This window comes from Rhipicephalus microplus, chromosome 6, assembly GCF_043290135.1.
Source record: "Rhipicephalus microplus isolate Deutch F79 chromosome 6, USDA_Rmic, whole genome shotgun sequence".
NCBI classification, from domain to species: Eukaryota; Metazoa; Arthropoda; class Arachnida; order Ixodida; family Ixodidae; genus Rhipicephalus; species Rhipicephalus microplus.
In genome coordinates, this window is record NC_134705.1 from 124,732,073 (window position 1) to 124,787,495 (window position 55,423).

Consider the following 55,423-nt stretch of genomic DNA (forward strand, 5'->3'; position numbering starts at 1 on the left):
TCTGACGCAATGCCTTGCGACGTCACTCGTCCTTGGGTGCAGCCACCTGCAGCGCAGCCTCTCCAGATTTGAGGTGAAAGAAGAACGTGGCCCAGCGGCGACCTCATTGGAGGATGCGGACCTCGCGACCAGCGGCGCTTCGTCGTTTGGGTTGGACCCGGGGCATATAAAAGAAGCCCTGCGGCGCGTCGAGAGAGACCCCTTTTTACAGCGGACCCATTTAAGAGCGGACCTAGGTGTTAGAGAGGAGAGCTCGGCTCTTCGAGTCTCTGTCGGCCCCAGTGCCGAATTTGTAACACCTCTGTATATATGCTGTACATAAACCTTGTTTAAACTCACCGTCGTCTCGTCCGCTCGTCTATCAGCTTTGCGCAGAAGCAGTCGCGAGCTGAGAAACTTACGCTACCAAACGGCAGGTGACATTTCCGGCGGAGTTCGAAGCAGTGGCGCCTTCGGGACCGTGTTGGCGTCGCCGTCTTTCGAAACAGTGGTTGCAGGGGTGAGATTTCGAGGCGCCCTTCGTAACGTCGTCGGAGGGATCGGCCCGCGACGCAACAGTGGTTGGCAGCTGCGGGATCGGCCGGCGTCAGCGACATCGATGCGGTGAGTGCCTGATGTTTTCCCCTCAGTTCACCAGACTACTCTAGCTCAGGTTGTAGTAGTTTAGAGAAGGGCTGTGTGAAGCATTGAAGTGAGCTTTGATCGTTTCAAGCCAAGTCGAAGCGCTTTGAAACCAAAGTTAATGCAGAGGGGTAAACACGCGAGTGTGAAAAATTGCTTGCGCGTCTTGCTAGTAGGCTTATAGTGGGTACGGCAAGTAGATTCCTAACAGGGGCAAACAGCAAGAGGCTAGTGTGAACGATGGAGAACCTTAAAGTGAAGGAACTCATCGAAATTTGTGAGGAACTCGGCATTACTTTGGGCCGTGCGAAACGAAAGCAAGTGATCCTTGAGATCATGAAGCATGAGGGAGTGTCGGCTGAGGAAGTCGATGAGGCCTGGGTGGATGTCACGGACGGCTATTTTTGGCGCCACCGCGTCACGGCAATTAACGGGCGCCGTACTCCCCGACTGACCGTGAGAAACAGCGGCGCATGAAAGGGAGCCGAGAAGTGCAAAATGGGGTGCTCTTCTTAGAACGTCGCCGCCGACGGTTACTCCTTTTGTAACTGTGGCGGCGTCTGCAAGGTCGTAGAAGGCCGCGGTATACCCCGAACAAGGATTAGACTACGAGACACACCGGCGGAGAGCCAAACGTTTGACCGTTCCCACGGGGAAAAGCGTGGGAAACGCTCTGGTGGCCAAGCCGTATGACAACAACCCGACAGGTTGTCACTCTCGCTAGTTGAGGCCCCTCTCCCAATTAAAAAAGGGGTGGGGTCAAAATATTTTTGGGGCGGAGTTTCCCATCAATTAAACGCGCATGATTGAACCCATGTAGATGTCTCTTGTCCCCAAGGAAGAGAGCGAGGAGACACGAGGGGGATTTAAGCGCAGGATTTTGCCCTGCTAGGCAGACTAGTTGCTGACCAAGATGGTGTAGAAACAGATCAACAAGCATCTCTTCTAGAAGTTTTTAGTGTGGCTCTGTATCGGCTGGCCACCTAAACTTAGCCGTTCGTCTAGTTGTGACGCGATATTAACGTCTGCAACGTAGACATCGGGACTTCGCCTCGAGTTAGCTCAACCTGCTCGAAGTCACCTGCAAGCACTAGCCTCCCGGAGCCACCAGCGTTGCAACACCGCCGACAACGCAGTCGTGCCAGATTTCTCTTCGACTTCCGACTTCTCGCATCCGATCGTCGGGGACACAACGCTGCCGGTCATCACACGTATGCCTTCACCTGTTTATATCTTCGAACTTTCTCCTCCGTCGTTCTATTCTTGTTAGTTTGTGTAGTTTGTAATAGTTCTCTCTCGTAAGCTGATTTATTGTTTCTGTTATATATTTCTTTAGTTGTATCAAGTGTCGATGTATTTTGTTAGTTGTATTGAAGTGTTGTATTAGATCCCGTGTGCTGCAATATCACTAGAGTAAAGTTGTTTTGTTTTCTCACGTCTCTGATCTCTTCACTGTCTCTGCTTGCGTACGGAACGAACCGACCTGCTGTCATTCCCGTCGCCGACTTCGCGCTGGCGACGCTAGAGTGGCAGCTTGTAACAAGACTGGCGTCCGCGAGACAGGACGTTCCGTACAAGAGTAAGACAGTGAGCGGTGAACGAGAACCGTGCGGAGAGCGTGGTGATAGAGCCGCGCAGTTGAAGCGGTTGCATCCTGCTTATGATTGCACTGGTTTTTTAGTGGCGTTATAGTGACAGTTGCAGTATGCAGTGTATGGATTTTGATAAGTGGATCACGCAAGGTAAACAGTTAGGCCTCGAGGGCGCCGAACTGAGACAATGGGTTAAGGAGCAGCAGGAACAGGCGCAGGCGTTAGCCAGAGAAGAGCGGGCATGGGCCCGGGAAGAAAGGGCGAAAGAACGAGAAGCGGCAAGGGAAGCCGGAGAACGGGAAGTGCAGTTACTGCAATTCAAGATTCGCCTCAGTGAGAGTAGCAGGGTCAGCCGATCCAGCAGTGAGCACGGCGATGCCGGCGAGGAATTGTCATTTGAGCGAGACACATGGTGTCAAGGGCTACTCACGCTTCTGCCTTGCGAGGCAAATGAAGCTGTTACGCGACTCAGTCAGCAGAACGCGAACTACGAGGTAGTTAAGGCAGAGATGTTCCGGGCATTCGGAACTTCTGTCTGGACCAAAGAAGAGCAGCTCAGACAAGAGTCTGAAAGAAAGCGCGAAACAGAAAGACAACAGTCTGAAAGCGAGGCGCGTCGGAAAGCGCTGGACGTTAAAGTGTGGCAGGAAGCGCTAGAACCAGAGATCGCACCAGAAAAGGGCCCGCGTATTCTAGAATGCATCAAGGTAGAGTATGCCGAGAACGAGGCCTTGGCCGGTCTGGAGGTAGAGACGATGTCGAAAGACGCTCCTTGCGTGGATGAGAAGAGGGCCAGCAGCCCTAATGGGCCCAGTAAGATGCTGGAAACCTCCTTCGTGCCTCAAGAGTAAGTTTCGACATCGTCAAATGTAGGCATGATTAGCACAGTGGCGAATCAGAGCGAGGACGCGACGCTTCAGGAATGCAGCGACGCCATCCGAGAGGGCTCAGTCAATGGTTTCATCAGCGTTGACAAAGATAATTTGGCCCAACAGTCCGTCGTGACGAAGAGTTCGAAAAGCGTTAGCGGGAGGGAAGACCTAGCACTAGCTCCAACGAGCTTCCCGACTTCTGAGGTCACGACGCGACATGATGATGGCATCGAGAGAAAAGAGGCAAGCAAACATCGCCGAAAAAGAAAGAAGCGAAAGCGTTCGGCACTGCCTAAGCCTAGGATTAGTCCCACCCCGTCGACAGAAAGACGAAAGGGTAGGCATTCAATCAGTTTTAGGAAACGTCAATGGTGGCGTTCAGCCTGCACAAGCGGCGAGCCAGCTTTGGAGGAGGAAAAGGAGGTGCATCACCCAAACGAAAGGCGCGTTTTAGTTCGACAACTTCAGGAAGGCGACCTTATCCGAAGGGTCAACGTCGAAAGATCACAAAAGCTAAAAACCGCGTCGGGGCGAACACAAAGGGACAGTGGCCCCAGTTTCCCCCCTGTTTCTGGCGTCCCTTCCAAATTCCTGAGGGGAACAGGCCAAAGTGGAAAATGAGGTGTGACGGCAGTCCACTGCTTAGAGTTTGTGCATTTTGTATCCTCTGGCGTGTTCGAAAAACCACCGGGACCGCGACCCCATCGGGTGCGATTCAGGCGAATCTATTGTAGAAAAAGGGGGCACGGTCAGTTGAGTAATTGTTGCACGCGCGTACTAAGTATAATTATTCAGGGCAACATTGGAGATTCATGTTTCAGTCGTTTTAATTTTGTATAGGTTACAAGAATTGATGTAAAGTTTTCAAAAGGAAAACCGCCGAGCCAAAAGCTGAAAGTTAGCATCAAATTAGTTTAATCATGAGTGCGAAAATTTGCATAAGGTAAAACCCGAGAAAATGTGTCATTTTTCTAGTTGTTTCAAAGGTTTAGTGTGGCTTCGTATGCCTCCACTGCCATGGGGATGTGGCATGAATGAGCATTTGAGGAAGATGCTAGCATAAACCGAATGATTTCGTAAATTGATTAAGATTGGCGTGACCCGGTACAGTTGTCGTTGCGCGCATTGAGACTTGAGGTCTATGAGCATGTTTTTTTATCCCTTCCGTCGGTTGTTTTTTGTTTGTATGGGGGTATTTCATTGTATAAGAAGTGTATTTTGAGTTATTTTCTTTTGGCTTGGTGTATTGGTTGTTTTTACTTGCTGTAATGCACATTGAAGGATTGCACTACAGTAGAGGAGCGCACCTGTTCCGTTTTGTTTCGTAGTATACATTCGTGCAGTGTATTCTGTATTGATGGCTGCCGTACACGGGTATTTCCTCTTCTTGGTTGTATGGCACATTCATATCGTTGCGTGTAAATGAAGCTGGTACTCTAACAATTGTTTGTTTTTCCTTTTGTTGTTACTTTGATGCACTCTGCCTATGTATGTTGTGTATGAGAGGGACAGTCCTCTTGCCTCTATTGTTGGTGGCGTTTTGTTCTTTGTTGTCGAAAAAATTCCCCTCCGTGTGAACAAATGTTATGAATAACATTCTGAAAGTGGGGGGCAATGTCACGGACGGCTATTTTTGGCGACACCGCGTCACGGCAATTAACGGGCGCCGTACTCCCCGACTGACCGTGAGAAACGGCGGCGCATGAAAGGGAGCCGAGAAGTGCGAAATGGGGTGCTCTTCTTAGAACGTCGCCGCCGACGGTTAATCCTCTTGTAACTGTGGAGGCGTCTGCAAGGTCGTAGAAGGCCGCGGTATACCCCGAACAAGGATTAGACTACGAGACACACCGGCGGAGAGCCAAAGGTTTGACTGTTCCCACGGGGAAAAGCGTGGGAAACGCTCTGGTGGCCAAGCCGTATGACAACAACCCGACAGGTTGTCTCTCTCGTTAGTTGAGGCCCCTCTCCCAATTAAAAAAGGGGTGGGGTCAAATATTTTTGGGGCGGAGTTTCCCATCAATTAAACGCGCATGATTGGACCCATGTAGAGGTCTCTTGTCCCCAAGGAAGAGAGCGAGGAGACACGAGGGGGATTTAAGCGCAGGATTTTGCCCTGCTAGGCAGACTAGTTGCTGACCAAGATGGTGTAGAAACAGATCAACAAGCATCTCTTCTAGAAGTTTTTAGTGTGGCTCTGTATCGGCTGGCCACCTAAACTTAGCCGTTCGTCTAGTTGTGACGCGATATTAACGTCTGCAACGTAGACATCGGGACTTCGCCTCGAGTTAGCTCAACCTGCTCGAAGTCACCTGCAAGCACTAGCCTCCCGGAGCCACCAGCGTTGCAACACCGCCGACATCGCAGTCGTGCCAGATTTCTCTTCGACTTCCGACTTCTCGCATCCGATCGTCAGGGACACAACGCTGCCGGTCATCACACGTATGCCTTCACCTGTTTATATCTTCGAACTTTCTCCTCCGTCGTTCTATTCTTGTTAGTTTGTGTAGTTTGTAATAGTCCTCTCTCGTAAGCTGATTTATTGTTTCTGTTATATATTTCTTTAGTTGTATCAAGTGTCGATGTATTTTGTTAGTTGTATTGAAGTGTTGTATTAGATCCCGTGTGCTGCAATATCACTAGAGTAAAGTTGTTTTGTTTTCTCACGTCTCTGATCTCTTCACTGTCTCTGCTTGCGTACGGAACGAACCGACCTACTGTCATTCCCGTCGCCGACTTCGCGCTGGCGACGCTAGAGTGGCAGCTTGTAACAGTGGATATCAAAGCACGCCGCGAGGAGGCTGAAAGGCGAGAAGCTCGTGAAGAGGCTGAAAGGCGCGAAGCTCGCGAAGAAGCTGAAAGGCGCGAAGCTCGCGAACGTGAAGAAACTGAAAGGTGCGAACGTCGCGAGCTCGAGGAGGCCGAGAGACAGGAGCGCCTCGAGTTGAAACGGATAGAATTGGTAATCCTATAGTGTTCGCAGGCGCCTAGCGTAGCTTCTCCGACGATTCAGGTCAGCGGTTTTAGAATTCGGGACCAACTGCCACCGTTCGTAGTAGGCGAGGACATGGCGAAGTATCTCGTCAAGTTTGAACACGTCTGTGAGCGAAACGCTTTGGAGCGGTCTCTTTGGGCGCAGAACCTGTTAGCTCTTCTTCCCGGCGAAGTGTCCGACGCGATAACTTGCTTGTCGAGGGAATCGTTTGAGAGCTATGACGAGGTTAAGGAAGTGCTCTTGAGACGTTATAAGTTGTCACCCGAGGCTTTCAGGCAGAGGTTCCGGTATGCTAAAAAGGGGAATGAGTCACACGTTGACTTCGCGTTTCGTCTTAAAGCCGATTTAATTGAATGGCTCAAGGGCGAAGGTGTTTATGACGACCGCGATAAAGTGGTGGAATGCGTTGCATTGAAGCAATTCTACCGCTGCATCGAGGATAATGTCAAACTTTGGCTGCAGGACAGACTTGGTGAAGTACAGCTAAACAAGGCAGCACAGTTAGCTGAGGAGTATTATAGTCACCGAAAGTTGCATAGCAGGGCAGTGCGCGTTGAAAAGGGTGAAGGGAAAAAGGGCTTTTCAATGAAATTTCATCAACGGAAGCCGCTAATCTGCTACAACTGCAAAAAGGAAGGGCACATCGCGATAAACTGTCACCAAAAGTTTGCAACCATGCTAGAATCGGAAAACAAACGGAAGCCGCTAATCTGCTACAACTGCAAAAAGGAAGGGCACATCGCGAGAAACTGTCAGGAAAAGTTTGCCTTCGCAACAATCCAAGAATCAGAAAAAAACATGCGGTTGTTGGAGCCGTATCTCCAAGAAATTAGGGTGAATGAGAAAACGTGCCGAGCACTTAGAGACTCAGCGGCAACCATGGACGTTGTCCATCCTTCATTGGTGTCTCCGGATGACTTTACAGGAGAATGCGCGTGGATCAGGCAAGTCGCCGAGGAGCAGAGTGTTCGTTTACCAATCGCCACCGTTGTCATTGAAGGCCCGTTCGGTAAGCTTCGCACCCAAGAGGCTGTGTCTGCTGCGCTAAACGATCGTTTTCCTTATCTTTTCTCCAACAACTCGGAGCAGCTTCTCAAAGAGCAGGGTAAATCGTTCTTCGCCAACTTAGCGTACATGGCCCTCACGCGATCGCAAGCGCGGAAGCTTTCGCAAGAGCTTGACCTTGTTCAAAGCGGTGAACTCTCAAGTGACCTTGTCGGCGGGTCGACGGAACCTCAGAGAGGAAATTTTCCGCGTGAGTCATGGGAGCAGTCGCGCGAGCGGCCCGTCTCCGAACCGACCGGCGCGGTTTCCGTAGAAAGTGGAGACGACATGGCGCCATTGAGGCAGAGCGAGAGGGTTGCAACGCTCTCGCCTGTAGCGGAAAGTTGGAGCGAGCTGCCGAGAGTTGATCGAGAGACGCTCATTCGGGAGCAGCGTGAGGACCTCTCGATTGAAGCGCCAGTGGAAAGCCACATGAAAGCTTCACAAAAGTTGTGGAAGGAGTACTACGACAAATCGGCGAAGAAGCGCGCTTTTGAAGTAGGAAGTCGGGTAATGCTGCTGCAGCCGTCCAAAAGGAACAAGCTTGAGGTTGATTGGGAAGGGCCCGCAAAAGTAGTATCGACGCTTTCTGATACCAATTGTGAAGTTAAATTAGGAAGGCGGCCAAACAAAATTTACAACTTGATAAAACCATACGTTCATAGTCAAGCGGTCGTAAATCTGCGGTTCAATGCTCCAGAGCAAGAGGGAGCAGAAATTTGGAGTTCGAGTGATATAATCGAAAGGGGATCGGAGGTAACCTTGGAGCAGTTGAACCTAGAGCCTAGGTTACGTGAAGTCCAAAAGGAGGACCCGAGAAAAATTGTTTCCGAGATTGGAGACGTGTTTTCGGACTGCCCCGCAAACACGAGGGTGATCGAACACGATATCGAGCTAAGCGGTGAGGAGTCAATCTGTAGCAAGCCGTATCGTTGTTCCCCTGTGCAATGTCGCAAGTGTGAGCCGCTCTTGGTACCGCATGGGTATTGTCGCCTAAAAGTGGCCGGTTACTGAGATGGAGCGTGATACTCTGACGGCGCAACTTTGACGTTCGCTACAAAAAAAAGGGAAAGCTATACGCTAATGCAGGTGCATTGAGCAGTGCGTTCCAGCTAGTACCTTCTCAACCTTTCGGTTTCTCGCTGGCGATTCGGGGCAAAATTTTGACCTCATCACGACCTTAGCGGAGCGCTCTCGTCCAGAATGAGCTCAAGGAGCCAACTTTATGTTGTATTCTAATTCGTTACGATGTTGTACGTGGAAAAAAATTTGAGTTGTCATTTTAAGAGTCTTGTGTCCCACATGTGCCTCTTGATGTAGAGGGAACGAAATTCCGATAGACGCGTAGCTAGGTATATGTTGTACTATACTTTGTCTGGTGTTCTGTCGGGTGACCGAGGGCACTTGCTTGTGTCGTGTGTTGTCTGTTGTCGAACCGTTCTTGGCAAGTTGCAGAACCATCGACAAGTGCTGAAACCAAAGATTGTCAGAAGAGACGAGCGAAGCTGGTCGACAAGTTGTGGCGACAAGCCAGTGGAGCTGGGATCCGTCCTCAAGAATGGGATGTGTTCCCGGAACGGAGTCTGGGGCTGCATTCTCCCCATGGCCCTGGAGGCGAACCAGGAGGGACCTGGCGAACGAGCGCGCCTGTAATCCGAGCCCCGTGGAAGCAGCTCGTCTTTTCGGCGCATTGTCTGGCGGCGGGGATGCTGTTATGCCTGCGAGTCGACAACGAATGTCCGTGCCTCTGAAAAAGGCAATCTGTGTCAAGGCCAGCCCGCGTCGCCCGCCTGACGCGATCAACAACTCAACGGCGCCTTTCTGGCGTGCACGTGCAGTGAGTCATCTCCGCAAGCGATCCCGTCGAGTAAATAACTGGCGCCTTCCTGTCTGGCGGGTCTGACGCAATGCCTTGCGACGTCACTCGTCCTTGGGTGCAGCCACCTGCAGCGCAGCCTCTCCAGATTTGAGGTGAAAGAAGAACGCGGCCCAGCCGCGACCTCATTGGAGGATGCGGACCTCGCGACCAGCGGTGCTTCGTCGTTTGGGTTGGACCCGGGGCATATAAAAGAAGCCCTGCGGCGCGTCGAGAGAGACCCCTTTTTACAGCGGACCCATTTAAGAGCAGACCTAGGTGTTAGAGAGGAGAGCTCGGCTCTTCGAGTCTCTGTCGGCCCCAGTGCCGAATTTGTAACACCTCTGTATATATGCTGTACATAAACCTTGTTTAAACTCACCGTCGTCTCATCCGCTCGTCTATCAGCTTTGCGCAGAAGCAGTCGCGAGCTGAGAAACCTACACTACCAAACGGCAGGTGACCTTTCCGGCGGAGTTCGAAGCAGTGGCGCCTACGGGACCGTGTTGGCGTCGCCGTCGTTCGCAACACCGGCTTGCCTATGAAATAAGCATTTGAGCACCAGTCGCAACCCTCAAAGAATCCCGAATAACTTCACATGACATCCTCGATAATCAAAGACCAGAACGAAAAAAATACTGTTATCCCTATCTGTATCTTACTGGAGAATGAGGTGGCGCCGAGTACAGACCAACACGTACTCATACTTACACAAAAGCACACCACATAAACCTCCCAATATACGCACGAAGTTGTCCACCCGTGGTGTGGCGAATGGCTGACTCTCGCCCACATTACGTAGGAATGCGAATCTGGCCCCGAAACGTCAATTTGCCTCTTTTGGGGACAACATAACGACCGAGGCTGTGGGAAACGTGGCTTGCGAGCAAGGATTAGGAAAGCCAGCTAGCTGGCTTTGCTCGACCAAGCCCAGCGAGCCACAAAGGCCAGTGGAGCTCTAGACTTAGGACCCCAGCCACTTGCCCAGAAGCCTTCTAGGAAATAAAAAAAGTTTCTCTCTCAATGGCTAGAACACCGTGTAATAGCAGAGCGACAGTCCTTCAAATTGTATTATACTAAAAAGGGGGTGACACCGAACATCTCATGAAGATGGTGTACCAGTCCGTCCTAAAATCTAGGTCATCATTATTCTCTTTGGCGTGAATAGTCATTTGAATGAAGTGTGTGCTTGCAGAGGTGGTGGGTTCTGCTTTATTGTCCTGCATACGTGTGTTCTTAGCTGCGCATTCTGTTACCAAAACGGTTTTCGCCGTGTCCCATCGCTTCCATCACTGTTCCGACTTTGGGTAGCGTGGGTCGAACCAGTCTTTCAAGTCTCTGGGACGAGACGAGTAGAGAAGCCGATGCTAATAACAGAAAGATGTATTTATCGTAGTTAACATGATGAAGGTAGCGTGATAATACATGATTGATGATATCGTCTTCGAGTGTCTGGGGAGTCACGTTTTATATCCCGGTTCTTCCCTAGATTCCCTGCAAAGGAAAACTATGTGATACAGAACTGTTCAACGAAGAGGTAGTTTTCATCTCCGCCCACAAAGAAGAAATGCCAAACACCTCCTGCTTCCCAAACCAAGAAAGAAGGAAGAGACACGACCCTCAGTTCGTCGCACGGCAAGGGCGAAGCACTACACCATGCAAAATGCGGTAATACACACAACACAGCATAAAGTAACAAAGATGTCTGTCCCAATTGTGTAGTCCGGCACCATTATGACGCAAGGATAGGGTCTGGGGGGCCGGGCAGACAACTTGATTGTGGGAAACGTACGCGAAGGGGGATCCCAGGTGCTCGACTCAATGTCTGGCGCAACCTGCAGAACAAATCATCGCTGAGTTACCCACGTTTTCCAAGCAGCTCTAGCTGCAAACACCTCTTGCTAAGCCATCAGACGGTCGAGCGTGTTCAAACAAGTTTTGACGTGGAGAGCTACTAGCTGTAAAGAATTTTCAGTACGACTGTTCTGTTAGCGCCGCTTAAGAATGCTACCCTCGCCTGCTGAGAAGGGCTTGGCAAATGACAACTTGCGACAGAAGAAGCTGGTGGCGTGGTATATTGCACAAAAACGTTGTTGTATAAGACCTTACACATTGTAGTATAAGACAAAAACATCGTGGTATTTTGGCGAGGCACAACAATATTCGCAAGAAAAAACACATAAAATGGCACTTCATCAAGCTATGATGGTTGAAGCAGGTGTTCTACCAAGCAGGCACGCCTCCGTTGTGAATATAGTGAAAATAGCTTCATCTGCTTGGCAGTGAAGTGAAATTTATTTTCATCCTTTACAAACACACGCGTATTTTATACATGATTCACAAAACAAAATGAAATATTGCAGCAGTAATGCTGGTGCAAGTTTACAGTGCCATCGAACGTAAGAAAGTGTGATAATCGTAATGCCTTTATGGTTAACAGGTACTGACTCACTACAAAAGGCACATACGTTACGAATGCTATTTCGCAAAGGCCACGAAGTGGCTGTGATATAAGGCGTCGCTACCGACTACAGCATTGTGCGATGGCACGCGCTCTACGGCCGCCACAGGGAGGAAGAAGATGGAATAAACAAGATGTCCTCGTTTATGCTGTACCTTCATTATGTTAGGTGTAATATATTTCATTATGTATGATGTAACATTTAACAACCGCATTGAACCTCATCAGTAAATTCGTTTGTTCCCTGACGTCATATACGATGAATATTCTGAGGACCAAAACAGCCACTTCCGTTCGTGTCGTCACCTGGACACCCAGACATCCCATGGAAGCAATAAATCCTGGTTTTCAAGAACTACATGAAAGCTTCGGGCGCCTCCGACCTACCTGCAGTTCGTCGGAAGGCGATCCTGCTGAACTGCTTGGGCTTGGAATAACAGCGTATCTTCCAGACTCTGGTTACGGACGACCCATGCCTCATGACAGCGAGCACTGTGGAAGCTACACTGACGACTTCTAGCCCTGATGAGTTCGACCATGCCATCGCGACGCTGGAGGATCACTTCTAAAGCACGTTGAACGTCACTGCAGCGCGTCACCATTTTTGTTGACGTACGCAGACCCCAGGTAAGACAGCGGCTGATTACGTCAGCGCACCGAGAAGTCTTGTAGGAGCATGCAATAACCTAACGGACGACATGATACGCGACAAGCTCGTGAAGACATCTGCTGAAAGAGTCTCTCACGCTTTCTAGGGCGCTTACCATTGCAAAACAGGGGGGAGAAGGGACAGGAGGGAAAGAAAGGCAGGGATGTTAACCCGTCTGGAGCGACTGGTATGCTACCCTACACTGGGGATAGGGATGAGGAAGTTTGAAAGATGGAAACAAAATGAGAGAAAGGAGAGCTCGCACACCCGTTGGGAGCTCTCCTTTAGCCTAATCAAGTGACTAATGAAGCAAGAGAACTAGAACAAACTGCATCGCAAGTTCATCGTGCCAAGGATAAGTCAAATTTCTGAGAAAGGCATTGTAGCACGTGTACTTCCTGTAACATGCAAAATCAATGTCGCATATCTCTGAGAGAGCAAAAATGTTATCATTGTGGTTCTTCGGCGCACTTTGCAAATAGGTCTCATTGCAAGGCCAAGGCACATAAGTGTCGAAATTGTCAGAAAATTGGCCTATTTGAAAACCTGCGCAGGTCGCTACGAAAGCTCACGAGAAATGTTCAGCATGTCCTGGATGGTCACGATACAGCTGACCACGAGGATAATTTAAGTGTCTGTCAAATCTTGAGCAGCAAGAAAGGAATCTACGCAGTATTTGAAATTGAGGGAAATTCTGTGTCATTCATGATTGACTCTGGATCGTCGTTTTCAATTCTGGCCGAAGACCTTTACCAGCACCACTACCCTAAACTGTACATTCTGACGCATACTTCCGTCCAGCTCGTCAATTTCTCCAAGTCCGCAATTCATGTTCAAGGATGTTTTATTGCTGCGGCCTCATTTCATAATAGATCCACCGATATATTACTGTACGTTGTGCCTGGACGAATCACCATTCTTGGATGACTGCATCGCGGCTCTGGACATAAAAATTTAAGCCTCACCGCTCCAGCGTCTTCTGCTGTCACAAGAAACGTCTGTACTACCTCATGAGTTACTTTCTGAATTTTAGCACCTATTTTCGAAGGAACTCGGAACAGTTAAAGGTTTCTGCCGCAAGGTGAGGGACCGTGCTTCAGTGCAGCCAGTGCTCAGCACACTTAAACAGCTACCACTTGTCCTTCTTGAGCAAGTGTAGGCAGAAATACAGAAACTGGAAGCCCAGGGCATCATTGAGCGCGTTGTCTCGTCAGAGTGGGTGTCCCCGATAGTGGTGGCTACGAAAAAAGATAGCTCCATTCTCAAGTGCGATGACTTATGGGAGCCAAACAAAGTTATTGTTCTGGGCAGTTTTCCTCTGCCACAAACTGAACAACTACTGAACAGCTTAGCTGGGGCACAGCGATTCTCGAAGCTTAACCTAGCATCTGCGAACCACCAATTACAACTTATTCCAGAGAGCCGTGATTTTACCACCGTCATCACTCACGATGGACTCTTTTGTTTCAAGAGGGTTTGTTTCGGACTAGCGTCGGTACCCTCGGCATTTCAAAAAAGTGATGCACATGATCCTAAAAGGGTGCAAGTGCATTATAAATTGACGAGATAATCGTGTATGAACGCTTCCAAGAAGATCATTTGTGAAATTTGAATGCATTTCGTCATGCGTATGGTCGCATCGCTAGCTCAACGGATAGGAAACGCTAGCTTCTTTAGAATTACGTATCTGTGCATTTTCTAGTAAAGACACACGCCATCTAATACATACGCGTTGATGTACCACCCCAACTATCTGTAATATTCGCTTTTTCATTGACTGTGTTCGCAAGTATGAACGCAACCATTCGTTGAGAAAGCGACTGAATTTTTCCCGGGTGACTGAATTGAGCGATAGAAAGACAGACAGGCCTACAGATCAATATGCTGCGTTAAAGTATCCTAAGTCCTTACGAACAATGCTGAAGAGAAAGTAAGCGCGTGAGTTGACATCGGAAAACGCAAACAATTGCACAATCTCACTCTAAAGGGAACAATATGTCTCACTTTAAAGGCACCAAAGAAGCAGGCGCTAACGACTACACTGGTGGCGACGTTGACACCGGCACTCATAGCAGCGTTGCGAAGGAGAGAAACCTAGAGAGGCGCAAAGCACATGGCGAACAACCAGCGTATTCTACTGAAACATGGCAATCACTGCTCATGGTCAATGAGAGACAGAATACACCGATTGGACACAGTGGCCCACAGATCTCCATTAGCTAACACGCACACTGCCAATTTATATTGTTCAACAAAACACAGGAGAAATCTCCCCCTTCACTACACTTGAGGTCAAGATCCAGTGTCTTTGTTCTCGGGGTGACCCGTCAATGATTGTGCAGCGCGAACAGTAGTTTTCCAATCAAGAAACTCGCTAGCAGCCGCTGCCAGCCTCAGCGTTGTGGAGATGAGAGAAGGGAAATGTACGCGCATGCGCAAAGGGGGGAAACGCCGCGGGATGGTTGCCTAGGAAAAAACAAGGGCAGTTAAAAGATTCTCCCTGCGTCAACGCTGTGAGGTGGGAGAGAGTATAGTGTAAGAGAGGGAGAGTGGACACGCATGCGCCGTAATGGTGGTCACGCCGCATATCGAATCGCACTCAACTCTAAGCTGCTTCACATCTAAACACCTACAGCAGTTTCGCAGTAGTTGACCCAAGCGTGCAAAGCCGGAGGAACTTGCGGCCTCTCTTCTTTCTCTCCTTCTAGTCTTTTATTTTACTTGTCTCTCTATTCTCTGTAACTCCTGTTTGTGACTCTTTATAGTTTTCTTTCTCACTTTGTATTTATTCTTAGTCACTCTTTTTATATTGCTTTCTCCTTATTCTCATTTTTTTTTATCTTTTTCGAAATGATTTTATTGCTTCCTGTTAGTTCCTTTCTATTTTTCCTCTGTCGTTTTTCTGCCGGGCCGCTGCGGTGGTCTAGTGGTTAAGGAACTCGGCTGCTGACCCTCAGGTCGTGCGTTTGAATCCAGGCTGCGGCGGCTGCATTTCAGATGCAGGCGGAAACACTGTAGGCCCGCGTGCGCAGATTTGGGTGCACCTTAAAGAACACCAGGTGGTCAAAATTTCCGGAGCCCTCCACTACGGCGTCTCTCATAATTATATGGTGGTTTTGGGATGTTAAACCCCACATATCAATCTATCAATCATGTTTTTCTGCCGCTTTATTGTATTTGTGTCTAATTTCTTAACTTCTCTATAGAACTCTCCTCCTGTTTCTATCGCTGTCTTTCCTTCTCGGTAAATATTTCTGTCTCCTATTTGACTGTTTATGTTTTTTCTGCTGTTTGCTTCTTTGGTCTTTTCCTTTGTATTTATTTCTCTTCCTTCTCTTCACTTTTTCGCGCTCTTTTTTTGTTTCTTGTTTTTGTGAAGTTTGAGCTCTTATTTTCTAGTTGCAATTATTGATCGCTGTTTTTTATCTCATTCTTTCTCGCTCTCTTTCTCACGCATTCGTTCATTTGACACTCGAAACTGCGATACAGCGTAGCAATGTGCCAATTCCTGTGGCGCATATGCACCTTAGGGGTTTTGCTCGACGTAATGGCTGTCGAAGGAGTCGGGCCATCGAGGAGGGCGCTCATCTTCCTGTGGCGACCTGGTTGGTGCCACCGACTGGTTGAGGGGATCTTACGACTTTGTAAGAGTACTCCTTCTGCTGTTTTGATGAAGGTCATTGTATGTATGTGTATAGCTCAACCAGGATCACTCTATTGAGCACGAAGGAAGTGCGTACCGGTTCATAATTGCAACACTTCCTTTTTTTCGTGACGGAGCGAGCGTTAACAACACCTTGAGGTGGTTCGCGTTTTAAAAAGTGCATTACAAGTGTTACAGAAAATGGAGTGTCGTCAGATCAGATTATCTCAAAAAGCATTGAAATCTGGTGGTTAAATATTGCATACCACCAGTACAGAGATGTTAGTAGAATGGTGATGCTTTGGTCCTAACTTGAAATAAGGCCTCAAATGTTCGAGAGGCTCTCATAAGATAAGGTGCGCTCGTAAGTGCAGCCTAAAATGTTTTCAAGACCGACAATAAAGCAACGTAGAAAGGTGGGTTGGGTAACACCACATAAGACCGAAGTTGCTTGACATCGACGACAGGCTGGGACGTAGGTCACACGCAACGCAAATTAAAGGGCGCTAGGTTCTGTTAAGAAGTATAGATTCACTTCCTAATCAGAATCTCCTAGATGTGGGTGTTGTTCGTTGATAACGCAGTATTATCTTGATTGTTGGGTGTTTTCGAAAGTTAACTGCATGATGTTTACTTCAAATTAATAGCTTGATAAACCATCTAAGTTCTTTATTGTTGGCCTCCCACATAAGTATTGGAAGTGTTTAGTTCTGATTCTCGCATGTCATTGTTAGTGAAAGCTCTTAGAGCATAATTACAATCTCCACTGCATTGATACAATGCGGCATCTACAAAAAAACGGTCTGCAATCAGCACCAGTATTGTCATGAAGCTAAAACGATCTTATGAAAATGTTGCTTGAATCATGTTTCTGAAGATAATGTCATTTTGACGTTTTCAATAGCGAAGAGTTGCAAGCAAGGGAATCAAAAGCAGGTTCTTTATCACTGCATGAGAGATAATATTGTGGCGTGTTCTCCCATTATGCACATGGGTTAACTTTGTAAAATTACCTGTAGTAAACAGTCTTCAAGAGCCTCCAAGACGGTGCTTGAAGAACCTTTGCGAGTGCAACAGCAGCATATCGAAGACGCCGCCATCGTATGAGAGTACTTATTTCAGGAGCTATGCTCGTTTAAATAGCAGTACGGTTTAACCTTCGGGTGTACGTATTTTTAGGAAGGCAGGAGTGGTATACGAGTGGATATTATGGGCCTTATAGGCACTACACATGGTCATTAGGTGCTGCCTTACGATATCTCTACTATCTAAGGCACTTTAGCCGGACAGCCATTCTGGGTCAGACGATTCAGTTACTTACCCAAGACACTGCTTCATACGAGGCCGCCCATAGTATTCACACTTGCTTTTATAATATTGAGCGGCATGATTCGACCCACCACGCTGGTCTAGTGGCTAAGCTACTTGGCTGGTGACGCGCATATAGCGGGATCGAATCCTGGCTACGGCGACTGCATTTTTCGATGGAGGCGAAATGGCTGTAGCACGCCTGCTCAGACTTGGGTGCACATCAAAAAACCCTGGGTGGTTGAAAATTCCGGAGCCCTCCACTGCAGCGTCTATAATAATCGTAAGGTGGTTTTGGGACGTTAAACCCCGCATATCAATCAATCAATCGATAGAGGTGAAACTTTTGTAGGCCCGTGTGCTCAGATTTGGGCGCACTTTAAAGAACACCAAGTAGTTGATATTTCCGGAGCCCTATATTACGGCGTCTGTCATAATGATATGATTGATTTGTGCCGTCAAACCCCACATACTAATCGTGTGGCAAGATTTTTTTCAGTTAGCCGTTAAATAATTTAAAAGAATTAGCCAGAGCAATACCAAGCAACGTTTCCAACCCTAAACACATATAAATAAAGGTACAAGATCACAAAATTACTTTTTTATTTTATTACGTTCAACAGACGTTCTACAAATAATTGAATTTTTTGTGGCATTTATGAGCTGTTCTTATTCATTGATTCAGAAGCGTATGCCACAAACACTTTGTACGATCCAGTTATGAGTTTCAGGAGAAATTCCGCTTTATATTTTATAGCTGCCGTGGTGAGATCAACCCTAGAAGCCCTGATGGATTGACTCATTGTGGGCAGTATAACCAGAGGTGCCACGTGGGAGATACTACAGAATCAAGAACTGTGGCCATCGTGAGATGAGCTGTGGTGAGATGCGTCTGCGTGAGGCTCAGCGTGAGTGCCGTGTTCCGAGCCACTGTGAGAGCCATGGTGCGAATCACTGTGAGAGTCGTGGGGCGATTGACCGTGAGAGCCATGGTGTCCGTGGTGTGTTCCGTCGATACCGCATGAGATGTTAGACAGGTCGCTAGAACATCCACCATGCATCTTCGCGCCCAGAAGGCGACCAGAGTCGGTTTCCACACACCAGTGGTCAGTGGTGTTGCACTGCACCGGCTTGTATTCTCCAGAGGTGGCGTTGCAGTGTGGTTCCGATCCTCGCTCCGAAGCTGGGAATACGTTACCATGGAATATTTATGACTACTTTACAATAACGCTTCACAAAAGTAGATTGCAAGTAACTGTAAAGAGTGAATTTGAATTTGCTTTCTTGTGACGTTATCACTACGTTATCGCTTTTATTGTGTTCCTACAAAAGAAGCACACGCTCATTATTAATAAATAAAAAATATCCTCAATAATGCTAGTTCTTCGGAAACGTTTTTCACATATAGGGCGCCTTTTCCGAGAAAAACAAAATCTCGAACACATGAAAAGAACCACCGACCTAAAAAAGGAAATCTCTGAAACACGAAATGCTGCTATACATTTCAGACATTCATAAATATATATATATATATATATATATATATATATATATATATATATATATATATATATATATATATATACTTGATGTCGTGAACGAAGGCCATACCCATTTATCCTTTCCGACCTAAAGGTATCCTATGGTTATCGTATGGTTTTGGTAGCCAACTTGAAAAAGCTGGTTGCCCTTCGCATACGCGTTTCAAAAGTATTACGAATACAAAAGAAACTAAATTCTAGGTTGTGATTGAGCTGTCGTTTATGAAAACTGCTTTCGTGCGAGAAGATATATGTAGAACAGCATGGCAGATATATTAATGACTGTGACAAGAAAACTGAATTGACCCAATTGTAAGGCGGTATCTTGCGTGCGTCGACAATGACCTCTAGAAATTATTACAGAAGAGAGAAGGTTTGACCTGTTGGCGAATTAACTACAAAAACGCTTCTGCGTTAAAAGCAAGTGGATGAAATCTATATACAGCACAATTATCTCTCCAATACTCAATCTACACTAATTTTCACTGATAATATGCTGCTTCTTTCATCTACTAGAGGCAGACTCTACTCCAGTGAACGCCATAATGTGGCTAAGCTATTCAGCGGCACAACGGTTGTTAGCGAGAAAAAGCTAACAAGAATGCGTTCAGCACTTGGCGGAACTTTTATAGTAAAGTCAGCACTATCTTACCCGGTGTGTGTTCCCACTCATGGTATGCCACGACGCAGTTGCACGACCTGAGGCTCCTCGACGGACCCTTGATCTGACCGAACTCCTTGTCGTAGCAGGCGCAAAAGCGTCTTCCCCGGATGGTTTCACCGAAGCACTGTATTGGCTTGTAGTTTCCGTGCTCGTCACATTCGGGGACCAGTAGGCCAGTCAGGTTTCCCGTGGCGCTCTGCTCATTGCGTCGACGACGCTGACAGTCTGTCTCACCCGTCGGAGCTGCGTAAGATCAGTGGTTGGGTAGCCTCATGTAGCTGCACACAGGTTTCACTGTTCACCTTATCTTGAGTCAGCTGATTCTAACTTACCTCTGACAACTTCTAAACTTTCGACACTTCATCGAGCTTTGTAGCTTTCCTTGATTGCGTTACCAGTCTCACAATACCTATTTTATTGTTCTTACTGTTAACCTGATCGCTGTTTGGCTCATTACGTGATCAACACAAATACATTACATGCGCTCGGTGTCACACGGGTATCTGCAACCCCTGTTTGTGCTTTGGCAGATTCTGCTGTCCTCAATTTTCTTGCAGTCAATCCTATCACTTTCTATGGCATCGCTCATGGCATGATCTTCAACGTTTTTTGAGTTTCTTTAGATACTACTTGTTTACGATAGTATGAGCAAAAAGCTATAACGCGGTGGAATTAATCGCCTCGCAGAAATGTTGAGTGTTGATTGTGAGTAACTCCCCATAAGTATTTTGTTGCTGAAATGTACTCATCACTTTCTCATTTATCTTTACTGCTGTTTTTTGTACAGTTATCTTCCCTATGTTAAACAATCTCATACAGCATTCAGTTGTGTAAATATTAAATTCAGGAGTAACGTGAGATATAAAGTTCAGTTAACGCATGTATTACTACGCTGCAAGAGTCACAATATGCGTCAGGCTCAAATTATGACCAGGCGTCACGTTGTGTGCACTGAAAAAGAAGGCATATTTGAATCTGAATAATAATTATCGAGAGCTCACTCATTTTTTCTCAGTACGATAAACAGAAACAGTTTTTAAAAAATGTGTGTGTGCCTGTATCACGTTTTATACAGAGATGAAGCACTAAATTTCTAACCTTTTTAAAATCCGTGCAAAGACAAATATACGCATAGACGGCGTGCAGGATAGATTTAAAATGAAACGTTCTTGCTTGTTAATTTCCGGTAAGATGCTATACCTGAGTGTAACCAGGTTTTAGCCTTTCTGTGCAAAAGTGTAACCCCTGCACTCTTTATGTTCTTCGTGGTGCTATGGCGAATAATATGTTGTTCGGTCCGGCAGGAAACAGTGACGGCAAAACTCAGTCTCGTTATTGTTAGGCTCTCTGCACTTTCATGTTTCAAAATGTCAGAAGGTGAGCTGTAGTAACAACGCACAATTTTCACTTTTCCTTGACTATACAAATTGCACGTAGTCCAAGTGTACTTACTGCATAGCACATAGCCCACAAGTGTGCAGATCTGCAAAACAACAGAAAAAAAGCCTGTTCAATATCACGCTTTAGAACAGATAACGTGAGATGGAAGCCCCATAATTTATGATCAGGTGGTTTTCACGATAATATAAGCAAATGAAATATGTGCTTTCAATTTTTCTGGAAGAAAGCTTGTTTCTTCCATTCAGAATATCACATATCGCACTAAACTAGATGATACATAATGTGTGAAATAAGTATGGTTCAATTTACAATGCAAGACGTAATAAATTATGTAGTCATTCACAGCTATAAACGTGAAATAAGGCGATCAACGTTAAAGAGCGAACCATGTTTCAGTAAAAAAAAAAAGCTGACACCGCGAAATTTCTCTTCGAATTCTGGTATCTTTCATGTGAATCAGTACAGCATCTTAAGTGAAAGTCAGACATTACTCTATTGAAGTCAGATTTTGCCAGCGGCAATTAGGTTAGTGACACCGAATTCAAAACAATCTTCTTTACCAAAATTACAGAGCGTCTTTGAGAGAAAAAATGAATGATTGCTGCTGGTTGGACTCAAGTGATCACATGTTTTGTTTTGCTTATTTTTGTTCATGTGGACGCTACATAATTTAGTAAAAATTGTAGCTTGAACATCTATAACTGCATTGTCTACCGGGTCCACAATATCAAAGTGCGTTGACAAGGCTTTTCGAGTTTGAAGCACAAGTTTAAATGTGCACGTACAAAAAAAAGCGAAAAAATGCAGCTTATTTCATTTAGCAAGTAAGCTGCTAGCCCCTAACAATGCTTTTGAAAGATGTGAAAGAATGACTGGATTATTTTAACAAAAAGATTGCCAATCCTTCATGATGATCACAGAATCGGCCCAATATAGTACGTCGTGCCTTTTAGGCAGTTGTTTGTTCCACGCCATCAATTTATATATATATGATTGATTTGTGGTGTTTAACGTCCCAAAACCACCATATGATTATGAGAGAAGCCGTAGTGGAGGGCTCCGGAAATTTCGACCACCTGGGGTTCTTTAACGTGCACCCAAATCTGAGCACACGGGCCTACAACATTTCCGCCTCCATCGGAAATGCAGCCGCCGCAGCCGGGATTCGATCCCGCGACCTGCGGGTCAGCAGCCGAGTACCTTAGCCACCAGACCACCGCGGCGGGGTATATATATATATATATATATATATATATATATATATATATATATATATATATATATATATATATATATATACATATATATTTATATATATACATATATTGGTGTGTGGGTGTGTGTGTTTTGCGTGAAAGGAACCAATCTTTATCAATATTTCGTTCACCAAGAGCTGTCAAACAACATCACATGTGCAGCGCTTCCAGGTTGAAATTTGTCGAGGTCGTTTGCTACAATATGAAGAGGTAGCTGAAAAATTTTCAATCGCGTTAAAGCACAGTATATGCTAGCGGTTCACCGTTCTCCCTATTCAACAAAGTTTGACGGCCAGTTTCTTTGCACCGAGAACTTGTTGCACTCTGGCCAACTAGTTTCATGACAGAATTGGCCGTAAACTTATTGTAGTCATTACTGGCATACAGAAATTCTTTCGAGGTAATCCTGCTAGTGCATTTCAACATATATTACCACTAGCATGTCTATGATTCTTAACAACAGTTTTCTTTACGTAACTTACAATGCGAGAAAAAAATGTGGAAAGAGTTGTTGCAATTAGTGTTTTACTAAGGTTTCACGGCGGGCTTGTTGGTTATTCATGTTGTTCGAGGTATAGCGCATCCAGGACAGGACAGAGAAGAAAACACCGAACACATACACGGCGCTATGTAGCGCCGTGCATGTGTTCTGTGTTTTCTTCTCTGTTCCGTCCTGGATGCGCTATACCTCGAACAAGAACGTTTTACAGTTAAGCTGCCCTGCAAAGAAGAAAGAAAGACGTAACAAAAAAGCTTTGAGTGCAGCCAATTACCTTTCATTGGATTTATATCTAAATTCTTGCTGCTTTAGTGCCAATCTCACACAGTACGTCTTCTAGTTAACAACAAGTTATGACTAAAACAGCAAAGAACTCACCGCCAGCGTTAAGAAGTTGATCCGATTCATGGTTGACAAATATGATATCTGCAAAAAAATGAACACATATTTGCGTATATTCCAATAAGTTGTTTCTGTTATTTTATAATAACCAACGCAGAAATCTTCATAAGCCCGCTTTGCTTCTGCAACCTCACCAAAATAGGCTAGCTACGTGTTTAGGTGCCTATAAATCATTGAATCAGCAAACTTATATATTTTCTTCAGTATCTGAGCTGCAAGTTTGTTTATGCCAAGCCTAGCTGTATGCCAGCGACCAAGGCTTGCTATTGACGCTGGTACTATATCGTTGTGCAAGTGACTGCAGATTTATATACACCTATCTAAAAGACCAGGCCTTACATAATAATGGGGTAGCGTTCAAAAACTCATTTCACAGAACCTACAATGTTGCCGTCAGAGCCATCAGCTGTGAACGAAAAAGCCGCGGTATTGTGACAATATACTTCGAAAGGGGGATAATGAAGAAATAACAACAAAAATCTGGTACAAATGGGGACCGCAATTAAGACTTCGCGCAACATGTAGGTGTTCCACCTGAAGACTACGCCTGTTTGAAAGTGCATCAGATATAAATGCTATCGAATGTCACGCACTTCGATGAATGCCCTCAAAAGATGTACCCTTCTGTAAATGTGCAGAATCTCATCTGGCAGATTAAGTTGTGAATTGTGCGAAAAGTGGATGTTTTATAGACTCGGCCATTTCAAAGTACACTAGTACAATTATTTATCATTATGAGCAACAGCATCAATAAAGTGTGGACGATCGCTTGTCGCACTACAGACGTGTAGTGGCTACTTCGAGAATTCGAGAACGAAAGAATAATAGCGTAGTGGACACTTCACAACGGCACTTGCAGTAGGTATTCTAGCTTTGCCTGAAACGGCTAATGGTGTGTGCACAAAGATTTTTTTCTCTGCAGCACGGAAGAAGCAGACGCTGAGAAGCAAGGCCAGGCAAGTACATCAGATGGTGAAGTCAAGAGTAACCGATTACGCTTGCATGTTCTACTTTTGAAGGCGATGCAGCAGCTTCATCTCAGTTAAACACTTGGCTTGCGAAAGTCAGTAGAGGTAGTTACTTGCTAATAACACGTAGGAAAACAATGGACACAAAGTTTTTAAAGCTCAAGAGCAAGTGATTTTGCCCTGCTGATGATGTGGCCCGAATGATAGTCTTTCATTTGTGCGGCAAATACATAATTAGTCCTCAATCGAGTGCTCTCTAATAAATTACGCCAAATTCTATGTGGAGTCATACTCCTATGCATACGCATTTATGATTGCTCATCACTTACTCATTGTTGTGTTTAAGTGCTGTTGTTCAATGGCACAGTAACGAAACCCGGTAATTCAAAATTTGATCATTTTTTACTACGGTCTAAAGTGCTTCAAAATAATTAATAGGGATAGCTAGTTTGTAGATTATGCCTAAATACACGCTAATACGTGGTATACTGACACATGCAAAGTCTCTGCAATCTTGCTGCGCCAAAGAAACAAATTCTGACTCTTACGTTTTCTCCTTGTTAATCCGTGGAGCTGTGCGACGTCTTCTTCAGATGGATTGCTTCTGTCGTGCGAGTCTCGTGCGGGACGCTTATGAAGCACAAGGCGGGAATTGCCCGGAGATCACGTGATATGAGACACTGGTCTCTCTTCACAGCAAAATGAAAAAGAAAATATGCAGCCACATATCGCGTGTGCAGCACTCCCTCGTCTCGGAGACGGCCGGAAGTGGCCGCGGGCTATCATCTGCCGAGGAAGACAAGGATAAAAGACGAGTGGAAACAGGAAACCTCACTTCTCGAAAGCAAGGCATTCCTTAGCGAGCCAAAAGAACTGTGACAGTGTCGAGCTGCCCAGTCGACTACGTTTGACGCTCTTCTGGCCATCTGCCTAGCTTTGCATACACCAAATTTAGCCGAAAACGACAGGAGTACAGAAAGAACACGATTTACGTGTCATAGCACGGTTAACGCGAATTGCCTGCCGTGTACGTTGCTCGTTACTCTTTTTTACACCGGTCACGTTTGTGTCACAGTTAGGACATATCACGACTCGCGCTGAATTGGAGTGCGTCCGAGACTACTCATAGACGCGAGAGACTTCTGTAGTTTATCTAGGGATGAGTGAAAATGCACGTTATAATTCTTAACGTGATAGCGCTAACAAGCTTGTCTCATCCCTCACCCTTTCGATGAATAAAAGTTGTCACTCACTCACTTCACTGTGGTTATGGCAGTGTCACGTAGTGATTAATCCAGTTTGAAGCAATTAATGAAGTCCACAATGTCAAACGAAGGTCCCAGCACGCTTCAACACGAATAAAACAAAAGGGAAGAACGGGAGACAAAGGCTGGACTTACAACTGAACTTTATCAAAAGAGGATGTTCATTAAAACAGCCCTACGCATGCATAACATTCAAGCAAGAGCAATCATGCCGTTATACAGTCTAGCATCTCCCTTCCCCACGTTTATCACTTTTCACGGGGCCTAACAGGTGCAATACACAGCAAAATTAGTTCCTCCGATTTTGATTTTTTTTCAGAGCAGGCAGTAGTTGCGTGAAAAAAAAACGCCGGTGCTTTCACAAAATCTCTGACGTCTCGTATGACATAACTTTTTCTGGCTGTCGCTGTAGCGCCGCCCAGAGTGGCTAATGCCTCATTACGAATTACAGTTGGGGTTTAATGTCTCAAAACATCAACGGGATATGAGACTCGGTAGTGGAGGAATCTCGAAATTCTAAACACTAGGGATTATTAAAGTGACCTGAAATAGAGCACACGGGCCTCAAGCCTTTCCGCCTCCATCGAAAATGCGACCGAGATTTGATTCCGTGACCTGCGGGTCAGCCGCCTAGTGGCCTAGCCCCTAGACCGCTGTGGAAAACTCGGATCAGCAGCGAAAGAAGCATAGTGCACTGAGGGCTTGTATCACGCGGGCCCTAACGCTGCTAGCGAATTTGCTAGAGCAGACAGATCCCAACGTCTTGTAACTTCATGTGCACCTCGACTAATTCAAGGACAAAGAGTCTGCATTGTCCAGACTAGACGCACTTCTTCTGCTCATAGACGAAAACAGTCTTGACCGGGAAGTGAAATCGGCGCAGAATTGCGGCGACAAGATATGCTGCGCCATCGCGCACGCTGAGCGCTGGATGCTAGGCCATCAGGTGGCTACCGAGACGCGTGCTGAAGGTCAATGGTCCTGGCTGAGCAACTTCAAACTTTCGTATTTCATCGATGCACTGGGCCAGATTAGACAACAGCGTTAGTAATTGGTTGAACTCCCGAAACTAGGGACGCCTACCTTCTACAGCAACCTGTGTGAAAGGCAGGCTTTCGGTAAACATTACCATGGCGGAATCATCGTGCCGTGATACTGAATAGTGTCGTGAAGCGCTGCTTGCCAAACTATCTAGCTACCATGTGCTGACAAACAATAAAGGACGCTGACCACGCAACTAGTGGGACGGAAATTTCTGAGGAAAGATTGTGTTGAGAGAAGGGCCTTTTAATCTTTCTTTGCATTCAAGTAAAAGTGTGAGAGGAGTGAATGAGTATGAATTTGTTGAAGTGCGAGAGGAAGGTCACCTGCAACCACGTCGCCGATCATATGAAAGTGTAGACTGCGTTGTGACAGAAAGCACGGATGGCGTGGACCTTAATCCACCAGCTGATAGTCTTGCAACTTCAGCCATGGTGGTCAACCAAGTGGGCTCACTTTGCAACAGCCAAAAGCACAACATATTGTTGTACACGGCCAATCTGTCAGTGCAGGAAAAGCGAGTCAGGCTACAAAACAATAACTGCTGTTTCCACTGTGGTACACGCAACCGCATCGCAAGTGTGTGCAAAAAGTTCATCAGTGTGACATGTGTTAGAAGCCGTTGCCACCACCTGACTGTTCTGTGCAACCTGCCGAGACCAGCGCTCAAGGGCCCAGAGCTCCCTGCTGAAATCGTTTGGTTGGGAAGACCCTCTTTGCATAGTCTACGTACCATGACTACCTCCCAAAGCACTCATATCCCATGCACAACCGTATTGTTGTAAACAGGCAGTATATGGGAAGAGTGTGGAAACTCCGCCCATATGTGGCACAACGGAATGTGGAATGACTTCTCGTTTGAGTGCTTTGGAACAGTGGTAGCCACTATAATTATATTCGTCCAGATGAGGCCAGAATACTTCTGTGCTCAGTAGTTGGAAGATAAGAGCTTTAGTTCGTCGCATTTAGATCTTTGAAATCGCAGAATTAATTATGCTTTGATCGTGTCTCCGTGCGGCTGCGCAAGCAGTATAACGATGCTGTACTGCAGTTGGAATAATTAACAATGGCAGAGATTTGCTCCGTAACTAATCCACCACTAGAGGAGCGCATCTTGCTGGCACTCCTCGGCATGAAATAGGAGGAAGAGAAGGAAGAAAGTTTAAGCGGAAAGACAGGGAGGTTAGCCAGTTCTTAGACCGGCTGACTGCCCTTTGCTGGGGAAAGGGTGAGGGGGATAAAAGATGTTAAAAGAAATGTTGCGAAAAGAGGAGAGAAATTACAAAAAAAAATGCGACAGAGAAAAGGCAACATCAAAGAGTATAAGACACTAAAGTCTGTCTTTGAGGCAAGTTGTCCGCAAAAGGCGCAGCAAAGCTTTCAAAGCCTTCTTGGCTGAGGATGGGCCCGGCCAATGACCCAGAATCCTTTGTTCCGACAAAGGCCGATCATCCAGTCTATCCAGAGCTGCAGTGCGTTTTTGTCTTTGCACGTTGAAATGAGTGCACTCACACAGAAGGTGCGCGATGGTTTCTTCGCAGCTGCAATAAGAGCATGTAGGAGAGCTGGTCATTCCAATGAGATAAGAGTGTGCGTTCGTGAAGGCAACTCCAAGCCACAGGTGGCATAGAGGAGTCTCCTCGGCTCGAGATATCCTTTGGGGAAGACGAAGCTGCTGATTGGGATCCAAGTTATGCAGGCACGCGTTTGTTAAGTCTGTTGAGTTCCACTGTACCAGTGTGAGGTCACGTGCAAGCGAACGAAGTCTTGTAGCTGCGTCGGTTCTTGAGAACGGAATGGCTGTGTAATGGGTACCATTGTTTGCAGATCTAGCGGCCTCATCTGCACGGTCATTGCCATATATACCGCAATGACCTGCTTTCACTGATACACTATGCTGTGCTGTTTCTCGATTGCTTGACGATGAAGAAGCCTTATTTTATCTACTAACTTTTCATTAGGTCCATGGCGAAAGGGTGACATAAGACATTGAAGAGCTGCCTTCGAGTCCGAGAAGATAGACCAAAGTCCTGAAGGTTCTTCCATTCTAAACTCCAGAGCTGCACGTATGACGGCGAGTTCTGCAGCTGTCGACGATGTCAAACGCGATGTCATGAATTTAATTGTGATGTGCCTCGCGGGAATAACCACCGCCCCTGCAGAGTATACTGAAGACACCGAGCCATCCGTGTAAATGTGAAGGCGTTCGTTGTGCTTCTCTTCCAGGAAGAGTAATGTGGCCTGTTTCAGTGCTAGATGCGACGACGTTTTATTATTTTGGATGCCAGGAATCGTAAGAAGGGCTTTGAGTGGGTGTAGGCACCATAATTGTATCGGCGGCCGTGCTGTATGCGTGAACCGCAATGGAAGCACAGCGCAATGCTGAGCTACAGTTGCTCTGAACGCTGAGTGGGGCCTAGAAGTTCAAAGTGAGGCCAGGTGATGAGATGGAAGCCGAGTGAGATGTCTTATATGCATTCTAAAAGCATCTACGCGGATGTATGCGTTGACTTGATAATCACGCGCAATGATGACTGTCGCTGCTATAGACGCGCATCTCGGGAGACCAAGGTATATTGTCAGTGCTTGGGCTTGGATCGACTGCAGGACGCGCAAGTTTGTTCTTCGAATCCCGCAAAGCACGGGTAAGCTGTATCGCATAGAACCGACGAACAGAAGAGTCTAGAGTTGAAGCATGGCTCGTACCGATGCACCTCACGTTTTTCCAGCAAGAAACCTCAGTACGTGGGTGATCATGGTGAGTTTAGTTTTCTTGGGGGCGATGTGAGGGCTCCAGGAGAGGTCGCGATCAACTATGACTCCTTGATCGTGTGTCCGTTGATTTTATTAACATACGGTCTCATCGCCTTATTCGTGTATGCTATAAGCGAGAATTTCTGTGACGACAGCTCTAGTCGCCGTTCTTCCAGGTACTTTGCCGCTAATGTAGCCGCTCTCTGAAGCCGGGCACGCAAATGAAGGCGTGTTACGCCTGACACCCAGATGCAGATGTTATCTGCATATATTGATAGATGGACAGATTCTGGAAGTGCGTCAACCAGGCCGAGTAGCGCTAGATTGAAAAGTTTGGGGATAAGAACATAACCTTGAGGCACACCACGATGGTTGCAATGATGCGTTGTTGTGCCATTCTCCGTCTGTACAAAGAAAGTTCTGTCTTTCAGATAGCTGTGGATCCATTGGTAATCTCGACCCCCTAATCCAACATTTTCCATAACATCCAGAATTTTTTCATGTGATACGTTATCGTATGCACCTTTCACGTGCAAGAACAATGCTGCAGATAAACGTTTCAGTCTTTTTTGATGCTGAACAGATGGGACCAGGTCTGTAACGTTATCAACGGCGGACCGCCCACACCGAAAGCCCGTCATAGCATGAGGGTATACCTCGTTGTGCTCCAGGTACCAGCCTTCCGCGACTGTCTGTCTTCTGACTTCCCCATAGAGGGTGGTGAGCATTGAAATCTCTGGTGATTATCCATGGTCCAGGCGTGGCTGTTAACAGTGCACGCAGTCTTTCAGGTTGAAAACGGTTTGAAGGTGATATATGTGAAATAGCATGTAGGTAATGCCTCTAGGTGAGTCAAAATCATCCTCTTCATCACTTTCCCGAAACAGCTGGTAAGCGCGATGGGGCGATAAAAGGTCAAGTGTAGAGGAGAGTTACCTGGTTTAAGCACAGGGACGAGGCGGCTGGATTTCCATAAATGAGGGATAAATCTGCTGCTCCACGAGTCGTTGTACACGGATAGAAGGGCCCGTCGAGCTGCTTCTCCGAGGTTGCAAAGAGCCATGTACGTAATCCTATCTGGACCAGGCGACGAAGATCGTTTGCATGCCGTCAAGGCCGCTTGTAGTTCCTCTAGAGAGAAAAAGGTGTGAAATCTTGAATCTATAGAAACTGGAGCGTTTTCTATGTGGCGCGTGGTGCACGCGGACGCCTGACCGGCAACTTTCATGCAGAAATCTTCTGCTACTTCAATTTCGGTGCGGCTTTGGTGGAGAGAAAGACACTTGAAGGGGCGCTGTATGTGGTGATGTTCGTAGGCCACGAACAATCCTCCATGCATGCGTCAAAGGCTTGTGTGGATCCAACGATTCGCACAGATATTTCCAGCTAAAAGACTGGAGTGAATTGATTCGCCGCTGAATTTTTTTTGTAGGCACTTTGCCTCGCTGAAGTCGTGAATGGACTTAGTGCGCTTATATCTTTGTTCTGCACGACGACGGATCGCTCTGAGCTGTTCCAATTCCGCTTGATGTTGACAATATTCTGAAGTATGTCGAATATGATAGGTCGCTTTTTCAGTGGCACCTCTAATTATATCCTCGAGGGTGTCGAGAGGAGGTGTTCTATTTTCTTGACACGTCTTTTCCGTCAGTGACCTGAACTTTGTCCAGTTGGTGCGAGTCGAAGTGTCATAGTTTGGCGATTTTTCCAGGCCCTTGATCTTTAAATAAGTTGCTATGTGGTCGCTTCCATGAGTTTCATAGTCTGCGAACCACTTGACCTTTCCATTTAGGCTTCGTGTCACAAATGTCAAGTCAAGGCAGCTGCTGTATGTCATTCCCCGTAGAAACGTTGGGCTTACACCGTTTACGCAAAGCAGCTGCTGCTCCAGAGCAAAGGAGAATACTTGCCTTCCGCGACTGTCTGTCTTCTGACTTCCCCATAGGTGGTGGTGAGCATTAAAATCTCCGGTGATGATCCACGGTCCAGGTGTGGCTGTTAACAGTGCACGTAGTCTTTCAGGTTCAAAACGGTTTGAAGGTGATATATATGAAATAGCATGTAGGTAATGCCTGTGAAACGGATACGTGGTATAAAGAAAATATCACCGTTATCATAGGATCTGACGCCAATTCGATACATGGATACGTGGTTCAGGTTCAAAACGGTTTGAAGGTGACATATATATGAAATAGCATGTAGGTAATGCCTGTAAAGCGGATACGTGGCATAAAGAAAATATCACCGTTATTATAGGATCTGACGCCTATTTGAAGGTTACCAATGGTAATATTTACCGCGTAACTGAGACGCTCCGAGCAATGACACAATGTTCGAATGGATGGTTCAAAGACCCTTGTCGCGTGACATACAGCTCCCGTCTAGCGCTCTGTTTGTTTTCAGCCGCAATCCTTCTGCAACGGGCATAGACGTAGCTTCAATGTAGAGTCATGGTGCCGTCGGGAGAAGTAAAGTGTATTCACGAACCTCAGACAAGCACTACGACCTATCTGCATGAGGGCAGGGTATCCCCAAGGGAACTAAGTGCCTTCATTTTACATCGTGTTCGCTGGCGGCAGAAACTTGGAAGAGGCTGAGACACCGAGCAAGCAGGTCGACGATCATCTTTACCGCGTGCTTCCTAGTCGGTGGCGGCAGCGTGCTAGTGACATGAGACCGTCGCAACTTCTCCCAGAGAGCCAATTTTGGGGCAACTACCCCGACCAAGATCGCGTTCTTAAGTTTCTACAAGCCAAGCACGTCACTATTCAATACGTAAAGAATAGACTGCGCCTAATATACGTCGGCTCAAAGGTATACCGAAGGCATGCGAAAGCCTCAAGTCGACGACCACGAGGAAGAGGTACTGCCTGAAGCAAAGCAAGCAGCATGCGAAAAATCACGCGCTGTCCGCCAAGTACAAATCCTGCTCAACAACGATTCGAACGCAAAGCACACAAGAAAAGCATGTAGGGCAACAGTTCCTTCAATAATGGCGTTTACGACAAGGAGAACAACTAGGCGCAGACCAATGATCTCGACGTTTAACTTTATGGACTTCTGTCGACATGGCTACGTTGGGAGAGCATGAAGCCACGAAGATGTCTCAAGAGAGAGCACGACCAACTTTCTTATTAGGTTCCGCCTAATATTTCTAAGCGGAAAGTCAAGAAACCTCGCGACCACACCACGCCTCTGCTTCAGAGCCCTCGAATGCAATTGTTGCGAAATGAAAGGCTCGTCATCGCCAGCGCCTAGCAATTTAAATGACGCTGGCGAGTTTTTCTGGTACTGTTGCGACCACGTTACTACCACGCAAGCTTCACTCTCGGTGCGTGCAATCAATTTTGGCCTCCTTGGAGGATGTTGCGAAATTGTAATGAAGCAATTCCGAGCGTGCCAGACTCTATAGAAGAGGTAGGAAGCTGAAGTATATTGTATCTAGACATGGGAGCACAACACGTAGTCGGGGAGCTGTTTGCGTTAGGAATCGGCAATAAACTTACTTCTTCTTTCACGTCAGGGAATCAATCATTTCGCTACAACGCCAACTGCAACACCGCGCGACGCAATAACAGGCCACTTAGAGTTGCGGTCTAAAACTACAAAATCACAGTTCGGCCTCCCACCCTCCTTCGACGTCAGTTCATGACCTTCTTGGTATGGCACACATGCACGATGATTCCTACCCCATCTCCCGTCAGGTCACCTGAACAAGAAGTGTTGGCTATGCGGCAGTTTATTCTAATTGGCCCCATTGGGGCAGTCAACACAAAGCAAGCCAATTGTGTGCTAAAATGGTCGCGAACTCAGAAGCGAAAAAAAAGAAATACCACAGAACAAGTCAGTTTCTTTGGTTTATTACGGACGACATTGTTACTGTAAAAGAATATAATACCACGAGGCAGTCATGAGCTGTTAGATTTGTTCTTTGTTACAAATGTTGGATCGCGGCTTTGATGTGTTTTAGTTACGACTTGACTGAGAGGTACCACTGCTCGACTGTCCCGAACTTCCTTGGCGAGACGAGCTGGAACTGGCCTGGTGGCTATCATCGTTGTGACTAGAAGATCCAGAGCTGCCGCGGGAGGATCCGGAGCTGTGGCTACTGGATTGATCGTGGCCAGAAGATCCAGATGAGCCACGAGAACCAGAGCTGCCACTGCGTTGGGAAGTGCGGTCGTCGTGGGCGGATGTACCATGGTGAGAAGTGCCTCGGTGATGATCGCCATTAGATGCGCTGTGATCGCCACTGCGATAGCCAGTGTGAGGCGCGTCGTGACCATGGTGCGTACCACCGACACCGCAGCTGACGGAAGACAGGTTGTCAGAACATCCACCAGACTGCCTTTCACCCAGTTGACGGCCGGAGTCCGGTTCAACGCACCAATGTGAGGTAACGTCGCATTGCACGGCGTTGTACTCTCCGGAGGTGGCGTCGCAACGTGGCTCCGGTACTCGCTGAGAACCTGCGCATGCGTTATCATTTGTCGTATTTGTATCTTGGAAGCCATGCTTCAAGCTAGTGCATAAAACTGCGGAACTGGTTCTTTCCCGACTCAGTCCGTTTTATTTCTGCAGTTACAACTCTTCGCACAAGTCGATTCTTTAAGTAGTACCAAATGTAGCAGCACAATTTTCTGAAAAGACTATACGCATCAAATAGAATATACTCATAGATTTTCACTGATACAAAAGTTTTCGTATATCAACAGATATCAGCTCTAAATTTAATAAGAGTGGTCCAACCAGCAATTTCACTCTCGTCAATACAACGACGCTAAGATTTGTCTTTACGAAAACTTCTGTTGCGCTAGGCAGTGCCTTCAGTGAAACATTCCTCCAAACGTACAAATTTTTTATGCTACATCAATGCTAAAAGTTGTGTATGCCATTAGACGCAAAAAAGGTTTAATTTCTGCCAAATTAATCTATGAAGTCAAATGTGATGGGCTGGACTACTACTAAACCTGGTTCGATTTTCTCCCTGTGGGCATATAGTCAGAGATCAATTTCAGTCTCCTTTGTCTCATCATGACCCTACTTATTGCGCTTGAAGCAAGGTATAATTACATTTCCCGTGAGGAAAATGTAATAATTTGTGATTCTCATGCTATGGGACAATGCGTAATAAAAACTAAAATACAACGCACGCAAAAATCAACACAAAGCGACACTTTCCTAACAGTGCATAAAATGTCTTCTGAAACGAACAGTAGTTTTTTTTTTCGCTCTTACGGAGTGCAACTTGATATATTATAGGTGCGTGCATTGTAGGGGTGGCCCTGCTGGTGACGTTCAGCGCATTACGGCGTTTGCAATATATTGAAAATACAAGCTGTTTTGGTAGTAGTGTTATTGCATGGTATTGTAAAAATAAACAAGCAAAGAAGTTTGTGGAGGAAGGAATAGTGGCGAGATGGGTCCTTATAAAAAATCATTTCCAATCAAAATGCGTTGTTTAGTTTTTTTTTATAAAATGAGCATTCAGACTGCGATTCAGCCATCCTTAGGTGCCATATTATTATTATACGTCTGCTAGATCAGCTCTAAAAGAATAAAAGTTTTTCTTAACAATATAATTCATACTTTAGAGGCTATAGCAGAAAAGTCAATTAAGCGGCATTCTCTCAGCCCTTCATTCACTTATAGGGCGCTCACGAACAACAATAAATTATAAGAGTGTGGTCAACTCATGCTTGGGTGTTTGTAGAAACGAAAACATTATCGTACGTGATTGGCGCTCCCACTCGTGGTGCGCCCTGATACAGTTGCACGATCTCAGGTTTCTCGAAGGGCCCTTGATCTGACCGAACTCGTTGTCGTAGCATGCGCAGAAGGGCCGTCCTCCGCGGACAGTTTCTCCGAAGCACTGAATGGCCTTGTAGTTTCCGTCTTCATCGCACTCGGGGACCAGCAGGCCAGTCAGGTTCCTGGTCACGCGCTGCTCGTTGCGACGACGACGCTGGCAGTCCGTCTCACGCGTGGACGCTGCGTGACAACGGAGTATAACCAGCCTGAACGGACACAAGTATGCTGCGATGGTTGCGAAGGCCTATTTCTAGAGAATAAAACGCCGCAAAGTCGGGTTGCTAATTACTTCGCGCGTATTGATTATTATTGTTTCCTCGTCTGAATTCGTTGCGTCTTAACCTTGTCAGGCTTTTGATTCAGTTATAACCTTGTATCCAATTGCAGCTGCATGCCCCACCGTGGCGGTCTAGTGGCTAAGGTACTCGGCTGATGACCCGCAGGTCGCGGGTTCGAATCCCGGCTGCGGAGGCTGCAATTCCGATGGAGGCGGAAAAGTTGTAGGCCCGTGTACTCAGATTTGGGTGCGCGTTAAAGAACCCCAGGTGATCGAAATCTCCGGAGCCCTTCACTAAGGCGTCTCTCATAATGATATGGTGGTTTTGGGACGTTAAACCCCACATATCAATCAATTGCAGCTGCATTGAATACGAATTTGAACACTGGATCAAGATAACCCATAAGAACAACGTACTCGTGTGTTCATGACAGACTTACCTTGCAATGAAAAACTAACTCTTTGTCAAGATTGTTAGATCTATACAATAAAATAGCACTACTGCATTCAAATTTTTGCATATGTCTTGTGTTCAGACGCGAAGACTTATTGAAGTGTCGATGTGAAATATCAGGCTAAAACAGCAACTTAGCACCAGTGGTATTTGCACCTACATTTATTTAAGCTCTTCCAACAAGAACTACTATTGAGTAGTAATCAATCAGTAAAAGTAAAGGTTCGCACAGCACTTTCTAAGTTGATAAAATATTTCACTTCCTTGAAAGGTCAGAAAACACTGCCCCATGAAAAGACGCTTAATTTATCTCTTAAGCTGAAACTCTAAACGAAAGTCTTGAAAGGTTACTTACCGCAGTATACTACGCCAATAAGCGCGAAAACCTGTAGAAAGAAGAAATTGTTCGTTATCAGTATTAGGCCGTCTCAAAGGGGAAGCATAGAACTATTGCCAAAAATAGAGTTTCACATTGCCGTGAATAAACTCAGCCTGTGCTACGCATTCATTATTATTAATTTGCGTCCTCTCTTAATGTCCAGGAAGTGATTACCAGAAAAAAATACGTGGTGTACCTTCTTTCAGGTCATCTTTCTGTTTCCTAGAATAATGCGCTGCCTTGAGATGTCTTGTTGCACATGTGTAGCAATTAATTGTGGCGCAAAAATTTAATCTGAACAAGCACTGTCATTGCTAGCTAAGTTCCGTGACCATACCATTGACACTACCGGCACAGCGAAGTTGGTTGAGCGGTCGTTGTGAGGAAACGCTCAGGTTCTGAAGAGCAATAAAAATGGGAGTGCGCGGGTGTTCTGCATTTCACATATGGTGAGTTTAGCTTCTCTGCTTGAATCTGTAATTGTAAAATCATATAAAGTTTTCACTCGGCAGCCTATGTTTCTAGCTAAGCAATGCATTCAATTTAACTTCTGAAATATATCCGCGAACATAGCACGCATTTTAACTCATCTCAAGTCAACGTTACATATGGAACAGAAGAGAACTCACTGCTAGTGTGAAGAAGCTGATCCCAGTCATGCTGCTGACAGCGGTTTCTGTAGAAGTGGGAAAATATTATGACATATTTCAAAAATGAAACCAACATTAAAGAACCCCAGATGGTCGAAATATCCAAAACCCTCCTCTACGGCGTCACTCATAATCATTTGGTGTTTCGGGACGTTAAATCCCACAAATCAATCATCAACATTGAAACGAAAGTCTTACACTGCACAAAGTTGAGTCCTAAAAGGCCCACCTAGTTTTTGCAGTGTATCTCAGTTGTATGTTTCAGGTCTTTCAGCAAGCATCTGTGTAATTCTGTTCGTAAGGTACATTGTAAAATAAATAATTTTAAAATTCGAGGCCAAGTTAGACGCTCTCTCTCTTTCTCTCTCTCTCTCTCTCTCTCTCTCTCTCTCTCTCTCTCTCTATATATATATATATATATATATATATATATATATATATATATAATGTGCACTGCTTTACCGCTATCTAAACCAGGTGTGACATGTTCCTCGAATTAGGTAGAAAAAGCCAAGCACCTGACGATCATGAGCCGCTTCAGCTTGCCAATTAGGTTTAGAACTGTACTATGTAGCCATATTATCAGCCACTTTTGCAACACATACTCTTCCTTTACATTATGTACTAGTGTCAATAAGGTTATCACCTTTATACGACAAATTCACTCTCCGTCATGAGCAAGTAGATTACTGCATAATTAAAAGAAGTTTTTAATTTTTCTTTATTCTGGCAATACTTCGCATGTGTGATCTATTATAAGACATCTATTGTTTTACAAATGTTGCGTAATAACAAGAGTGCGTAGCTGAAGCTCGAAAGACCGCTACACTAAAATAAATAAAAGATGCGGTAGCTGCATCTTTAATATATAGTGACGCATGTTGAGAGAGAGAGAACATACACCCTTAAATTAAGGTTATAGCCTTACACACATGAATTGCTCACAACACTGTAGTTTCTTTATAAAATGAATTCCGAAACTCGCGTTTAATACCAGTTAGTCTTCTTGAAAAATGAATTAAAAAACTCACGTGTCCTTCCAGTTAATCCGTGTAGCTGCCGAACGCCTACTTCACACAGACTGCTTGTGGCACCCGAGTCTCCCGCGGCGCGCTTATGAAGGACAAATCGGGAATGACCCCGACTGTTTCGTCACGTGGCACGAGGTGCTGGTTGCCCTCCTCCGCACCGCCAACAAGCAAATGTGTAACGCCTGATCGAGTGTGTCGAAAGAACTCTCCCGTCTCGGCTGCGACCGGGAAAAAACGGCGGTCTATCAGCCTCCGAGTCATACAAGGACGAAACGCAGAGAAATTGGAACCCTCGCTTTCTTACACTTCCTGTCTTTCTCCTGTGCCACTGCACAACGCTGCATTGAGTTAGCGAGGAGGCCCCTAGGGGCACTCCCACCCCATTTAAGACGGTTCGCAGCCCGCAAGAGCGTGTGCGGCTGCTGCTCCTTGCACACGCGATGCAGCGATAGCGGAGTTTGGAAGCAGCACTGGCAATCTGCAATATAAAGAGAAGAGAGCGGTCGCTCTTTATTCTTATAATCTTTCGAAGGCTGAAGGCACGTAGAAGCTGTGTTGTACCTCTGATGGTAGCTTCTACTGATGGGGTTTAACGTCTCGACACCACCATAAGATTAAGAGAGATGCCATAGTGGAAGGCTCTGGGAATTCGGACCTCTTGGGCGTTCTTTAACGTGCACTCAAATCTGAGCACATGCGCTTGCAGCATTTTCGCCTCCATCGAAATTGCAGCTGCCACAGGCAGGATTCGATTCGCAACCTGCGTCTCAGCAGCCGAGTACCTTAGCCACTGGACAACCGCGGTGGGCCAGATCCTACCTTCGAAGTTGCGACTAAACAAAAAGGGTGACGAATAATTCAAATATGAATTATATATCTTTAAACTTGAAACTATCTCACTGATTCTGTTCTTCTTAACAGTCATATACCGCGTAATTAAGGCATTCTGTATCATTCAATAAGAAAACGGGATGAGCAAATATCGGTTATATTTTTCAGACCAAGTAACCTTGCCAAATTTAAAAGATGTGTTTTCCCATTCTAAGTTCACATTCACATTCTAAACAAAGATGTTTAACTGTAACGAAGCAGAAAACTATGCGTAAGCCTAAATGACACGTGATGTGCAGTGACACTGCTGTATTTTAATGCATAATTTTTTGTATAACTCGTTTGTGCGCAGCGAAAGAACTAACTTTACCTAGCTTGCGGTCAACAATAGTGTCTGTGGCGTTAGAGCAAGTAATATAGCAGTCTATAGCAAGTTATAGCACTCTTCGTAATCTTTAATGAAAATGAACGGAGTTTAAATAAGTAAAAAAAGGAGTAACTCATCGTGTATTTTTCCTTTAACGTGTCAATATTTAGCGAATGCATTGCTGATAGTTAGGAGTGCTTATTTATTCAATTATTTCACTTCTTATTTTATTACGCGGGAGAATTTCTAGTTACAGTTGACACCCTACAGAAAGGAGGGGGGCATAGAGACAACTTAAGAGTAAAAAATTCAACATTAGTTCTAGCACTTTAGAGCACTGTGTACAATTCCATATTATAACTATAAATATACAAGAGGAGCACTTCATAACAAAAAAACGTTTCTTTCTGGTAACTAAATACGTACTGTGAAAGATGCCATTATTAAACATGCCATGCTTGCGATTTTATCTTTGCTCGCAGTTTTGACTGAAAATGAATAAATTCAATTCCAAGCGCTGTGTATGGTACTATAGACCACGTTGTTCTTTTATGAGAACGTGCAAGGACAAGACCGCCTCTGAATCACTATTTATGAATTTTAATGGTTGTGTTTCTCAGCTAGCCGTCTCACATATACACAAAATATCTGCGGGCATTACTCTCCATACGATCGAATAGTGCATCAGCATACTTCGGTAATCTTTCTCGATCCCGTCCTATGTGTACATACGTTCTTGATGGATAATTATGGAGTTCTTATTTTCTTTATGGTCTACCGAACCACATAAATTTCTACAATTGTAGCAATTGCTTGCAAAAGATAAGCACAGCATGTTCGAATGTTGACATACATTGTTCGTGTATAGACATACAAAATGACAGAGAGTTTTCAAAAAATAAGTAGTTACAAACTACACATGTCCAGCTGTTCTTGAAAGATGACAAGTTTGAATTGCTTGAGTGACCTTAAGCTCCGCTCTTGCAAAATAATTAAGAGTTATTTTCAAACGCAATGTTTCCCACGCAGAAAATCATGCGCAAGTTGATGACGATGTGCTTACCGTCGTATGTACAAGTTGAAGTTTATCTTTCAACACGTAAATACATTGGCGTTTAATCAAGCAGCGCACCACTGTATTCTGCGTTGGGCCGGGCATACGCTCATGAAACAGTTTGTGAGGGCGACTTCTAATTCTTATTGACGAATTGGCGGTATTTTCGCGTAGCTGCTAATTACTGACATGCTAACCATTGCACACCCTGGTGGCTGGAAATGGAGACTACAACTGTCCATTGAGGTTTGGTGATTATAGCTTTCTACTGCTGAGCTGAAATTTGCGCTTTTTCACGGTTCTCCTAAGACCACGCTTAACCACGCTTCTCCAAAGAAGGACGAAAGATGAATAGCGAATGCCTGGACAATCGTTTTCGGTGGGTATGAGCCACAAGAGAAGGGGAACAAGAACAAGAATACCTGCCTACTACATAAATTGTATGCTGACTGATTGATTAACTTGTGGGGTTTCATGTCTAAGAACCACCATATGATTACGAGCGATGCTATAGTAGAAGACTCCGGAAATTTTGACCACAGGGCGTTCTCTAACGTGCACCTATATCTGAGCACGGGCCTACAGCATTTCAGCCTCCATTGAAAATCTAGCCGCTGCAGCCGGGATTCGATCCCGCGACCTGCGAGTCGGCAGCCGAGTACCTTAGCCACTAGATCATGGCGGCGGAGCCATAAAACGTTTGTTAATTTATGGCGTAGTGGGTACCCTGCAAGTGGGCTTAAAGCGGCTTCCCAAATCACGCTTAAGAAGCCCCTGAAAGGCCATTGTTTCACCTATCGCAGTGACAGTGCAGCACGTTCCGCGCAGGCCTGGCGGTTTTCTCTCGTGGCCATATTTGCACCACTTTGCTTTCTTTGCGGTGTTTTAGTGCAATCAACACATCAAAATAACGAGGTGACCGATATAAGCATAAGGTTTGTTCATTAACGTGGCCTAGTTGTACTCTTATTATAGTTTTGGTATGTGAGTTATCTTGCCCAATATGTTCGCATACTGACTTGACAAGTCCCACTTTTTCCGGTATTCAATGAGCTGGAAAATGATTTAAGTTCAAAGCGAGCGAAAAACTATGCATTGGCTATCGTGCACAGCATTCTTAAACAGGGCGCATATCCTTCCGCTTTTTAAAGTACTACTTAGCCGCAGCCAGCGAGGGCTCGAAAATAATATGGGCATGTAAAAATAATAACCACCAAGATGTGACCGTCAAAATTACTCCAGTTGACCCTGGAAAAATATCCCTACACAGGCGACATCGTGGGCGCGGAGAGGCAGTCAGGCGTAACCTTGAGAGTTGTTGCTCGGCTCCATATTGCGATTTCTCCTCGGGCGTCGCTGCTTTCATCGCAGGGTCGCATTTCCCGCCGCAGGCTTGCTTGCTTGCTTTTTTTTCTGAGAAGAAACCGGAGGCGGCCGCCAAGTTTACCCAGCACGAAGAGAATCGCATTTGTGCGCCAGACAAGTTGGGTCGAGATATCACGGTGACGAAAACACTGGGGCCTTTTTCGGGTTCTTCGGGCTCAACTGGATCGCGTTTCTTAGCTTTAGATACGAGTAGAGACGTTTGGAACCGTGTGTTTTCGCAAAGTTCTCTTCTAGTCTTAATGAGTTTAACGGAGGCAGTTGAACGCAGGCCGATTTGAGGCATCTGCGATGTAATTACGGTCGAATTTCCCGTTTGCGTCGACTATTTGTGTTGCCCGTAAACTTTCATATATTTAACTCGATACGAAATTGGCATAGGTACTTTGACCCTAATTTCAGTGTTCTATAGGACACGGTATACTCAGCGTGCTCCTAGGGATCTACTCTGCAGCAGTTTTGGACATAAGGAAGGACAAAGTTACAGACAAGAATCTCACACAAGCCCACTGTTTATAGCAAGATTGCCCCGTAGTTCTGTACTCCTAATACAAGTTATATATACCATGACACCATGGATCTCTACTGATATGCTCTGGCATTGCTCCGCGTTATGCAGTGACAAAGGAAACGCTGAAAAAAGGTGGGGCGCAGCTATGCGCAGTCCCACCTCTCATGGGCAGTTCAACAAGCCCGCAAAGCGGCAGCGGCAGAAAGGCTCAATATTTCGGTCCCCACGTGGGGTCGGCCTGCGTCTGACCGGAATACCAGCGCAACCTATTCGACCTTAAGAGCACCGAAAGCACTAACGGACGCTCTCGTGCTCCTCTGAGAACTAGCTAACCTCCCTGTCCTTCCCCTTAAAATCCTCCTCCTCCTCCTCTCCGTGGAATTCTTCTATCCAGAACAGCTGGTATGACGTCAACTGTCGTGGTGTACAGTACAAATGATGCAGTGTTCGAGAAACACTGTCACTGAGCGTAAGAGAACTTGTTTTCGTCAAGCAGATGCACGGGCTTGTTGCGTTTCCACAACCTCGACGCTAGGAAATGGATATGGTGAATGATGGCGGTCGCTGACGTCGACACCGACCACGGCGGCAAAATCCAGTTGAAGTGTCCATATAATTGCTAATAAGAAAATACATAATAAAGGAATCAATATAGATAAAAATAAAATAAATTAATAAATAATGAAATGCCACTACTTACAAATAAACGCGTACCTCCTGGGGCCTATCTAACAGCGCTAGTTAGATGTATCGATTGTTTCGGCTGTTTTAGTTCAATGCAGCCATGAGACTTCCTTTGCATCAGTATTAAAGCTCTGTGGAGCTCTATAAAAATGATAATTCGATTTACCTAATTAGACATTGTCGGGTTTCACTGCATCACTTTGTATTGGCATTCGTGTTGCGTACAAAACCAAAACTACATTACTCAGCCCACTGTGAGCGTTAATGGAAGCCAGAAGAAACCGACAAAGCTATAGGGGTACCTTACTTTACTGTTTTAGGTCAATTTTAACTAAATTTGATACAAATGTGAAACAAGCAAAGTGGGCTCTCAGAGAACTTCCCGCCGGCATGTACCGAACCAGCAACTTTCGGTATACGCAGCCCATGCGCGATGTTTTTGGCCATTTGTGTGAGAGCACTCTGAATGAGCAAAAAGACATCACATTCTTTTAGCTTACGCGAATATGTGACACTTAACTACTGATAGCTGTGATTGAAAGAGCTATAATTATGAAATATTGTAGCCGCATCAGCTGCGGGCTCAGAAATATACCTTATGTTGTCCTTAGTGTAAAGCAAACTGAAGATTTTGAAGTTTTTTCTTCGATACTCGAGTCAGGTCTCCTCCGATTACATTACAAAATATTCGTGCTGTGCGTTGCCCCCATTACATCTCACACAGATGAGCATAACCTCAACAAGTATTCTAAGTGAGACAGTATACTGCGTCTATGTCCTTGTAAAAACGTTGCCGCTTGCAGACAGCGTCTGATCTGCTCCACGAAAACGTGCTCGCGAAATTCCCTCGCTCTAATGAACTAACATATGTAGAAAGAACTGATAATAATACATATACCCTCAGCTGCGTTATGATGTCTTGCTTTATATAATCCACGAAACTGTCATTGAAGTCACCCAAATGTTTTCCTAATGCAAACTGTATTTGTTCATTCATTCAACAACGACTACCGACCTGTTGGCGGTTACTGATTTAAACACAAGAAAATATTTTCGGTTCGATTTATATTCGTTACGCAATGCACATTGAATTTATTTGCAATAATTGTATTTGCATATTTAGACAGTGTCAGGCAGCACGTGCGGCTTCAGCTACCAAGCACCACATGCCAAAAGCATTTGTTCATATTCCTTCCTTACTCTGTCATATTGACGCAAAGTAGGCTGGCAACTATAGAGCGGCCAGCCCCTGAAGGGGATAACGAAGTAGTTCTGTGGGCGCGTGCTCTGGTGTTCACTTTTTGGCCTTTTGTACCGAAAGTGAATGCCCTGTTTTGTTCCCACATCCCTGCCCTTGTGACATTTTCTGCTGGAGGTACTGGGTGCGGTAGATGATACGATCCCAAGGGAGCACTTCAGACGCAAGCCCATCAAGAAGCTCAGCAGAGCTTACCCCTGCGCACGTACGTTCCAGTCGTTGTCTTCAAAGACTCAAGCCAGAGCACGGTTTGATGCCTAAACGACAAAGGACAATCACGCAAACACCCCCTAACATCACCGCGCCAGCACCAGCCCACCTGGTTGTCAACCAACTGAAGACGCCAAAGATATTTTACGCAGCTGCTTTTGAAGATGCCGACGACTGGCTTGAGCATTTCTACCGGGTTGCCGTCATCAACTATTGGACCCCAGAGCGTAAGCTACGCTATGTGTATTGCTTTCTCGAGGACGCCGCGAAAACGTGGTTTCAAAACCACGAAGCAACGCTTATGTCATGGGATGCGTTTCACCGGCAGTTCCTCAAGGCCTTTGCCCGAGAGGACAGGAAAGAGACAGTGCAGCGTGCTATAGAGGCAACGGTTCAAGGCCCCAACAAAAGCGCTTCGACATACAAGGAATACATGATTGTCTTTTCAGGCGTGTGGAGCCCTCTATAAGATATCAAATGAACTTCGTCACTTATTGCGCAGTGTAAAAGAAGGTATTTATGCTGGCCAGATTCAAAACCTGCCTGCAACACTTGCGCAGTTTCATCAGGAAGCCACTGCCATGAAGAAGGCCCTTCAACAACGTGCCAGGCAGCATAATCATGATGTACATCCAAGCTCTCATGAAGAAGGAGCTACAGAAGATGGAAATGACTTCTTCACCTGTAGGTCAGCTCTCCGTTGTGGAGATGGTACCCGCCGAGCTACGACAATCCGTTAACGCTTCCCAACAGTTCTAGTCGCCACAACAGCGGCACTGCGTCGAAATGAGCTACGCGAAAGCAGTGCGACGTACTCCATCATGCAGTTCACCCAGCGTGTTTTACTATAATGAGCGTCGCGCTCATAAATGGAGGTAGGCTTTAGTGATCGTAGCCCGCCAATGATCGCCGAAGCACGACCGAGGAAGAGTGGTATCTGGCGTACACCCGACCAAAGGCTCATTGTTTCCAGACAGACCAAAGGCCGCTTTCTTTCCAGACACGTATACCGAGCATGTCCGTACAGCCTGTGGGTCTCCGTGGATTTTCGCCCAATGCCACTCGTCCACGACATGGCAAGTGACCACTGGAAGCAGAAAGTTTCATCGCGAATCGTTGCAATATCGAACACCAGTCGCACGAGCCCCGCTCGCTGTCACCTCCTTGCTACAGGTCACCGAGCCCAGCCTACTCAAGCAGCGCGCCGTGACGCCGCTCACCCAGTCCTGCAGGTCGGGAAAACTGAAGTCAGCGACCTCCGGAGGCGAGGCTGCTGACGCTGGCTGTACGAAAGATTTTCCACTACGATGACAGCAACGGTAGCAAAAAAATGTACATACTCAGTCAAACGTGGCACGAAGACTGGTAACATCGATCATTGCGTAGCCATGGACGACGAAGGAGTAATGGCGTTAATCGACACTGAAGCAGGCACTTCAATTATGAGCATTGGCCTTGCCTGCAGGCTGAAAAAAGGTTTCTACCGAGTGGGCTGGTTCCCAGATGCGTACGGCAAGAGGCCATCTCCTCACTCCAGCGGCACGATTAACAGTGTGAGTCTGTGTTCACGGATTTACGTATCTCGGAGATTTTGTAATACTGCCGAGTTGCTCGAGGGACCTAATTTTCGCATTGGACTTTCTGCTTCATAACAGAGCCGTTATTAACTTGCAAGAGTCACAGAGGACGTTTTTCATGGCACACGCTTTAGCGCGCGATCCTGACGACAGTTACGTCAATGCTTTGAGAGTTGTCGACGATGACGTCACGTTACCACCGAAGACTATCGTGTTGACCTTGGCAACCTGTGACGTTTTCGATGAATTCAACGATTGGAAAAGTATTTCAGAGGCAAATATCCCGCTACTGCTCAAATGAAACATCTGCATAGCCCGAGGATTTGTTCGATAACAGAATAAATGCTGTCGAGTTCTTCTGACCAACTTCGGCAATGACTTTTAGAGCGTCCCTAGAGGCACCACTGTCCATTTCCTCAGTGAAATCGCCACCTTTTCCCAATGTCAGCACATTGCATAAACTTGTGCTGACTTGGGCAGCCGCATTCACGTTAATCCAGCTTGCCAGATCGACGTAAAATGCGGCTGCTAAACCATGTGATGGAATTCTCAGACTCCTTCTTCGAAGCATCGAAAGCTCAACGTACTACCGTTACAAAACACAGCATTGTTACCGAGGAGTCAGCGCGACCTCTTTCGCCAACATCCATACCGTGTGTACCCGAAGGAAAGAGAGGTGATTAAGCGTCCAGTTCAAGAAATGCTGAATGATGACGTTAGAAAAAAAACAACACACTACGCTTCTGCGTCGACTACCGACCGCTTAGCAAAGTCATAAAACACGACATTTGTCCCCTGCCACGGATTGATGACACCTTGACCGTCTAGGCAATGCCCAGTTCTTTAAATCATTAGACGTCAAGTCAGGGTACTGGCAAATTGAAGTTGACGAAGGTGACCGTGAAGAAACCGCGTTCGTGACTCCTGATGGGCTCTATGAAATTAGAGTTCTGCCTTTCGGTTTCTGTTCCGCTACCGCCCCATTCCAACACAAGATGGGCACTGTACTCACTGGGCTAAAGTGGCAGATGTGTCTTGTATACTACGATAATGTTGTTTTGTTTTCAAGCACGTTTCAGGAACATCTTTCAAGGCTAAAAAGTGTCCTCACTGCAATATGGAGAGCAAACTTTGCTATCAAGGCCGAAAAGTTCAGGAACTCAAGAAACTCAAGTTTCTCGGCCACGTGGTGAATCCGGGGGGTGTTGAACCAGATACGGAGAAGTTGGCTGCCGTTGCCAAGTTCCCTTGTCCAGGAGACAGGAAGTCTGTTCAGCGATTCCTCACACTTTGTGCCTCCTACCGCTGTTTTTTCGGAAGATTTTCGATTATTAAGGAACGTCTTTCAAGACTAACACGGCCAGATGTGCCCTCTGTATGGACGGGGACGGAAAAACAACATGCCTTTTTAGAGCTATGCAATCGAATACAGACAGCTTCAGTGCTGGCACATTTTATGACACTGCCGACACTGAGATTCATATGGACGCCAGGAACGTATGAATTGGAGCCATTCTAGTGTAATGGCAGAACGGCACAGAGCGTGTGATCACTTACGCGAGCCACAGTCACACAAAACAGAAGCTAACTACTGTGCTATCGAAAAAAGTGCCTAGCAGTCGTTTGGGCCATTTGCAAGTTTTGACCCTACTTATACGACCGGTTATTTTGAGAAGTCAGTGACCACCATTCGCTCTGTTGGCTTGCCAATCTACAGGATCCATTAGGCCGCCTCGTCCGCTGGAGCCTTCATCTTCAAGAGTACGACATAACTGGTCAGGACATAAGCAAAGATATGCTGACTGCCTGTCTTGTGCTCCTACTTTCCCAACGTCAACCAACACTGAACAAGATTTACCGTTTCTTGGCATCGTTGATGTAGTGCGGATGGCTGAACTTCAACACTGAGCTACTTCCTGTCATCCAGTATCTTCAAGGAGAAGACGTTATAGACCCAGGTTCGCTCTCACCTGGATTAACATCTTATTGCCTGCGTAACACTGTTCTCTACCAGAGAAAACTGGAGAACAGCCAGAAAACTTTTCTCCTCGCCGTTCCAACGGCACTGCACAAAGAAGTTCTGCAGGCTTGCCACGGCGACGCTTTTGCAGGCACTTAGCCTTTGCCAGGACATTATCGCGTATACAACAAAAGCACTACTGACCACAGCTGTATTCGTCCGTTCAGCGCTACGTCCGAACCTGCTATGACTGTCAGAGGCGTAAAGTCCCACCCGTAAAACCTGCCGGTTTCCTCCAGCCTTTAGCTTTACCTCCAGCATCGTTTCAGCAAGTCGGAATGGATCTTAGTCCATTCCTTACGTCGTCCTCAGAAAATAAGTAGATAATCGTCGCAACAGATAGCTTGACTCGCTATACAGAAACCAAAGCTGTGCCTAGAGGAACTGCCAGAGTCGCCAAATTTTTCGTCCACGGCGTTGTTTTGCGTCATGGTGCATCTGCTCTTTTCATAAACGATCACGGAGCAGCGTTTACGGCAGAGCTACTGCAGCAGGTTGCCAAGCTGACACATACGAACCACCAGACAACAAGTTATAATCTCCAAACTAAAGGCTTGACGGAGCAAGTAAACAACACACTGGGCGTCATGCTATCTATGTATGTCGATGTAGAGCACAAAATGTGGGATGAAAATGCCGTACGTCACGTTTCCTTATAATACCACTGTGCAAGAGACCACAGGCCTAGCACCATTCGAGCTTGTTTATGGCCATCGCGTCACAGCACCACTAGACGCTATGCTCCCGGTAGATCTAAGCACCAGCGGAAGTGACAGCCTTGACGACTTCGTTCGGAAAGCCGAAGAAGCCCGCCAGTTTGCACGGAGGCGCATTCGCATGCAGCAACATACCGACGCTCAACGTTACAACCAACGCCGAAGGAACATCCACTATCAATCAGGTGACTGTGTATGAATGTGGACACCGATACGACATCTTGGGCTCTCGGAGATGTTGATAAGTAGCTACTTTGGCCCTTACGAAGTTGTGTGCTGCTTCAGTGACGTGAATTATGAGGTAGTTTCCCAAAGCTTCGATACCAAGGGCCGTATAACGTACTTCTATTCCGTATTCCGTATTCCGTTTTCTTTGTCTTCATGCTTGAGACGCTGCCCACGCCAAAAGCTCCTGCGTTCTTTTTTTTTCAATTTGGCCAATGAAGAACGCTCGTTGCCGCCCATAGTGTGTAAACAAGACAAGTGTGGCAGTTGACCCAGTTTACGTAGAAATCTAGAAAATTCCCTAGTATTTTCTGGGTATATTGAGGCAAAATATTTAAGGACTTGAGGGACTTTCAGACAAAAAGTTGCAAAGGGCTACATAATATATTTATTTTTTACGTGAGTGAAAAATCCCTACTATTTTCTGGGTGTTTAGTAACGGAAAATTTAAGGACCTTAGCGACTTTCTGGCTGAGAGCCGTAAAGAGGTTGTATATTCTATTCATTTTATTCGCGAGCGTGTAATGAAAAAAACACCCCAAGTAAACTGAAAGAAATTTGATTTGTAGGCTTTCAGCGCTGATATGAATGAATTATATTGCTGAAAGTAAATGATAAGTTTTTGTGTTTGGAGATTTGAAGCCACATGTTAGTCGTTTTCGCATCCAATCCAAGTCACATTATGGCCGCTGTGTGTAAAAAAAAGCTGATTGTCACTGCGAGCCGCATTTTGCATTTTGTGGCGTATAAATCTGCGTGAAGAATGTAACCACGAATACTTGGGAGTATTTTCGTCGCTGAATCATATGGCAAACTGCAAATAACAAGAATAAATCGTGAAATTCTTGTCGTAAGGTGAGTAAAGAAAGGCAAACATACTGCGATCGCGATATACTTACATCGCTTTTGTTCTTACAGGTAACAAACAACAAAGTGTAAAGCAAGAAGCCTGCACTTTTGTCTTCTATTAACAGGTAAGCAACACTTTTTTTTTCATTTAAGGAACGATCGTGCGTGGGCGAGTGTCGTTATAGTGCATGGTGCATAACACGGAAGTGCGCATTCATATCCCACTGCATCTTTACCCACTGCATCTTACGTACATTTTTGCTTAATTCAACTCTCGCAGAAGAACGTTGTTTCGTAAAACATTTGTGTTTATCTGCAGGCCACAGTGTTTCATTTGCGATGATTTAACGATTAGATTTCATGAGCATAATTGTTTTAGCCAGCTAATGATTAGTATGATATACGCTTCCCATTGGTTTTTTAACGCGAGCGGTGAGAACGGGGAAGAAAAAATGAAAGAACATTTACGAGGCCACTCGGTAGGGTTTCCCAGCAGCGGTCTTTTTGTGCTTATCGAGCTAAAGGGCTACGACTTCGTTGGCAAGTTACGAATGCTGTTGACAGGGCAGCACTGCGTACCATTGCCATCACGTTCGATGCACTGTGTTTTTGAAATGAAGATTACTAAGCTAATTGGTCTGTTCTGAGTAAACTTTGGTTATACAGGAGATCGATCCAAGAGACAAGTATGATGTGGATACTTAGCATACCTCAGAAATCACTTGATTATTTATTTAGCTTGCAATATTGGCATGAAAATATAATTTTTAGGCAGACAGCAAACTAATGCACGGGAAGTACCGATAACACAAAATTGCCAATGTGACTATGCAGAGTAAAACATTGCCAAAGCCCCAGCTTTTTACATATGTACTCAAAGTGTGTGGAAAGAGACCATATTTTTGGCATAAAAATGGTGGTGATGACTGAACCAAAAAATCATATTTGCAGTGGTCATTGCAATGCATGTCGCACATTGCAGTTTGCATTTCAGACACTGTTACTATAGTGTTGTGTCTCTAAATTAGCTAGGCACAAAATTTTACATGGTTACTGAACAACCATTCAGAGTTTTTGGCTTCTCTTGGTTACTGATGAGTAAAATAACCAAATAAGTGAAATAATGCTCACCATTAACAGGTGGAGCATACTTTTCAATAGGCCAAACAAAAAGCATCATTGGTGTGCACAAATCGGTGCAACATCCCAACGACATAGGATATGCACTTCCTACAACTTTGCCGTGTTTACTGCAGCTACTGATAAATTGATTTACAACATGCTTATGGATTTATGCTGTACACCTAAGAAGTTCTGCAATCTTTTTTCTATGTAGATGAGGCTATAGTGCAAGATCATACATAACAATCCTACATTATAGTGCTTGTAAGTGCTTGTGCCAAGTTTCGGAAGAAGCCAAGTGAAGTCAATCTGTTTGACTTCTTTTGGTTGGACTGTGTTATAAATGAGCAAAAATAGAAAAGTTGGCTTTTTCTTTTAGATACTTAACTTTCTTTTCCAAATCAATCACAAATTCCACGTTTTGCTGCCCGTCCGACTCGAACAGGTGGAGTATCACTTGTGTTTCCTGTATATTTTTTGCATCACAGGGTCTGCAATACGTCGTGTGACTTTTCGACATCATCTGGAGCTTGTCGATGAAGTAGGAAGCTTGTGTTCGGCTAGTCTGGCTGATGGGCCTGGAACTCCACAGACTTTGCTGTCACTACCACAGTAACGACCATGCTCATCATCATTTTTTCCCTTATAACTTTTCCTTTTCTAGTTTTTTCACTTGCAAGTCAGCTTCTGAATACGACAAGTGTTGTGCATATTAGTGTTCAATTATCGATTTTTTCACAGTCATGTGAGGGTATCTTCACACATTATTTTACGTGTGCTCATCAGCTTTTGAAATGATGCACACAACAAATTTCGTGTGACTTCATTTCATCAGACAAGCCTGGTATCATGTATACTTATAGCGTTGATTGATTGATTGATTGATTGATTCATTGATTGATTGATTGATTGATTGATTGATTGATTGATATGTCGGGTTTAACGTCCCAAAACCGCCATATGGTTATGAGAGACGCCGTAGTGGAGGGCTCCGGAAATTTCGACCACCTGGGGTTCTTTAACGTGCACCCAAATCTGAGCACACGGGCCTACAACATTTCCGCCTCCATCGGAAATGCAGTACATATAGTGTTCTGGTAATAAATACCCATTTGATACAGTTTCATTCAGCATGATGTTTCTTGCAATACGTGCAATGTAATAAATCTCTGCTTTGAAAACATGACACCGTGGTTTCGCAATGTGCATTTATTAACAGAAAGTGTATGCCATCTTTGCATTGGCAAGAGCATGAATAAATTATTTTTTACAAAGTTCTGACTTGAAAAAAAGACTGCCTATTTATTCTTTCACATTAATTCAGCATTTACAAATGAGCAAAATGTACTTGAAATGCTAGATTATCTGCTTCAGTATGGGTTGTCCCATTCCAGAGGAACAGTGTGGTGGATGTGCCACAGAAGGTCAATGAGTGTAGTTGGTGTGCGTTGCGTAGACAGGATGCGATAAGACAGTGCGCAGGCATGATGCGGACGACAGTCACAATTGTCGGCGACTGGAGGATGGCAGCAGTGATAAAAACTATACTGGTGCATTGTGGTTAGTGCTTGACTGTGGACCCGAATCATACGGGCATGATCAAAGTTGCTGAGGTCGTACTTCGATGGAGGTTTAATTCAAGAGGCATGCGTAGCATTCACATGCACATTAAAAACCTGAGGTATTTGATTTTTCCAAAGGCCTGAAGTGAAGTGTGCCTCGTAATCATATCGTGGTTTCAGCTCATAGAACCCATGACATAATTTTAATTACAAAAAACTTACAAAAAACCAAATTGATTCCTTCGCAGTGAGTGGGCTAGGCTCTGTTGCTGCTTTGTAATTCCTTGCTAAGTTTATGGAAACACCATGGCAGCTGATCACATAAGATGTCACACTACTAGACTTGTCGGCGCGTGTCCCGGTACTGCTGATAGCAGTGGTTGCGAGATCACTTGAGGGATAAATGCAGAAACATTGGTTTACTTCATATTAGGTGGATGTTAAAGAACCACGGATGGTCAAGCTCATGCAATGCTGCACAAATATTTTAACTTTGCGGTTGCAACTGCAGGTGGTGCAGTCCCGTGGGCATTCTGCTTAGGTACTGTAGGTGTTGCTGCTTTGTCGTGCCAAGCAAGCTGATAACACAGTTGCGGACAGATTGCCCACGCAAGTACACTTAGTGTGCTGACTTACCCTGCTTAATTAAGGTTGGAATTCATCATTGAGAGAGTTGTCATGCTCGTTGTTCTCGTCGCCACTGTCACTGCTGAGACTGTGAAAGGCTATGGAATTTTAAAAAAAGGTTGTCCAACAGTTCACATGCAGTAACTACACTGGAAGAACGTTCTGGTGAGTAGTGGAGGGTACAATGGCGCCGAATGCAGCAAAAACGGCTCTTCAGTAGCCCAATACAATGTTCCACTATGGAACGCAGTGAAGCATGTGCAGAGTTGTACTTTTGCACTTTGCACTAGTCTTGTGAGGACGACTTTTCACCAGGACCACAGGCGAATGCTCGAGGGGTAGCCATCGTCACCTGCAGAAATATGAATCGCGTTGAAAATGCTGCTAAAATGACTGTGATCTCTTGAGGCTCGTTGACCCTAGCATACAAACAACTGAATCTGTGGTAGCTGACTAGGTTAACATTGACCCCGTAATACGCGAAGCATGGCTGCCAGAACGAGATTTTCATGTCATAGCACATCCCTCTACAGTTCCACAGCATTTAGGCCACAGTCGAGAAATTGTGCACCGGTAGCATGCGACCTAATGCCACTTGACAGTGTGCTGAAGTGTTGTCAATACCGCGAGAAAATCTCTTGATGTACAAGGAACTGGCATCACATGTAAAAGGAACAAGATATATTTACTTTTCATTGAGAATGTACTCACCGCTTAGATTCGCGGACACATGCAGACGTAGACGTCATCATCCGATCTCGGTCGCAGTGGGTTCAAGGCGAGGATCGGCATGTCCGCGGCGCAAATCTGGGAAAACGAAGAGCATTATGAGTCACGTTTCACTGCGACGAAAAAAATCGCACGTGAAAATTGGAACACCGCTACTTGAGAACATGACGTAGACAACGAAATAACCTTCGCGGCTCCAGGAGGGCGCCTTCTGCTAACTCCTCTATGTGACGAAGCTGCCGTAAATGCATCCGATCACGCCAAGCAGGGGTCCAAACCGAAGGAATTCCTCCTTCACGGATGCCATCCCGGCACTGACAATCGCTCAAGCGGCATGTCGCACACAGATGCTGACCGCGGGCTGCATCACCGACGACTGGAAGGATCCGGTGGCGAAAAAAAAAACGCGGGGCGCACACCTTTGCCGCTCCACCGAGAGTGGAGCCCGCGTGTTCATCAGCTACCTGTTCGCGGATTCACAACACCGTAGCTTTACTCAGGCGAAAGTGACGCTAAAACTCTTCGTCTGGCATGTCAAACGCGACCTCAACATCCCTCCGGCGCTTGTTGTAGGCCACGCACATGAAGCCAAACGTTACAGCGAAGGTTGCTGGCTCAGCGGGTACCGCCATTTTTCCTATTCTATTTGCGACAGGCCCACTCGCTGGCTGTTCTGCCGCAGCGTGGAACCAAATTCCATAATAAGCGCATACTTGTCATTTTGAATTCACCTCAACTTGGGCTTCCGAATCGTTCCTCGATTGACAGGTTGAACGACCAATCAGAGAACGTTTACTTTTGCATAATGGGCGGGCGCTTGCAGTTTGGACGTCGCCACAATTTGGGCTTTTGGCTCGTCACTTGACTGACAGGTTGAACAACCAATCAGGGAGCGCCAATGGGGGCCTAAACGAAATAAGCAACACGAAACAGCAGTTCGTTACACGGCCACAGTTCAAACCAACGACGTCCACGTCCAGAAGTAGTACACATAGTACGAATGAAACTGTACCACGCCCGTGAGTTATGAACATTTAAAACATTTTTTAGTATGTACAACAGTGCGGGCTTAGTTTTTTTTTGTTCTTTTTGATGTTACAATTTTACTCTGGGGCCATTTACAGCATCTCAGTCAATCAACTGGGACGGTCGCTCTTTAAAGGGGAGAATTGACACAAGGTAAGCTGGCAACTATAGTGGCTAGCCCCTGAGGAAAATAACGAAGCAGTTCTGTGGGCGCTTGCTCTGGTGTTCGCTTTTTGGCCAATTGTACCGAAGGTAAACGCCCTGTTTTGTGTCCACGCCCCTGTGTCCTTGTGACAATGATATCTGAACTGGCACGCATTCAGAAGCCTTAAGTTTGCACTGTCGTGGTGGAAAGTTTTTCTCTTAAATGCGAACCATTTCTCAGCGACCTTCGGTGACTTTGAGCGTATCTATCTATCTATCTATCTATCTATCTATCTATCTATCTATCTATCTATCTATCTATCTATCTATCTATCTATCTATCTATCTATCTATCTACCTATCTATCTATCTATCTATCTATCTATATATCTATCTATCTATCTATCTATCTATCTATCTATCTATCTATCTATCTATCTATCTATCTATCTATCTATCTATCTATCTATCTATCTAGTCACTTACGTTTAGGTGCTCTCGTTGTCGGCCTCTTAACCTTGCGTGAAGCAAAATTAGCAAAGGAGGGCAAGATGGTTTGACGATAGTGACGTGGGAGCAGGTCAAGACATGAATAATGTCTTAATCCCGTCGCGTATATTGTCCAACACTTCCCGCTACACAGTGGCACATACGCGCTCGCGGGTATGTGCCGCTGATTTGCGGGTATGTATTGACGCTTAGTTTCTGCCTAGGAACGTCGAGAACACACATGGGCAATTTTAACACACGAGCGTTAAGAAATGCCCGACATCAGTAGCGTCGACCCGATGAATGCAAAGAATGAATGTCAGGGTCCCAGCTGGATTCGAACCAAGCCTTCTGCGTGTCAAAAAAGCATTCTACCACAGAGCTTTGCCATGTGTCGGAACTACTTTTCAAGTAGACGCTAACACTGGGGAAACGTCTTTAGTGGTTGCAGTACTGCCTACCGTGGCCAATTTTATAAACATTACTTATGTACTGCTTTGATACAGCCTTCACGTCAGGTTAACGATAATTCCGGTTGATTGCCATGAGCTGAGGTTTATTTATGTGGTAGTGTCCAGGGCCAGCGTCCTCGCAAACATCAGCGCTTCA

General features: G+C 45.7%; 2 protein-coding genes and 2 long non-coding RNA genes across 4 annotated transcripts; 1 reads left to right on the forward strand and 3 right to left on the reverse strand.

Moving 5' to 3' along the window:
* Positions 1–17,631: 17,631 nt before the first annotated feature.
* LOC119167390 (U20-hexatoxin-Hi1a) lies at positions 17,632–24,447 on the reverse strand. The gene is made up of 5 exons (XM_037418863.2): positions 24,317–24,447; positions 22,777–22,824; positions 20,695–20,725; positions 19,231–19,485; positions 17,632–18,220 (listed from the first exon to the last, which is right to left on the reverse strand). Exons 2-5 carry the CDS (start codon positions 22,804–22,806, stop codon positions 17,886–17,888), a joined length of 651 nt encoding a protein of 216 aa, XP_037274760.2. The 5' UTR covers positions 22,807–22,824; positions 24,317–24,447; the 3' UTR covers positions 17,632–17,885.
* Positions 24,448–32,672: 8,225 nt separating this feature from the next.
* LOC119167389 (uncharacterized) lies at positions 32,673–37,561 on the reverse strand. Its single transcript, XM_037418862.2, has 5 exons — positions 37,431–37,561; positions 36,379–36,425; positions 35,726–35,756; positions 34,562–34,819; positions 32,673–33,297 (listed from the first exon to the last, which is right to left on the reverse strand). The coding sequence occupies exons 2-5, from the start codon at positions 36,406–36,408 to the stop codon at positions 32,795–32,797; spliced, it is 822 nt and encodes a 273-aa protein (XP_037274759.2). The 5' UTR covers positions 36,409–36,425; positions 37,431–37,561; the 3' UTR covers positions 32,673–32,794.
* Positions 37,562–42,285: 4,724 nt separating this feature from the next.
* On the forward strand, positions 42,286–51,425 carry LOC142765473 (uncharacterized). Its single transcript, XR_012884274.1, has 3 exons — positions 42,286–49,121; positions 49,185–49,240; positions 50,726–51,425. It is a non-coding gene; the product is annotated as an uncharacterized LOC142765473 (long non-coding RNA).
* Positions 51,426–51,431: 6 nt separating this feature from the next.
* Positions 51,432–54,348, reverse strand: LOC142765474 (uncharacterized). Its single transcript, XR_012884275.1, has 3 exons — positions 53,342–54,348; positions 53,138–53,233; positions 51,432–52,778 (listed from the first exon to the last, which is right to left on the reverse strand). It is a non-coding gene; the product is annotated as an uncharacterized LOC142765474 (long non-coding RNA).
* Between the last annotated feature and the right edge of the window lie 1,075 nt (positions 54,349–55,423).

Bases quoted from the DNA above. Each gene is read 5' to 3' on its own strand.
- LOC119167390 (XM_037418863.2), bottom strand. From the start codon at position 22,806: ATGAATCGGATCAACTTCTTAACGCTGGCG. The intron at 20,726-22,776 runs GTGAGTTCTTTG...GTTGTTTTGCAG, and splicing joins TCAACTTCTTAACGCTGGCG to ATCTGCACACTTGTGGGCTA. The intron at 18,221-19,230 runs GTAAGATAGTGC...ACGTATTCCCAG, and splicing joins TGAGTGGGAACACACACCGG to CTTCGGAGCGAGGATCGGAA.
- LOC119167389 (XM_037418862.2), bottom strand. From the start codon at position 36,408: ATGACTGGGATCAGCTTCTTCACACTAGCA. The intron at 35,757-36,378 runs GTGAGTTCTCTT...TTCTTTCTACAG, and splicing joins TCAGCTTCTTCACACTAGCA to GTTTTCGCGCTTATTGGCGT. The intron at 34,820-35,725 runs GTAAGTAACCTT...GTTGTCACGCAG, and splicing joins TATTGGCGTAGTATACTGCG to CGTCCACGCGTGAGACGGAC.